This window comes from Trichomycterus rosablanca, chromosome 1 (genome assembly GCF_030014385.1).
Source record: "Trichomycterus rosablanca isolate fTriRos1 chromosome 1, fTriRos1.hap1, whole genome shotgun sequence".
Lineage (NCBI taxonomy): Eukaryota > Metazoa > Chordata > Actinopteri > Siluriformes > Trichomycteridae > Trichomycterus > Trichomycterus rosablanca.
In genome coordinates, this window is record NC_085988.1 from 48,069,539 (window position 1) to 48,141,627 (window position 72,089).

The 72,089-nt window shown below is 39.3% G+C and overlaps 1 protein-coding gene and 1 long non-coding RNA gene across 4 annotated transcripts in view; both read left to right on the forward strand.

The window, feature by feature from the left end:
- Nucleotides 1-24,623: 24,623 nt before the first annotated feature.
- Nucleotides 24,624-41,192, forward strand: hmg20a (high mobility group 20A). 3 transcript variants are annotated; one of them, XM_063003698.1, is made up of 9 exons: nucleotides 24,624-24,709; nucleotides 26,638-26,728; nucleotides 29,406-29,615; nucleotides 32,776-32,908; nucleotides 34,420-34,460; nucleotides 35,627-35,702; nucleotides 38,800-39,015; nucleotides 39,848-39,980; nucleotides 40,636-41,192. In XM_063003698.1, exons 2-9 carry the CDS (start codon nucleotides 26,663-26,665, stop codon nucleotides 40,637-40,639), a joined length of 879 nt encoding a protein of 292 aa, XP_062859768.1. In that variant the 5' UTR covers nucleotides 24,624-24,709; nucleotides 26,638-26,662; the 3' UTR covers nucleotides 40,640-41,192. The 3 variants fall into 3 exon arrangements, with proteins under 3 accessions (XP_062859768.1, XP_062859783.1, XP_062859775.1); XM_063003713.1 differs by having other exon boundaries at nucleotides 29,409-29,615; XM_063003705.1 differs by lacking the exon at nucleotides 40,636-41,192 and having other exon boundaries at nucleotides 39,848-39,984.
- Nucleotides 41,193-56,607: 15,415 nt separating this feature from the next.
- LOC134321876 (uncharacterized) overlaps nucleotides 56,608-72,089 on the forward strand; it is a 20,968-nt gene continuing 5,486 nt past the window's right edge. Inside the window, exon 1 of the long non-coding RNA XR_010013936.1 lies at nucleotides 56,608-56,767. This is a non-coding gene — a long non-coding RNA (uncharacterized LOC134321876). The remainder of the gene's footprint in view (nucleotides 56,768-72,089) is intronic.

Here is a 72,089-nt window from a genome sequence, read left to right on the forward strand (position 1 = left end):
TTGCTGGAAAGTCTTGCAGTCAGGTACAGTGCAATTCCCAAACCTGACAGTGATGCACCTGCTGAGGATGCTTTTAATAGTACCTTTGTAGAACGCGCTGAGACACTGCAAGGTTTTGTTGTTTATGATTCTTGTGTTGAGAAATTTTGTGCTCTTGATGATCTCCAAGGAAGATCCATTGTTCAGCAGAGAGTGGTCACTCTGTGTTCTTCTGAAGTCAACAAACATCTCTTTAGTTTTGCCAACATTCAACAACAGGTTATTGACTTTACATCAGTCAGTTATACATTGCACCTCCTCTAAGTTTGCTGACTCATCGTTCTTGCTGATGAGACCCAAAGCAGTCGTGTCATCCGCAAAGTTGATCATGAGATTGGAGCTGTGCATTGCTGCACAGTTGTGAGTCAGCAAAGTAAACAGCAATGGACTAAGAGACTAGACTAAGAGTTCTCCTAGTCAGAAAGTCCAGGATCCAGTTGCAGAGAGAGGTGTTCAGGCCCAGTGAGATCAGCTTTCCATTCAGGTGCTAGAAAATGATGGTGTTGAACGCTGAACAGTATGTGTCCTTCTTTTTAAATAAAGTATGATGGCTATGGCATCATCTGTAAAGCTATCGTGATGATATGCGAATTGCAGAGGGTTTATTAAGGGAGACAGCAGAGTTTTGATATGCCTCATGACAAGCCTCTCAAAGCACTTCATGACAGTGGACATTAGTGCATTGGGACAGCAGTCAATGAGGCAGGATACTGGTGACTTCTTTGCCACAGTCATAATGAGATGAAGCACCTGGCCATTGGGAGGAGGTCTTCCTTGTCACCATGCTATTATGTGCCCCAAACCGAGCACAGAAGTTGTTCAGCACATCTGGAAGAGATGCCTTATGCGCCATGTGTCAGTGCTGTTCTAGAAGTGTGTATATCGTCTGCTTTGAGTCTCAGACCCTCAGCAGTTCATGCAACACCACAGTTATCCCCAACTATATGTCGTGTGGTGATTGTCGTGGTGACAGTGATGTCAACAATGGACTTGCTGATGTAGCAGGTCACCAATAGACTCACACACACTCACACATACACGAACACACGAACGCACACACACACATAAACACAAACATACACACACAACTGACACACTGCTTTTGCTCACTGGACTGACAGCTCCAAAAATACATACAACTACTCAGTGACTATATTATCACTTGCACAATATTGATTTTTGCACTTTATTCTTTATTATAATATATAATATATATTATATATAATATATAATATATAAGTTGATGTGTTAGAAGCAGGAAAAAATGGAAAAGCATAAAGATTTGAGCGAGTTTGACAAGGGCCAAATTGTGATAGCTAGACGACTAATATAATGGCCGCTATACAAGCCCTACACTTATATATCAAAATATCTTGTTCCTCAGCCTATGTCCCGTTTTTCGGTTACGGGGTCGGCTATTCCGGCTTTTTCCCGTTAGGGGTCGCCGGCGGGATTTGGCACAGTTTTACGCCGGATGCCCTTCCTGACACAACCCTCCCTATTCATCCGGACTTGGGACCGGCACTACAATGCACTGGTCTGTGCATCCCAGTGGCTAGGTAACTATGGGACAATTCAGTGTCTCCAATTAGCCTAGCGGCATATCTTTGGACTGTGGGAGGAAACCAGAGCACCCGGAGGAAACCCACGCAGACACGGGGAGAACATGCAAACTCCGCACAGAAAGGACCCAGACCGCCCCACCTGGGGATCGAACCCAGGAACTTCTCGCTGTGAGGCGACAGTGCTTACCCACTTATATATCAAAATATGTATGATCTTTTTTCTTAATCAGTACCATGTACTGGCCAACACCACACTTGTCTTTTGGTACTATAGTGTCTTTTGTTCCAACAGAGATTGCTTAAGCTGGCCAGGACTTCACCTGTTTTAGAATCAGTTTGGAGCATCTGATAAGTTGTTTGTATGCTGGAATGAGCATAACAGAGATGTGGTCTGAATAAATGAGGTGGGGGCAGGGCATCAGCCTAGCTTGGCTCGCTTCCCATGTTTTTGCTTTGTTATGCACAGATTGCTGCAACTTTTTCCCTGGTCTTTGGCATCACATAAGCTAATTTCATTGATTAACTCTAGAAGCACAGTACACGGGTCATGTACACTGTGACTAAAAGCACCATGCCTGTTTTACCTAGTTATGGGGCCAGTGATAGCTCAGTGGTTAAGGTACTGGACTAGTAAACAGAAGGTTGCCGGTTCAAGCCCCGCCACCACCAAGTTGCCACTGTTGGGTCCCTGAGCAAGGCCCTTAACCCTCAATTGCTCATTGTGTAAGTCGCTTTGGATAAAAGCGTCTGCTAAATGCTGAAAATGTAAATGTAAAATGTAGTTATACCTAGAAATGCCAAACCCCTGTATTATTTTCTGTCACAGGGACACTTTCGTACTAGTCTGTATCAAACTATAACATATATATACAGTATATATACCATAACATAAAGTAAAACTTTGATTATACACTGGTTTTCTGTGGTAGTGCAGTCAAACTTGTAAGACAAAGTAGTTTTTTTAATAATAAATAGGCACAGTATAGGTACAGTATAGGCACCAGGCAGATTTATCAGCCAAAATAGCAGTTTAAACAAATATAATCAGTCAGCAAACCAAACGAAGCCAAAAAAAAGAAACAGCTCACGCACATACACCGACTAGGCATAACATTATGACCACTGACAGGTGAAGTGAATAACACTATCTCTTTATCACGGCACCTGTTAGTGGGTGGGATATATTAGGCAGCAATTGAACATTTTATCCTCAAAAATTGGCAAGCGTAAGGATTTGAGCGAGTTTGACAAGAGCCAAATTGTGATGGCTAGATGACTGGGTCAGAGCATCTCCAAAACTGTAGCTCTTGTGTGGTGTTCTCAGTCTGCAGTGCTCAGTATCTATCAAAAGTGGTCCAAGCAAGGAACAGTGGTAAACTGGCGACAGAGTTATGGGCGACCAAGGTTCATTAATGCACATGGAGAGAGAAGGCTGGCCCGTGTGGTCCGATCCAACAGATGAGCTACGGTAGCTCAGATTGCTGAAGAAGTTAATGCTGGTTCTGATAGAAAGGTGTCAGAATACACAGTGCATCGCAGTTTGTTGCGTATGGGGCTGCGTAGCCGCAGACCAGTCAGGGTGCCCATGCTGACCCCTGTCCACAACTGAAAGCGCCAACAATGGGCACGTGAGCATCGGAACTGGACCAATGGAAGCAAGTGGCCTGGTCTGAATAATCACGTTTTTTTCTACATCACGTGGATGGCCGGGTGCGTGTGCGTCACTTACCTGGGGAACACATGGCACCAGGATGCACTGTGGGAAAAAGGCAAGCCGACGGAGGCAATGTGATGCTTTGGGCAATGTTCTGCTGGGAAACCTTGGGTCCTGCCATCCATGTGGATGTTACTTTTACACGTACCACCTACCTAAGCATTGTTGCAGACCATGTACACCCTTTCATGGAAACGGTATTCCCTGATGGCTGTGGCCTCTTTCAGCAGGATAATGCTCCCTGCCACAAGGCAAAAATAGTTCAGGAATGGTTTGAGGAGCACAACAACGAGTTTGAGGTGGAGTCCATGCCACGACGGGGCAGGGCTGTTTTGGCAGCAAAAGGGGGACCAACACAATATTAGGAAGGAGATCATAATGTTATGCCTGATTGGTGTATGTTAGCGTTTTAGTTCATTCATTCATAAGAAGTGAAAGACAGAATAAAAGATGCAATTTCTATTTTTGCTGCATTTAAAAAATTATTATATATTGATTGAGCCATTAAGTTTGTAAAGGCTACGTTTCACATTTACTGAAAGCTCATTGTGTAATTAGACAGCTACATTTGGCTGTTTAATAGAATGTGATGTTCTCTGTATTAATGAGATCGGATCAGTGAGCGAACTATGTGAGGTTTCGGATAAAGATGGACAGAGAAGACAGAAGTAAAACTGAATCTAAATATGACCTACTTGAATCTGAAAGAATTAAAAATTGAGTATGTTGGGGACTCATTTCAAGAGGCGAGAGACGACACAGTTTGAGCTGAACAAACTTGAACTAGGATTGTAGCGTGCACTAGGCTTTACTGACACATTGAGCTTTGTCTGTCAGAGTTTTAAAAAATGTAAGTCTGGAAGGTTAATTTTTCTGTCCATCTCTTGACTGGATAACAACACAAAGCATTGACCCTAAATCCTTTTAATTTTCTAGCCTCCCAGCATTGTATCTTTTCAATGCTGAGTTCTGCTGCCCTCTGCTGTATAGGATTTTAAAATGATCAGCACTTATAAGGTTTTACACACACTTGAAATATTCATTTGTTTGGGTTTTGGTGACTGGTCAAACACTGGGCACAAGGCACTAATACACCCTGGACAGGGCATCAGCTCACTGAAACCTGTTTACCAGTAGGAAATCCAAATTCATATCTGTGCAAAACTTCTTAAAGACAGTGACCGGAGGTGTCCTTAGGACCTATGTTAAATGGAAAAGCCAAACCTGATATCAGTGGCGTAACTAGGAGCTCATAGGCCCCAGTGCCAAAAAAAATTGGGCCCCCTCAACAAATTTCATATGGATCATTCTACAATTTGGTGCCTTTTGTGTCCCCAGTACTGATCATTGTATTTATTAAGTAAATTTTAAACAATACAGTTTCTAAACATCTTACTGAAATAATTAACACTTTCAAATACTAAACACAATGTTTTCTACCCCCCAAAAAAAAAATTACTGTATACATTTTACACTGTTTTTATCTCTTAGATACCAGAGGTTTTCCCATGTCCCCAGTGCTGTACATTCTGATTTAGTGATGGATATATGAGGTTTAATCATGAAAATATCTCACTCTTTCAATACTGTTTTAAAGGTTTTTCTTAAGTCCCTCTAAACCTTGGATTTTATTTTCTTAATGAGTTTTATTTTATTGCTGATTATAAGGGTTTTTCACACGTCCCTCAAGTTGCTGTCCACCCTGTTATCTCTTACTACCATCTCTTAAAATGAACAGCTGTTTTACATACTGACATCATTTCCTGGAGCTCACATGATCTTTTTAGAGGGAAAACAACTGTGGAAGATAAGTGGCTTATTAAACTCCTCATTTTAATGTTGTTTTTTCCACATTTTATCCTAAAAGTCAACCATAACATGTCCACCCTGTTACGGGATATATCAGAAAAAGCATAATCATTTAAAAAATAATCATACTTAAAAGCATGTTTTTGCTCACTCGCTAGCTAATGGCTAATTTTATGTCAGAATGTCCACCCTGTTATGGTCCAGGGTGGACGTCACAGTGTATTTGAGGTGCATGTATAATTTAGCTTGACCAATATTAGTTTGGAAAAGTATAATACGTTCTTTTTATAATGAAACATGAAAAACAAATTAAAACAGTGTTTCATTTTCAAAAGGTTTTAAGGTCCAAAAGGCACCCAATCCCAGGAATGACCCATATATAAATGCTGTATGCTGATAGCTGATCAGATTGATTTAAAGGTACCCACTCAGAAGTTCATGCGGCGTGCCTTGCTGTGGATTCCTCTGTAATATTTCTGCTCTTGAAGTAAGCATCCAATTTAGGAAGTTTATTCAACTGCTCTGACTGCTCACGCCTTTCTTTTTGCTTCTGAGCACCACTTTTTTTGCTTTAATTTACTGAGCATCTTGCCCGTTTGCTCACCACAGACAGATCCGTTTGGTTTGCAGTAGTCACACGTCAAGTTCAGCCTGATGTTCCATTAGTCTAGTAACATTAAGCAGATTACACAGATTCCCAAAATCCCTTGCTGTGCACTCACTGTATACTGTATTTTGATTACATGTATTCTAATATTTAATTGTCTTTTAGTTATTTTAATATTTTACTTAACAAAAATATTGTAAAATAATAATAACGACCTGGCGAGTCCAGCCAATGGAGGGGGGGGGGGGGGGGGGGGGGGGGGGGGGGGGGGCAGTGCGATGGGGGGGTTGAGGTCATGTCGTGGAGGACCCTTCCCCCGCCATGGGCCCCAGTGCACCTGCCCCCCGGTAGTTACGCCCCTGCCTGATATACACCCAAACCTGATATAAGTCTGTCAGAAGACATAATGCTTACTTGTACATTAACACTTACAGTTTTAGCTGGAAGTTTCACCTTTCAAATCTAGGTGTAAATCGGTTACAGCTGTGTTGCTCAAATTAGTTGCCAGATCTCTTCTCATTAGAATTAAATTGATTTGGTATCCACATTAAAGATTTGTTTTTTAATGCATTTTCTCCTGATTTTTAGCGCGTCCAGTTTTTACCCAATTGCATTATGCTTCCTCTCTACAGGTGCTCACCCCCACCCTGACTGAGGAGAGCGAACTGACACACACCCCCTCCGACACATGCGCAGTAGCCGACTGCATCTTTTCACCTGCACAAGGCGAGTTCATATGCCACACCCTAATCGCATTATTCCTCTACTCTGTGCAAGACGCCATCAATCAGCCAGCAGTAATCACATTAGTTATAATGTCCCTATTCGGCTCCCTCCCTGGATGAACAACAGCCAATCGTTGTTCATATAGCTGCCCAGCCCAGCCGGATGGCAGAGCTGGGATTCGAGTGTTCGAAATCTCAGCTGTGGTGTGCGAGCGTATTTTACCGCTGTGCCACCTGAGCAGCCCACATGAATGAAAGTGTTACATGTGATACAAACTAAGAAGGTAAACAATATTGTTTCACCATTGCTTTTAATAGGCTGTCTATTTGTAGATTATGGTAGGCATTTCTGGCTACCTGGAAGACTGCACTACAAAAATTGCATTTCAGCTTTGTATTTTACACTTTTATATGACTATATTAATTATTAGTTTATTTATTTATTCTAACAACTTTGCATTTGTATTTTTTAACCTGAATTAATTTTTTGTCCAGTATGGATTTTCAGGCTGCCGGTTATAACCATTTGACAGCTTCTCTGCACTAACAGTGGCACCTAGCACAAGTTGTGGGACGAGCTTCGGTTTTAACAGGGCTCTAATGGCAGAAGCAGTGTAATTCGAATAAAGGTACCCTTTAAATTGCACTTCACCACTTTCATGTATCCAGCCAAGTGACAGAAAGAGTTTAGACTGTGCTAATAACGAGAGGTAGCAGAATTAAAAGCTGTCTTTTCATGCCGTTTCTCTAGCAATAATGAGCTCCTGGCTTTGATGTATTGGCCTGTTTCTCTGTGCGTCTCTTTATAGCTGTCTGCCTCACTTGCCTTCCTAAATGCCCTTTGCTTTAATTATTCCTCTCATTTTCACAGGATTTATTTGGCGGTCTTTATTCAATAATAAATCACTAAAGGTATTAATTCTGTGGCTCAGACTGTACGGATCAGTGCAGCTAATGCATAAATATATATGTGTGTGTGTGTGTACATGTTTTAGTCTTGCAAGGTCAGCCACCATTCTCTTGTAAGATATGGCATCTGAGAAATGTAATTCAAAAACTTTGGCTTTACATTATTCTGAGACCAGGCCCTGCTACATCCAGTTTTTTAACCTCTCAGACTTGAGCAAATAATGCAAGTCTAAAAAAATTAATGTAGTGCAAAGAGCAGCAAAGAAAAAAATATTTAAAATAGACAAAATGAGCCCAGGCAGCGTAGCGGGATATTCCGCTAGCACACCAGCGCCAAGATTCTGAACTCTTCGGTTCGAAACTCAGCGTTGCCACTGGTCGGCTGGGCAATATACCCTCCTCAACTGCAAGAAATAAGGGATCCCCAGCAGCGGAAGACCAACTGACTATGCAAAAATGGGAGAAAAACCATAATATATATATATTATGGCAAGCCAAACAGGAAATATATAGCAAACACTGATATATATGGAATTAAACTCGATATATTTGGAATGAAACTGATATATATGGAATGAAAACCGATATATATAAAATTAAACCAATATATATGGAATGAAAACAGATATATATGGATCGAAAACTGATATATATATATATACAGGGGTTGGACAAAATAACTGAAACACCTGGTTTTAGACCACAATAATTTATTAGTATGGTGTAGGGCCTCCTTTTGCGGCCAATACAGCGTCAATTCGTCTTGGAAATGACATATACAAGTCCTGCACAGTGGTCAGAGGGATTTTAAGCCATTCTTCTTGCAGGATAGTGGCCAGGTCAGTACGTGATGCTGGTGGAGGAAAACGTTTCCTGACTCGCTTCTCCAAAACACCCCAAAGTGGCTCAATAATATTTAGATCTGGTGACTGTGCAGGCCATGGGAGATGTTCAACTTCACTTTCATGTTCATCAAACCAATCTTTCACCAGTCTTGCTGTGTGTATTGGTGCATTGTCATCCTGATACACGGCACCGCCATTGGATGCACATGGTCCTCCAGAATGGTTCGATAGTCCTTGGCAGTGACGCGCCCATCTAGCACAAGTATTGGGCCGAGGGAATGCCATGATATGGCAGCCCAAACCATCACTGATCCACCCCCATGCTTCACTCTGGGCATGCAACAGTCTGGGTGGTACGCTTCTTTGGGGCTTCTCCACACCGTAACTCTCCCGGATGTGGGGAAAACAGTAAAGGTGGACTCATCAGAGAACAATACATGTTTCACATTGTCCACAGCCCAAGATTTGCGCTCCTTGCACCATTGAAACCGACGTTTGGCATTAACACGAGTGACCAAAGGTTTGGCTATAGCAGCCCGGCCGTGTATATTGACCCTGTGGAGCTCCCGACGGACAGTTCTGGTGGAAACAGGAGAGTTGAGGTGCACATTTAATTCTGCCGTGATTTGGGCAGCCGTGGTTTTATGTTTTTTGGATACAATCCGGGTTAGCACCCGAACATCCCTTTCAGACAGCTTCCTCTTGCGTCCACAGTTAATCCTGTTGGATGTGGTTTGTCCTTCTTGGTGGTATGCTGACATTACCCTGGATACCGTGGCTCTTGATACATCACAAAGACTTGCTGTCTTGGTCACAGATGCGCCAGCAAGACGTGCACCAACAATTTGTCCTCTTTTGAACTCTGGTATGTCACCCATAATGTTGTGTGCATTGCAATATTTTGAGCAAAACTGTGCTCTTACCCTGCTAATTGAACCTTCACACTCTGCTCTTACTGGTGCAATGTGCAATTAATGAAGATTGGCCACCAGACTGGTCCAATTTAGCCATGAAACCTCCCACACTAAAATGACAGGTGTTTCAGTTATTTTGTCCAACCCCTGTATATAATAATAATAATAATAATAAATTTTATTTATAAGCGCCTTTCATAACACTCAAGGACACTTTACAAGAGTTTTTAAAACATACATACAAAAGGACACCAAACATACAAAAGGACACAAAACATACAGGGACAATAAAGTGGAAATTACAGAGAATAGGCTATTTTGAACAGGTGAGTTTTGAGTGTAGATTTAAAAAGAGGAAGAGAATCTATGTTACGGATGTCGGGTGGGAGGGAGTTCCAGAGTTTGGGAGCAGAGCGGCTGAAAGCTCTGCTCCCCATGGTACTCAGACGAGCAGAAGGCAAAGAGAGATGAGTGGAGGAGGAGGATCTGAGCGAGCGGGAGGAAGATGCGATATTGAGAAGATTTGACAGATATGGGGGGGCAAGATTATGGATGGCCTTGAATGTATAGAGAAGAATTTTGAAATTGATTCTATATTTAACAGGAAGCCAGTGGAGTTGTTGAAGGACAGGTGTAATGTGATGAAATGAAGGAGTTTTAGAAATAATACGACCAGCTGCATTCTGGACCAGCTGAAGCTTATGGAGGGATTTATGAGGAAGGCCAAAAAGGAGAGAATTACAATAGTCAATACGGGAGGTAACAAGACTATGAACAAGAATAGAGGCAGTATGGGGGGTGAGGGAGGGGCGTAGACGATTAATGTTACGGAGATGAAAATATGCAGACCGGGTTATATTACTGATGTGGGAGTGAAAGGATAAAGAGCTATCTAGGATGACACCCAGACTCTTAACCTGAGGTGAGGGGGAGACTAAGGAGCTGTCGATCGGGATGGAGAAACTGTCAACTTTAGATAGTGTGGATTTTGAACCGCAAAGCAATATTTCAGTTTTATCACTATTGAGTTTTAGGAAGTTAGAGGTGAACCATGTTTTTATTTCAGATAAACAGTTTAAAAGGGATAAGGGTGGGAACAAAGTACTTGGTTTACTAGATAGGTAGAGCTGGGTATCATCCGCATAGCAGTGGAAATTTATGTTAAAAGTGTGAAATATATTGCCAAGGGGCAGAAGGTAAATGATGAATAGGAGGGGCCCCAGCACAGAACCCTGGGGCACACCAAATAAAACAGGAGAAAACTGAGATCTGAAGGATTTGAGTTGAATGAACTGAGTGCGGCCTGAGAGATATGAATGAAACCAGTCAAGTGCGATATGGTTAATGCCTATGGAAGATAGTCTATTTAGAAGAATGGTATGAGAAATAGTGTCAAAGGCTGCGCTCAGATCGAGAAGAATGAGAATGGAAAATAAACCTGAATCAGCTGCCATAAGAAGGTCATTTGTGATCTTAATAAGAGCAGTTTCTGTACTATGGAGGGGGCGAAAACCAGACTGGAATTGCTCGTAGAGGCAATTTTGGGATAAAAAGGTATGGAGTTGAGTGGCAATAACTTTTTCAAGTATTTTGGAAATAAACGGGAGGTTAGAAATGGGGCGGAGGTTATTAAAATTATTGGGATCTGAGCCAGGTTTTTTCAAAATAGGAGTAATGGCTGCTGTTTTGAAGAGTGTAGGAACAGTTCCACTAGTAAGTGAGGAATGAATAATGGCAGTTATGAGGGGGAGCAGAGAGGAAAGACAGGATTTGACTAAAACTGTAGGGAAAGGATCAAGCTGACATGTAGAAGGCTTTGATTTGATAATAAGATCGGAAATGATAGATGTATCTGGGAGTTCAAAACAGGAGAGAGACTGACTGATATATATATATATATATAATAAAACTCGATATACTGTATATGGAATGAATACTGATGTATATATATATATATATATATATATATATATATATATTATATTATATTATATCAGTTTTCATTTTATATATATCAGTTTTCATTTTATGTATATCAAGTTTCATTTTATATATATCGAGTTTCATTATATATATATATATATTGAGTTTCATTTTATATATATATATATATATATATATCAGTTCATTGTATATATTTCTAGTTTCATTTTATATATATCGAGTTTCATTTTGTATTTATAAAGTTTCATTTTATATATATCGAGTTTCATTGTATATATACTGTATATATACATATATACGTATATATATATCAGTTTTTATTTTATATTTATCAAGTTTCATTATACTGTATATATACTGTATATATATATATATATATATATATCGAGTTTCATTATATATATCAGTATATATATATATGAATTAGTTTAAGTGAAGATCCCAGTTTTAAAAATTGCCTCCAATTAAGCCCTCAGCCCTCTGCTCTGTTTCCTTTAATGCCACATAATCCACACAAGTGCATTTATGAGTTTAAACATGGCGGGTAAACAGATCACCTCTTTTGCTTATTAGTTAAATGACACCTCTGTGTTTTGTGTCCTATATACAGAACTTCGAACAGCCACACAAACCAGTCTTTTTCCTTGCCCCCTCTTTTGGGTTCCATAACTAATAAAAAAAAATACAATTTGCTATCCACATCATTAGAAACACCAGAATCAGAATTCAAGCATAATGTCAGCTATACACTTGTCTTCCAAAATATCCAAAGTAATGCAGCTCTTAAAAAAAAAAAAAAAAGACATGAATGTTTAGCATTATTTTAAAAGTAATCTCTGTCTGATATTTTATTACAATTATACTTTTGGATGGTATTTTTTGTCTTTGGTACGGAGCACATGGTGTCCTTTTCTCCAAAAAAATCCTGGAATGCTGATTCATCTGACCACAATACAAGTTCTACTGTGTGATGGTCCATCCTAGATGCCTCCGAGCCCTGAGAAGTCGACGCCGCTTCTGGACATGGTTAACATAAGACATAAGATTTTTTGCACAGTAAAGTTTTAAGTGGTAATTGTGCATGTAACTCTGTATTGTAGTGCTTGACAAAGGTTTGCCAAAGTAATCCCTCACCCATGTGGTTATATCAGCTATTGTTGAGTGGTGGTTCTTGATGCGGTGCCGTCTGAGGTATCGAAGATCACGGGTGTTCAGCTTAAGCTTGCGCTCTTGGCTTTTACGCACTGAAATTCCTCCCGATTCTTTGAATGGTTTAATGATATTATGCACTGCAGAGGGAGAAATATGCAAATATGTACCTCTTTCTTTGAGGTACATTGTTTTTAAACATTTCAATAGTTTTCTCACACATTTGTTGACAAACTGGAGATCCTCTTATCATCTTTGCTCATCAAAGACTCAGCCATTCCTGGATGCTGCTTTTGTACCAAACCATGATAACAATCACCTTTTGGGAATCACATCATTTAGTTTTTTCACCTCATTACTAACCCTAAATTGCCCCCATCCCAACTTTTTTGGAATGTGTTGCAGGCCTGAAATGCAGGAATGGAGGTATATTAACAAATGAAATGAAGTTGAGCAGACAAAAAATGAAATATCTCAGGTTCATCCAATGAAATAAAAGTCAAAATAAATGTAAGGAACACTGCATTTTTATTTTATTTTAATTTTCATACTGTCCTAACTTTTTCTGATTTGGGATTGTACATTTTTATTATTTAATAACATTTATAAAATATTATGTGTTTATGCCATTAATAAACTTTTAATTCTGTTCATTTCTAGCGTTTAGAAATGGACTATTTAGAACATTACTATTTATGACATTTAGAATTGTATGCCTGCAACACATTTCAAAAAGGTTGGGCAGAGGCGTGTTTACCCCCGGGTTCCATCATTAGTTGCGTTCAACTCAAACACTCAAGAGGACACTAATTGTTGCATTCTTGCTTGATACGAGACTTTAGCTGCTCAACAGTCTGTAATAATTGTAGTCAAATTCTCCTGTTCATGTTGCACCATACATTTTCATTAGGAGACAGATCTGGACTGTAGCCAAGCCAGTCAAGTTCACACACACACTCTCTGTGTTTAGCCTGGCATCATCTTGCTGAAATATTTATGGACTTCTTGGGAAAAGATGGCACCTTGATGGCACCATGTGTCTCTCTAAAACCCCAGTATACACCTTGGCATCAATAATACCTTCACACATATGTACGTCACCCATCCCATGGACACTGATGAACCCCAGAGCCCATGTGGCTATATTTATCACAGTAGCATGACAGTTTCTAAAGCAATGCCATCTGAGAGCTAAAACAAAACACACATTCAACAGTGGTTTCCAACTAAAATCTCTGCAGATTCCCTGAATGTTTTCACAATGTTATGATGAGTAGAGGGTAAAAGATTGAATTATTTGCAATCTTGCATTTGTAAGGCATTCAAACTGAGTTGCAGTGCTTTAGACCCAGAAGTGTCAGAGAAGTCTGTGTGCCATGTTAACTTACTCAGCTTAGGAGAATATACTTAGAATCAGCACACACATGATGTACCATCAGAAGCATTCAGTTTATTGACAATTAGGGCAGGGTTTTTATACAGAACAATGAGCAGTGGAATATTTCCAGAATGCGAGTGTGCATAAGAATATGCGTCACTGAACTAGTTATTGGTTAATACAAAAATATTCAAGCTGATGTGTTTGAGTAAGCGTAACAATATTGCTAATCCAATTTTGTGTGTGTGTATGTGTGTAAACTACGGTGGCCGAGAAGTGCAAAACAAATTTACATTTCAGAAAACAAAATTACAAAAAAACCAAAACAAATTTACAACAAAAGCAAAAACAAATTTACAAGTGCTCGGGTACCCAGTGTTTGTAAATTTGTTTTGGCATATGTAAAAGTGTTTCAGCACTTGTAAATTTATTTTCGGCATATGTAATTTTGTTTTCTAAAATGTATATTTGTTTTGCACTTCCCGGCCGCACATTTCTGACGGAAAAGGCAGGGACAATAAACCGGAAGTGCGTGTTGCTTACCTGCTGTCAATCAAACTGTTTCTCAGCGATAAAGTGAACGGAGTTTGTGATGGTGACGATAAACAAGGTTTTGTCTAGTTTGTGGAAATCATTTTATCCAGTTGATCCGCTATTGTTTTTCTTGTGGAAAGTTTTGTGCAGATGTTTAGACGTGGCGTGTGCATCTCTATTTACCGTCCGCTCTTCTAAACATCTAAGAAATTCCCACAAGAACAACAAAAGCGAAATAATGAAAATAATTAACACAAAATGGACAAAACATTGTTTATTAGGGACGGAACATCTGATACCGAGGCTTTAAAACTTGTTTCACTTTTGTAACACTGGACTCAGTGTATCGGAGCTTATATTAAAGCAGCATGTGCGGGACTGATGAAGCTTTGGTGCTGTGTTTTATCTCACTCACTATATAAGAGACAATCAAACCAGGGTTACCCACCGTCCTGTAACATACACAATCCTTCTTTATCTGGAAACTAAACGCCGCGTTCAGTACTGAACTGATACAGGACGCTTTGTTCCGTATTTTTATCAGTGGGAGACGGTGTGGTGTATAAAACAGAAGGAAACTGCTGCTTAATTCATTATATTAAGTAGTGTTCACTTTTATTCTTAGTAACGTGACATAACCTGTTTAATACACCGCTGTATGAGTAGCACAGTGGGCGGAGTGCGTTGTTTTGCCTAAAATATGGTTCTGACTTATTATAAAGAATGAAAATAATAAATTTTAAACACCATAAATAAAACCTTTGTTCTCATGACTGTGTAAGGTCCCCCCCTGCTGTTATAACCAGCGCACACACACCGTTACTAAGAATAAAAGTGAATACTACTTAATATAATTCCCACCGTCTCCCATTGATAAAAATACGGAACAAAGCGTCCTGTATCAGTTCAATACTGAACGCGGCGTTTAGTCTCCAGATAAAGAAGGATTGTGTATGTTACAGGACGGTGGGTAACCCTGGTTTGATTGTCTCTTATATAGTGAGTGAGATAAAACTCAGCACAAAGCTTCATCAGTCCCGCACATGCTGCTTTAATATAAGCTCCGATACACTGAGTCCAGTGTTACAAAAGTGAAACAAGTTTTAAAGCCTCGGTATCAAATGTTCCGTCCCTAATAAACAATGTTTTGTCCATTTTGTGTTAATTATTTTCATTATTTCGCTTGTTGTTCTTGTGGGAATTCCTTAGATGTTTAGAAGAGCGGACGGTAAATAGAGATGCACACGCCACGTCTAAACATCTGCACAAACTATCTAATAACTTTCCACAAGAAAAACAATAGCAGGTCAACTGGATAAAATGATTTCCACAAACTAGACAAAACCTTGTTTATCGTCACCATCACAAACTCCGTTCACTTTATCGCTGAGAAACAGTTTGATTGACAGCAGGTAAGCAACACGCACTTCCGGTTTATTGTCCCTGCCTTTTCCGTCAGAAATGTGCGGCCGGGAAGTGCAAAACAAATATACATTTTAGGAAACAAAATTACATATGCCGAAAATAAATTTACAAGTGCTGAAACACTTTTACATATGCCAAAACAAATTTACAAACACTGGGTACCCGAGCACTTGTAAATTTGTTTTTGCTTTTGTTGTAAATTTGTTTTGGTTTTTTTGTAATTTTGTTTTCTGAAATGTAAATTTGTTTTGCACTTCTCGGCCACCGTAGTAAACAGATAGGAAGTAGATGCAAGGCACAGCACAAAATCAAAGAATACAGAACAAAAAGCAATTTTATTTTGGTATATTTTGGTACAAACAAAAGATTAAATATGCAAAATGTTAATTAACTTTGAACAAAAATAAACCAAACAAATTAAATTAGTTAAAATTAATTAAACATTAATAAATTACATCAATTTAACAAACAAAAAATCAATTAAAGTGAAGGCTTGTTCTGTCTTCCCAGCTGTCACGAGCCACATTGGAAACACCATATACACTGTTGACCAAAGCTTGGAGCATTTGACCAGGGATTTCAGCATCCATAAAAACAAACGTAGGGTGCTCAGGTGGGGCAGCGGTAAAACACGCTAGCACACCAGAGCTGACATTTTGAACTTGTCGTTTTGAATCTCAGCTCTCCTATTTGGCAGGCTGGGCGCCTACATTAACAACGATTGGCTGTTGTTCATACACGGTGGGAGCCGGATGGGAATTCCTCTGCTGTCTGATTGATGGCGCCTGCACAGAGACGAGGAATAATGCGTTGATCGGGGTGTGGCTCTCCGTACACAAAGCTGATCCGCATATGAACTCGCATCGTGCAGGTGAAAAGATGCAGTCGGCTACTGCACACGTGTCGGAGGGAGTGTGTGTTAGTCTCGGCTCTCCTCAATCAGAGTGGAGGCCAACATCAGCAGAGAGGAAACATAATGCAATTGGGTAATTGATAAACAACAGAAATAAGCATACAGGAAAAGCAATGGCAATAAACCAATGTCCCTATGCCCTACCCCAAGTCCGCTAAACCAACTAAACCACACGTATTTTGGGGGTGTGGAAGGTTATTGAGAGCGCAGTTTGGCTTGGTAGGCACGAACAAGGTTGTCATAATTACCAGAAATATATATAGAAAAGAATGTATTTATTATAATACAGACCCCTCCTTTTTTAAGATTAAAATCCATTTGTCAGAGGGCTTTAATTTCCACATTCATCCCAAAAGCTTCACCCCTGTTATTGGCAAAAGGACTGTAGCATGTATGCCAAAGTGTTAATTATCTGTGGGGCAATAGCCACCTCTCCAAAAGGAAATAAATACCACCTAACCCCTTCAGCAGAATTAGTCCAAACACCACTTTCACAGTAAAATTTTCCCAGTGGCCCTGATGTCACACATGGATCATTAAGGAAGTGGATACCTGGTCAATATTCCAAAGAGCACAGGGACTGGACACCATTACTACTGCCACAATGATAGCAGCAAGACCAATGGTCACACCAGTGGTCTAAATCTGTGGGAATTTTGGTATATGCCTTGTTTCCACAAACCCAGTAAACCACATAAGGTAGAGACACCATATTATTGAGACTTACACTGATCAGCCATAACATTAAAACCACCTCCTTGTGTCTACACTCACTGCCCATTTTATCAGCTCCACTTACCATATAGAAGCACTTTGTAGTTTTACAATTACTGACTGTAGTCCATCTATTTCTCTTCATATCTTTTTAGCCTGCTTTCACCCTGTTCTTCAATGGTCAGGACCCCCACAGGACCACCACAGAGCAGGTATTATTTGGGTGTTGGTTCATTCTCAGCCCTGCAGTGACACTGACATGGTGGTGGTGTGTTAGTGTGTGTTGTGCTGGTATGAGCGAATCAGACTCAGCAGCGCTGCTGGAGTTTTTAAATACTGTGACCACTCACTGTCCACTCTATTAGACACTCCTACCTGGTTGGTCTACCTTGTAGATGTAAAGTCAGAGACGATCGCTCATCTATTGCTGCTGTTTGAGTTGGTCATCTTCTAGACCTTCATCATTGGTCACAGGACACTGCCCATGGGGCACTGTTGGCTGGATGTTTTTGGTCGGTGGACTATTCTCAGTCCAGCAGTGACAGTGTGGTGTCAGCGCTGCTGTGTCTTATCCACTTATACCAGCACAACTCACACTAACACACAATCACCATGTCATTGTCACTGCATCACTGCAGTGCTGAGAATAACCCACCACCCAAATAATACCTACTCTGTAGTGGTCCTGGGAGAGTCCTGACCTAACAAAGCATGCAGAGAAACAGATGGAGTACAGTAAGTAATATTAGAACCACAAAGTGTTTCTATATGGTAAGTGGAGCTGATAAAATGGACAGTGAGTGAGTGTAGAAACAAGGAGGTGGTTTTAATGTTATGGCTGATCGATGTAGTTACCCCAGAAACTAGTTGCCGATTTTTAGAAGTCAAATTTGCAGGGATAAAGCCATGTACCTCAGTCTCATTCATATAAGATTACAGACTGTAGAAGTAATTAAGTTGCACAAATGACTTACAGTATTAACAGGATTGTAATAATATGGGCCAACAGATCTAGCTTGGATATACCATAGGTCAGTGCAATTATAGTCTATAGCAGATGAATTTTATGTAGTAGACGAAAGAGTCAGGTTTTGTTCAGATACTGCATCTAGGAGGTGATATATACTTCCTACTGCTCCCCCAAGCTTCTAAACAGCACTTGTGAATTTATTAGGCACAGGAATTACAAAATGCCGTGTTAGGGTGAAGTGGCAGACAAAACAACCCGAGAGAGGTTCCAGGCACAGTATGCCATAAAGTTATACAAATGATATCTCCACAGAGGTCTTCAACAAGCCCTGCCTGTAAAGTTAACCACTAACTAAGACACCACCAAAACTGCATGATGATAGGTGGTTCTTCTCTAAGTCCTGTGGGCCAGATTCCTAAAAGTGTTTACAGCAGAATGACAAAAGAGGAGGAAAATAACATTCTAACTGACAGTGGGGTGCCCATTTTAGTCTAATAGTATGAATTCATTGTAATTGAGCATCGGATAACACAGCAGTCCTAGAAACCGCAATCATCATAGTAGGTGGTCCATAACATGCTTCTACGAATTTCCTGGGAAGCAAACACTTAGTACTTTGTCACCTGGTTTAAACTGATGTGTATATTGTCCTCTTGGATGAGGAAGAGAGGAAGCTACATAAAAATGAATACCGGGGATATTCCGCTAGCACACCAGCACAAGATTCTGAACACCCTGGTTCGAATCTGCCACCGGTCGGCTGGGCACCATCTAGCGGGCACAATTGGCAGTGCCTGCAGCAGACAATAATTGGCCACCGTGTCTGCTGGATGGGATGATCGGACTAAGTGGGTGGGGTCTATAAAAGCTGTGGAAAGACCCTGGTTAGCAGATAGAGGCGCCTGTGCAGAAAGCATGGGTGAAAGAAGGGGTCCACTAAAACGGGAGAAAAATAAATAAATAGGAAAAAAATGGAAGGTTTTTCAATTAACTTAGCTGCATAGTCATATATAGACAGCCACCGCTCATAAACAGAAGAACAAGCCCTAAACCATGGAATTGAGTGTTTTGGAAAGATATGCCACAAGACAGTATTACCCCCATGTGTTTGAGCCAGTACACCTGTAGCCATACCTTACTGGGAAGTGTACAAATGGGAGGGAAGAGCAAAGCTGGGCAGTCCCAAGACCGAAGCTAAAACAGAGAGCAGCTTTTAGGGCTGTGAAGGCCTCCCTCATTTCCCTGGATGTTGTCAGGACAGAGTCTTTGCAGTCCACAAAACTTTATCATGAAAGGAGGAGTCTGGGATCCAGACATGGCAGTAATTGATCAGTCCTAGAAAACCCAGCATCAGCTTTTTGGTACTCAGTGGCTTGAAGGCTTTTCTTTTGCAAAAAACTTTTCCAAAGAGACCATAAAGCATTGGATCCCAAGATGACAACAGCTGCACAGTGCCTTTGCTGACAAGTGGCTTGGTCTTAATCATTTGAAAGTAGGTCTTCGAAGAACAATAAAACAAATCTGTGAGGGGCAGAAATGCTGTTTACAACAGAAAGTACACCAGGCACAATAGATAAAATAGGGACAATGTCATTTATACATCGTAAATCTTGTGTGAAACGGGTTTATAGGGGTGAACACAAGTACTCCCTGAGCCTGCAGTGATGTTATGATATCCTTTATCTCCGCTTCGCTTTTAGGAGCCAGTGAATATGGCATTATACAGGTGTGGTTGTTTTTTGAGTTGAACAGTAGGGGGAGCAAGAGACCAGTCCAACCTGATCCTTTCGCTCTGCCCACACACAGATAGGAGCATGATTTGATCAGAGATCTGAATCACTGCACCACTCCAATGTTCCTAAACACTCAATTATAGCCTTTTCAGTGAGTACTGATAAGAACAAGAAAGTCAAAAAGTGCAATGATGGTGGGCACAGTCCCCAGTGTCTCTAGTAAAAGGTAGACCTAGCAACCAGTACAGTGTATTAAGTTTTCAGAACCCTTTACTTTTTGCAGGCTTTATTATGTTGTGGATTTGATTTTAATAGGTATTCCATTTACCCAGTAATCTATACATAATCACTCAAACAACATTTCAAAATGAATGAAAATAAATTAAAAATGAAAACCTGAAAACTCTTATGCACATAAGTATTCAGAACATTTGCTGTGGCACTCCAAAATGTGTTCAGGTGCATCCTGTATGCTTTAATTATATGTGAGATGTGTTTGGAACTTAATTTAAGTCAAGCTGTTATATTTTAAATCCATTGGATATATTTTGGCCAGGCACACACACCTGGGTCTACGATGGCTTACAATTTACACTGTATTGTCAGAACAAAAGTCAAGCCATAAAGTCCAAGGAACTGTCTCCAAGGAATCTCGTTGTGGCAAGGTATTGATCAGAGCCAGGATATAATGCATTATCAAAAGCTTTGAGTGCTCCCAGGACCATGGTGGTCTCAATAATCCTAAAGTGGAAGAAGCTTGACATAAAAAAGAAGCTTGAGTTGGCCGTCTGGCCTAATTGGGCATCTGAGCCAAAAAACCTTGTTATGTAAGTAAGAAATAAGTCATTAATCACTATGAAAGAGCTCCAATTGCAGACAACAATCTCTACAGAACTCTATAAGAGGCAGGGGGCAGGATGAAAGCCACTAAAGAACTCTGAAAACATGAGAATTTTATGGTCTGATTGCACAGAAATGTAATTCTTTGGACAGAACAGCAAGAACAATATCTGCCAAAAAAGCCACTGCAAAATACTTTACTGATGCAAAACTTAGAGTGAATCATGATAAAGGGGGTAAGAATTAAGGGCAGATTAATGCAGCCAAATACAAATACAAAATCTTTAGAAAACCTTCTCCAAAGTGCATGCAAACTTAGACTGGATCAACAGTTCACCTTTCAACATGACAATGGCCTCAAAAATCGGCTCAAATCGGGGCTCAAAAATCGGCTCTTGATCACTGTGTGTGAACTGTTCAGCGACTTGATCTGAGCAGCTTGCCAATCGCTTGCAGACACTTAAATAAGGTGTTGCGATCAGGTTGTAATTGTTATGAACACAAGATACAGAAGAGAATCCCTTGGGGAGGAGTTGTAAATGTGTGGATCAGGGGCATAAAGTATTTGTAACTGATCTTCCACACCAAATCATAATACCAACAATGCATTGCAAAAAAATATATTTATTTGACTTCCAACTCTGCAATACAGACAATTCCTGCTCTGTCCACTTCTTCAGCCAGATTCATTTATTTTTCCTACTTGCTTTTACGCTACACATCGGCACACAAACAACTTTGACCGCTTGCTTCTTGTTGGCGTGCATTTTTGGACATGGTATCATTAAACCCCTTGTCACTTCTCTTGTGTGTTTTCGTTACAAAATGTAGTTTGGATAGACTCGTCTGAGATTCCTCCTGGTGATAGATCGTGTAGTGTGTGACCCCCTGTCGTCGATCAGTCGTGTAGTGTGAAAACCACAATGACTTAAAAGACTCCCGATTACAAGAGATCCAGTTGTGTAGTGTGAACTAGTGGTGGGCGGATCAATCCAAATATCGATAGTATCGATACCAATGTTGGTATTGGAATCGGATCGATACTAGCGTGATGGTATCGATACTTTAGTTTCAGTTTTTTCTCCGCTACATTCAGTATGTTCCTCCTGTTTTATCAAAAAGTACACGTGTGTGTGTGTGCCAACATTGCTCTTTCACATCTAACATGCACACTTTGCTCTTCCCTGCTCCACTGTTTTATTGTCGTGCCGTCACGTGACTAAGTGACACTGAGAGAAAATACATATAGCAGTAAGTGAAAGGCAGAGAGAAAAAGTGGATATTTTATGTCAGTGACTTAAGAAATGTAGTTCAATTTAAAAAATTTAAACATTTGTTCTTCAGTTATAATGTTGTACTGTACTGTACTTTGTTTTAAGCCAGAGAAGAAGTGCAGTGAAGGGAATAAATGTAGTTTTATTATATTATTGTTTATGAACAAAAACCTTTCACTGAAAAAAGAATTGACGTTCTTTAATATTTTTTGTTTAATATACTTTATTTTACAAAAACCCAGAGAGTGCAATGAGAGTAGGAATTATGCTTTCTTATTATATAATTGTTTCTGAACAAAAAACCCAGACTTCACCTAAAAAACTGTAGTGGGTTTTCACATGCACATGATTAACTAATTAACACAAAATCATTTAGTCGTCAAAGCATATTGATGATACATTGACCTCATAAATCATGACACACTGCTCTTTCCTACATGAAAGTAAATAAGCTGCTGTATAATTAAAAAGTATCGGTATCGGTATTAGTATCAGCGATCCTGGCCCTGTATTTACTTGGTATCAGATCGATACCAAATCCAATCATTTAGGCCCATCCTAACTTAACTGCTTGCCCTAAGTAAGGGTCTAACCAATAATGCACAGGCAGTTCTTTGAAATACCTTTTTTGTATTTACCCTTTGTATTTACTCTTACAACTCAGCATGGCAGACATACATACATGCCAGCTGTGGTACACGAGCCAAAGCTTGCCAACCCCTGCTCTATTTTGTTTCAGGATCAGTTGTTTATTGACACACCCAAGTTAGCCTGTCTGACACCAACAACCAAACCAGTCCATGGATGAATAGTCTTTGGATTGCATACTTTATCAAACATGACAGTAGTCAGTAAATTCAAGGATGAGGCATTAGGAAACATTTGTGCTCTTCTATTGAGAGGAATCTATTGATATTATATATTTTTTTTTACTATTTCAGGCACAACAGGTCTAGGATAACAAAAAAGCATTAACACATGTAGATGGATGGATGGATAGATGGATAGATAGATAGATCAGGGCTCTCAAGTCTCACGCATTGAGAGTGAGACACACGCATTTCATCTCACACGCTCACACGCCACACATGGCATTTCTCACGCTGAGAAATGATGAACAGAAATAACTATATCCTATCCTACAAACGAGTCAAAGGCAGACTACGCTGCGCTCATGCAGCTGTCTTGAATTAGCGACCTACCGGCCAATCAGAAAATAGAATTTCTCAGCCAATCAGAAAATAGAATTTCTTGTTGCTGGGTGAGGTATGTGCACATAGTTGTAGACGAGCTGGAGGTGGAGGAGAACCGTCAGGATCATCAGGTAATATCTTTATCATTTATTTTAATCTTTAATCTTTCATTAGTTACTATAGTCACTATAGTTTTCCTACTCTTTGTATAAGACCTATACTCAGTACACACCCACTGACATGAGCAACTTAATAACTGCAAAATATAAAATAAAAATATGTAGGAGTGTAATTAGGCTTCCTTGGTTCATTTTTTTCAAAGGTGACTGGTATGAGCAGATTTCTGAGGCTGTCTACGATTGCCAAACTGGTATTAGTTCTGCCACATTCAAATGCAGATGCAGAGAGGGTTTTTTTCTATGGTGAGGCTTAATAAAACCAAAGCCAGGAACATGTTGGCTCTGGATGGAACTCTGTCATCCATCATGACCGTGAAAATGGCTGATATTGAACCACAGTGCTTTAAATGGGAGCCCCCAATATCGGTCAACAAGGCATCAAAATCTGCCACAAACACGTACAACACACATCATCACTTATAAACACAAACACACACAGAGGGACAGAATAACCACCACTGTTCAAGGGGCCCATTTGTTTTTCTTTATATTATTATTTTTTTTTTTTGTTAGTTTGTTTGTTTAGAAAGGCATAGCTAAAACTATTTATTTAATATTACAGAATTTAGTGTAACGTGAAGAGGTTGTTCTGTCGGTGTCATCAACAGGTGGATGGATGGATGGATGGATGGATGGATGGATGGGTGGGTGGATGGATGGGTGGGTGGGTGGATGGATGGATGGATGGGTGGGTGGATGGATGGATAGACAGACAGACAGACAGATAGATATAGGTACATTATTGCAAAGTAATGAACACAATTTTCATTTCACATAAAACGAACTATTTTTATTAAAAACCTCTAATTTAAATTGGTTAGCTTTAGCGAGCTCCACAATATTGATTTGTGTTCTCAAAAAGTGGCCGGGTGGATGGCTACCGTCCGCTTCTGGCTGTGTGACGGCGCTACGCTCTGTCTCTCCTGCGTGCCACATATTTAGCGTGTAAGAAGAAGTGGACTATTCATGACTTGCCTAAAATCCATCCGCCTAATAAAATAAACACTACAACAAAAGTTGTGTTATAGACGGTTCTGAAAATATACACAAATAGAATTATGTAATACTAATTACACATGATTTGATTTTTTATACATGAGTCTAACAGTGCATGTTTTTGTTCGTAAATAAATGGCCACGTCTCAAATCACATACTACCAAACTAAATAGTGTTTAAGCTGTAGGAAGTAATTTGAGATGCTACCAAAATACGTTCGGTTGCGTAAATCTCGCGGTGAGGTGACGTATAAGCGCTTGCTTGTTTGTATTGTTTTGATTAGTAAAGCTCCCTTTCATACAAGCTACACTGAAGCATTCGCTTTATATCAAATTACAGGTTAGTATGAATTTCGATAAATGAATGACGTTGATTCACTTTTGCTTTTACTATTAGAATGAATTAGAATATTAGAAATTAGAATAGGTCTGGCGAGACATTTAACCAAAAGCTTGGCTTAGCTAGCATGGGGGCTAACACGACGAACTGACTTTATGGCTCAATTCCCAATACTTTCATAATGGGAATAAAGTGCACTACATATGCTCCAGGTATGGCTGTTTTGTTTCAGTAAGAGTGTAGTGCACAAAGGTAGGAAAGGGGCTTTTTGGGATACGTCCTTTGTCATCGCACTAGAAAGGAATCGCAGCAGTTGCAGTGCTTTGTGTTTACTAATTTGAAACGGTAAGGAATTGTAGTTTGAACCCTTACTGGTGGTAAAATAGGTTTGTACCGATTTTGGGAATATATTTGTTGTAGGCATTTGCCAAAGTAAAGGAATTCTTATTTGACAGTAAGTTCACGGTGTTTTGTATACTGTATATTGTATATCCACATATGTCGTCGTGACAGCTGGTAGTGTGGGTGCTGCACAGAAACAGGACCTGAGGACTGGATTCAGTCTCTGATCATCCAGTGTCCGTGTTGGTTTTGTCCGAATAGTTCGGTTTTCTCACACCTAACAAAACCTACAGAAGATGAATAGGCTGCTGTAATATGTACTTGGATATGAGTGAATGAATGTGAGTGTGTGTTGTCCTGTATCCTCCACAGGATAGGTGTGAGTGACACATCCAAAATCCTTTAGCATGGTACATTTGCATTAAAGGAAGTCTTTATCAATACAACACATAAAGAAAGAAAATTAATGATGTATTTTATTGTAGCAAAATATTTTGTTAATACCGCCATGCCACAATTATTCAACCCCCATAAAATATTACTGATCTTAAAACCTACTGTTAGTCTTCAGCTGTCATGTGTTATATAAAAACCACCAAGGGTTCAAGGTGTGTTGGAACCATGGTGAAAACTAAAGAAATTACATACATATTATGCAGCCATAAGGGAAAGCCCAACATTCAGATCAATCTCATCAGGAATCTTGCATGTTTTACTGACATCATGGATTTGCAGAAATTCAAAAGCTTTTTGAGGAGGAATGTTATATGCCTTGTATCTTGGTGATAATGATCCCATCTGAATTGGACCACTATTGAGCTACTTTAGCTCAAATCGCTGAAGAAGTTAATGCTGGTTCTGATAGAAAGGTGTCAGAATACACAGTGCATCACATGGGGCTGCATAGCCGCAGACAATTCAGAGTGCTCATGCTGACCCCTGTCCACCACCGAAAGTGCCAACAATAGGCACGTGAGCATCTGAACTGGACCACGGAGCAGAGGAAGAAGGTGGCCTGGTCTGATGGTCAACAATGAGTTTGAGGTTTTGACTTGGCCTCCAAATTCCCCAGATCTCAATCCAATCGAGCATCTGTGGGATGTGCTGGCCAAACAAGTCTGATCCATGGAGGCCCCACCTCGCAGCTTACAGGAGTTAAAGGATCTGCTGCTAACATCTTGGTGGCAGATACCACAGCACACCTTCAGGGGTCTAGTGGAGTCCATTCCTCGACAGGTCAGGGCCACCCATCCTCAGACACAAGATTCGAGAGTTAGAGATCTCAGCAGTGGTGGGTTAGTGTGTAAGCATGTCTCAGGTTTAAAATAAGAACCAACCCCTCTCTGGGTGACACCAAAAATATAAGGTTGATATAAGGTTTTCATTATTTACAGTATAACAATTATACTTAAGAGGAGCAAACATTACTGACTGGATCAAAAAACACCTGATATTAGGTAGTCCTACAGAAGTCATAAGTGTTGTTTTTTAATACAATTGTTTGTCTATATTGATTATGTTGTGATCTATATTGATCACTATATTGAACATTATGAACATTATTGTGTGTTATGTGCTTTCTGCAGTTCATCCAGTAAAAGATTCAAGGTCATGGAAGAGCAGAGTGCTTCACCTGGGGGAAACACAGATAATGGCAGCCAAAGAAATGGAGAGGAGGTAACCCAGTATCTGGTATCGATTACACTTGCATGTATGGCTTTGTGTTAATGAGCAAACTAGGTGTCTTGTTGGCATGTGTTCATTAGCAATAACATAATACCACTCTGTCAGTCTAGACTGATCCAATAATAATATCCTTACAGTAATAACTTTAGCTTTTTGTAGGATAAGTATGCAGAACATCCCTGTAACCTTCCTCCATCACTGAGGTCAAGTTCTGATGCCTCTGTTCTCATTGTATGTGCTTTCGACAGTGAACAGGAGTTAGCATGGACACTTTAATTGTTCACTGCCTCATACACAGAGGGATTTTATACACTAATTTACCTCACCACAAGTATTAAACTGCAATTTGAGCCACATTAGCTTTTCTGTTGTTCTGTACCAGACACTTTATGTACTCTGGCATAAATGAGTCTTGGCCACCCAACAATCAGCATGGCCTGTGTCATGCCACATTTTACAGTGTTAAATATGACCATGAATCCACTGGAAAATAAGCCGATTTCAATACAATTTCGTTCATATTATTTATTTATTAAGATTTAAGATGTCATGTTTTACACACTTTGGTTACATTCTTGACAGGACAGGTAATCACTGGTTACACAAGATTAATCAGTTCTGTCTTTAATGTCAAACACAGTCATGGACAATTTAGTATCCCAGTTGACCTCACTTGCATGTCTTTGGACTGTGGGAGGAAACCGGAGCATCCGGAGGAAACCCACGCGAAAACATGCAAATTCCACACAGAAAGGATCTGGACTGCTTTATCTGGGAATCGAACCAAGGACCTTTTTGCTGTGAGGCGACAGTGCTACCCAGTGAGCCATCGTGCTGCCCCAATTCATATTAAAGCCCATAGTGGCAAGGAAAAATATCCATGATGGCTGCACGTTTCTAAAATTCCAATATATGTTTTTGCGTCAGCGGTACTTTTACTCGTGCTGATGCACCTCCATACCATGATCAATGTAGGCTTTGGCACCTGTTGCAGATAAGTCAGTTTTCCAGAAAACAAGCTTAAGCATGGACTCAGCTGACCACAGCACACGTTTCAATGTTTTTCTGTCCATGTGAGATGAGGTCTGGCTTAGTGGATCCTCCCTTTATATCCAATCATGAAACCCTTAGCTGTTACCAATTCACCTGATTATAAACTGTAACTTGCATATTCTGTAAACTTTTTACTCTTATTTGGCCATTGTCCTAATTAAAAAAAAATAATAATAATTTACACAATACCTTTAAGTTGGTTGTTAAAACATTGCTAAATCACAGATAGTTGTTTATATTGCAATTTACAAAATACATGCAAAATAGAAGAAAATGATCACAACTAAAAGTATAATGAAAGTAATTAGAGCTTATCATACTAGAGAGATGTCCGTGGTAGAATAAAGTTGTCCAGTGCATCCACTGTATGCTTCCATGACATCCAGTAGGTACAGCATTACTGGCAGCCTCCAATATGCCAAGTGATTACTCACCAAGTTGCACTAATATCAAGAGCACTATTTTCCATCACTAATTCAATGCAGTGGAGATTTAAACAGCCATCGCAAAATAACCTTTATAATGTTTAAAATATTGTAAAATGATCATTGTGTATTATGCTATGTGTAATTAGTGTGATAATTAATAGGCTGGGTAGCTTGCTAATGATGTATTTCATATAACACTTGTTTAATTTTTGGTATACAGCAGGGTAAGACTTATAGGTTCTCTGTCATTCAACTTATAGCTTTTAATCTTCTACAATTCTTTCAGCTGCTCCCATTTGGGATCGCCACAGTGGATCATTTGTCTCAATTTTGACCTGTCCTGAACATCCTCCTCTGTCACTTCAATCACTTGCATGCCACCTCCATAACCCTCCTTTTTGGCCTTCCTCTCCACCTGCCTGGTGGCTCCATCCTCATTACTCTTTTTCCCGATAGAGTTTTCTATGCTGAATCTTGAACATTACTATAATTTAATAACCATTCTAATAGTTTATATGTTGGCTGGAAGGCTATAATATCAAGACACATAGTTAAACAATGTTTTCCAGACCTGAGAGATACAGAAAAAAGTTAAAAAAAAATTCTTTGCTCATTTAAACTGAGGTTTTAACTGAACCGAATGCTAAATTGGTAACATACTTGAAAATGATAAAAAAAATTTCTTAATGCTTTATGCAGCAAAGAAACAATTCAATGGAACCATAATCATAATCAAAGTAATAGTAAATGCACCATGGCAATTCCATTTACACAATGAGGATTTGTCCAACCACATGCTACAATTCTAAATAGTATGGGACATTTGTACTCCACCAGTGGTTTTGATACTGCTTACTATATGGTAACATGCCTGGACATTTCTTAACAGTATATATTTTGTTAAGCTTACATAATAAGCCAGAATGTAGAGCACTCGTTTCTAGAATAGTTGTTTTCTTTTAATTTAATTATTCAGTGTTGCTTTAAGTTGCAGAGTAGCTATGGTGTTTCCATGAATAGATAGAAATATCAAATAATTCTGCACTGAAGAGTTATACAGAATACTGAACATAGTGTAATGGATCAGCACAAGAGTAGTAGTCAGTACAAGCATCCAACAGAAGTGACCTGCAGATGTGCCAAATGAATTTGGTTTCAAAAATGCCTCTCTCTGTCTTGCTCCAAAGAAGCAACTCAAGACCAACTGGACTAAAGGCAGGAAGAGGAAGAAGCCGATGAAGGACAGTAATGCCCCCAAAGCCCCTTTAACAGGATATGTTCGGTTTATGAATGACCGGCGAGAGCAGCTGAGGGCAGAGAGACCAGATGTGCCATTCCCGGAGATTACTAGGATGCTGGGCAACGAGTGGAGCAAGCTGCCCCCTGAAGAGAAACAGGTCAGCAACTGCAGTCTACATGCAGTCAGACTTTGTTATTTACCATAAATTATTTCATATTATTAAAAATATTGTTTAAATATTGTGGTAGAGAGTGCAAGTGTAATAATAATAGGGATTGATCCAAATGATGAGAAAAAAGGGATAAAATTCAGTCGTATGGTCTTATGAAGGCCAATATCATAAGCAGGCCCATCCTTCTTACTGCACATAGCTCTGTTATTTAAATACAGGTATGCACAGCATAACATCAGTTCGGACAACTGGAGACAATTGGAGAATGGGACGTAGCAAAGTCTACAGCTTCCAGCACACAACACACCTATCTCATGTCTCAGACTTTGCTGATTGAACAGTACAAGGCAAATGCCTGTAATTACCAAATATTTAGTTCACACCCATTGCGAACACATGTAAAACCTCAAATAAAAAAAAAACACAGTGTTTCTTACATTTACTTTGTATGAACCAAAGAGATTTCTTGCTTTGTTTGGTCAACTTCATTTCATTTGTTAATAAACATCCATTCCTGCATTTCAGACCTGTAACACATTCCAAAAGAAGTCGGGATAATAAAGCATTTACCACTTTGTAATGTTTCCATTCCTATTTAAACAATTAAAAGACGTTTTGGCACAGAGGAAACCAAACCGTGAAGTGTTATCATCAGGTGTTATTCTGTCCCATTCTACCGGCAAATACACCTTAAGGTGTGCAACAGTATGGAGTTTTTCATTTCTAAATTCTCAACACATTTTTTATTGGGGACAGGTCAGGACTGCAGGATAGGCCAGTCCAGTACCCCTACAAAACTACTTAGTCAGACCTGAAATAAAGCATTAGGAGAGTCCTTTTATACTTCATTTAAGCAATAGAACACGAGAGGGAGTGTGCTCTCTGATTCGGTCGCAGGCACGAGCCGAAGGCGAGTGCCATAGATCATCACAGCCGTGATGTTATTCGCGATAACACACGACCTCAAGTGTTCTATTGCTTTTATATAACAGTTTTTACAAAATAAAGAAAGAAAATAAATCTAAGAAGCCCTGAATTTCATATTAAATATGCTTTAATATTGACAATACCTTCCGCCAAAAAGTAGTTCCACAACGAATATAAACAGGGTGTCCGCGGATCCTTAAAAAGTCTTAAATTCGTTTATCTTAAAAAAAGGCCTTAATTTGTCTTAAAAAGACTTAAATTCATCTGCCACTGGTCTTAAAAATGCCACAGAGTGTAAATATAATTTAGGTTTTATTTTCGCGGATTGTATGTCATAATTTCCAGATTTCGTATGCAAATAGTTTAACTGTTTAAACGGCGGACTGAACTAAGCGGAACCAACGGCAGTCTTAATGGTTCCGAGGGGCGCTAATTTGAGGTAACCTTACGCTCATTACTTGCTAAACCCGTAAAAAAGTGTACATTGAATAACAGGGTTCGTACGGGTGCTTGAAATCCTTGAAAATGCTTGAATTTTAATCTCGTATTTTCCAGGTTTGAAAAGTGCTGGAATTTTGGGTAAAGTGCTTGAAAATGCTTGAAATCATAACAGTATTTCTTTCACTACAAATAGCTATCTGACCGAATAGTTCCCTTATTAGAGAAATAAAAAAAGTCACAGAGCCTAAAATGAAAACTGCTCCGCCTGTGTTTAAGAGTGATGCGAATTCCGGCTCTTTTTGGTGAGCCATTTGGCTCAGCTCACCGAGAAGAGTCGGCTCTTTCTGCTCCAAAATGGCTCTTCAATTTTACCACTTCTGCCTGTGGAGTGCCTGCCCGTGCCACGGAGAAAATTGTTGGCTCAAAGAGCTCGTTCGCGACCGACAGCTAGTGTGTGTGACTGCGATCTGCCAGTCTGTATTCATGTGTTCGCGAAGGATCCGATTCTATTGAACGGCTCTTTAAAATGAACGAAATGAACCGAGTCGCGCCTCTGGGAGCCGTTAGGTGTATTTTTTTTTTTATAGTTTTGCGCAGTTCTTATCGACTGTAATCCACCCATTCTGCTTCCATCAGTAAAGGGAATTAATCAGTCACAATGAGAGGCATAATAAAGAGCGAGCGAGAGACACGCGCTCGCACACACACACACAGAGCCGTAACGGAGCAACAGATAGAACATGCAGAAAATAAGCAATGCTCTTAGTATAATGACAAATAATTAAGAAATAAACTTGTTTAATTATGCTAACATGTAACAGGACAGATTATTCCCGAGCAGAAAACTGAGACCCCCTTTTCAGTGTACAGACGGTTCTGGTTTATACAAAATATAAGTATAAATGGTTTTGGTTTATACAAAACTGTTCATTTAAGTTTAAATCATTAAATATTGGTTAAACAGAAAATACAGCACTCGCATGCTTACAATAAAGTCTGTAAACATAATGTTGATGTGTGCTTTTTGCTGCTTTGTTACTGCGACAGTGGTCTTAATTTTTGTCTCAGAGTGGTATTAAAAAGTCTTAAATTTAATTTCCCAATACCTGCAGATACCCTGATAAAGTTTAACACTACAAAGCAGACATCCCAAGTTACAAAAACTCATTTTAGGGAGGTAAGAACAACAAGAAAAAAAAGGCAAGAACCTCTGAAGGGAAAAAAAAAAGAAATAAAAAACCTCTCGCACACACCAAATGATATGGGTGATAACAGAACTCTTAGGAGCTGCTAACTGGGCTATTAAGCTAACTGTTCGCGTTACAAACACATTAATGTTCCCTACATAGTGCACTAGATTGTGTATCAGATCGCAGATTTATGTTCCCTACATAGTGCACTAGATTGTGTATCAGATCGCGGATTTATGTTCCCTACATAGTGCACTAGATTGTGTATCAGATCGCGGATTTATGTTCCCTACATAGTGCACTAGATTTTATATCAGATAACGGATTTAAAACGTGATCGGGAATAAGGTCTGTGTCGCCTGCGTGCGCGTTTGTGTGCATGAAGCTTGTCGTTACTGGCAATGCGTCAGCGGAGTAATACAGTTGTGGTGTGAAAAGGCCGTGCTGTTATCACGAATATCAGCACGGTTAGAACACTTCTCAACCAATCAGATTGTAAGGTCGGAACTAACTGTTGTATAAAAACTGTTTGCAAATTCTCATTTAAGTGAACTATTTCATTTTTTCCCTCTTCTTTTTCTCAACAGCGCTATTTGGATGAGGCAGAGAAGGATAAGGAACGCTACATGAGGGAGCTGGAGAAGTATCAACAGACAGAGGCCTATAAGCACTTTAAGAGAAAGGTGCAGGAGAAACAGAAGGGGAAGCGAATGCGAGGAGGTACAGAGACCTGCATCTGTTGCACTGTAAACAGAGTTTGTCTTCAGATGCACACGCAGCAGAAATATTAAATACTGAATGTTTAAATGGCGCAGCGGTAAATTGCTCTTAACCCATTACTGCTGGGATTCAGGGTTCATATCCCCAGCACTGCTATCAGCTGGTCAGGCACCTAAATACAGAAATGCTTCGCTATGTCTGGGGGAAGGTTGTTTTTTGGCCTGATGGCTTGGCATCCTGTCTGGAGTGTGTTACTGCACTGTGCCCACTGTGATACTGACCAGGACAACATAAAATAACCAAACAGTACTTGGGTGGGGCAGCAGTCTAACACGCTAGCATACCACTGTGGAGAGTTTGAACACAAACACAGCTGGCTGTGTTGGAGGAAGGGAAGGTTAGATGAACCTCTTTCTGCAGCAATACGTCTCAATGTCTTAGTGTGGCTTCAAAAAGTAAATATTTTACCTGTACCTGTTAAGGAACATGTTTGGAGATTTTAATAATTTTTTCAATTGTTGTTTTTCTTTGAATAATTAAAACATAGCAAAACTTCTTTAATATTCAACAACTGAGAATAATAATTTGGTAATGCAAACATTTCTGTAATGTCAGTTAACTTTTTTGTTCAAATCCCAGCTGTGTTATTGACATAATTGGATGTGTGTCTGTAGAAGGCAGGGTTCCTCGTTGCTGCAGCAATTACAACCTCTGCCAAACGTTTGAGGCACCTGCATTAGGGTCAGGGGGCAGCTCATGGATGGCAGCACGTGGCTGTCCTGCCCCTGCCAGGCAATAAGAGGCAATCGTGTCAGAGGGCGCATGTGACAGCCACAGCCCTCCCCATTCGGATGTGGGGGTACCGGCAGTGACAAGAAAGAGATGGGCACCAATTGGACATTGGGGAAATAAGGGAAAATAAATAAATAGAGGATGCCATATTTAAGGGTCGCCACACTGCATACCAAGTAAGGAAAAAACAACATGGGTTGGTACAATGGTTTCATACCATGATCTGGTCAGAATGGTAAGAAGTAATCCAAGGACTACAAGTGTGAAACTGCTAAAACAGCTTCCAAACTGGCCAGTCAAGTGAGCTACAGTGTCATGGGCTCAGAGGCTGGCATGCATGGGACTTAGTCAAGGTCAAGCTTTAAGGTTCAAATGTTTGTGTGTGATTAGTAACATTAGTAACATTTTTTTTAATATAACAAATGTGTTTTAATGATCACAGAAAAAGAACAGATGCATAAATCAATAAAATCCCAACACTGTATGTGTAACTATAACTGACAGTAACTATACAAATGATTCGAGGAACTACATATGGGAGATAGAAAGTTTTTATGAAGCTTAAGTTATTTTAGATACAATATTTTTCTGTGTGGAATGTCCAGTCAACAAATTGCACTAGCTCTCACCAGCTTATCGGTTCAGAATGGAATGAGGTCTTTAGAGGCATGATACATTAATCATGGGCTCTTAAAGTCTCTCTTTCTCTCTTTGTGCAGGAGACGTGGGCCGGCAGGCTGCCAGGGAAGTGCTTCAGGAGGTAGGACAAGCACTAATCTCAAGCTACACACAAGAGCACTTTGAGTTAGCACTCTGTATCTTTTATTGCAGGAGTAATGTCTTTGCTTTAGGATGTTTAAGATGTCTTAACCAAGCTACTGGTTATCAGCTGTCTGAGATGTAATGGTCTGAGGGTTTTAATGAAAATTTAGTCCTATAAATTGACTGGTACTCGGTGTACTCAAATGACTCAAAGACCTCATTCATGGTTAAAGTCAAAAGTTTGCATGCAGTGGATGAGGGAGGTTTTTGGACCCCTTGCAGCCTTTTTTTTTACATTTATTGCTTTTATCCAAAGCCATTAAAAATGTGCGACCATATACAGTACAAACAATTGAGGGATAAGAGCTTGGCTCAAAAGCCCAACAGTGACAACCTGGCGGTGGTTGGCCTTGAACCAGGCCAGGTAATCTTCTGATTACTAGTCCAATTTGTCCAGTTATTTTGCACACCTTACTGCATTGTGGATTTGATTGTAAATTAATATAATTGCTAATCACCCATAATGCCAAAATAAAAACATGATTTAGATTTTAGTCATTAATAAAAAAAAAACCCACTGAAATCTTGTATTCACAACAGAATTTAGACTCTTTGTGTGGCACTCCAAATTGTGGTCAGATTCATCCTGGTTGCTTTAATTATCCTTGAGATGTGTCTAGAACCAACTGGTTGCAAATGCATCCTTAGACTGAATCATAAATTCACCTTTCAACATTTTATTGACTTTATTAAAGCATAATGCTAAAGCACCTAAAGTGGCCTTAAGTGGCCCAGCCAAAGCCCAGACTTTAAAACCACTGAGTATCTGTAGAGAGACCTGTTACAGTTAAATTTTGCAATTTACTTTTCCCATTCCTGATAGTACTTCAACTCCTTTCATTTACACGTGTCTCCTGTCAGCCCTCTTAAAGTCTGATGACGTTATGCAAATGAGCACGTTATACTCGACCTTTTGTGTAGTTCAGAAACAATCCTGATACACAAACCGATGGAATAAAAACAAAACAGTAAATTGGGTCATTGAGACACTTAAAACATTGTATTATTTGCACTAGCGAAGTCATCAAGAATTCTAGCTTTGCTAATTTTTTTATAAAATTATGTCTCTCTTTGACTTGTGCTTTTTTCTGTCCCATTGGTCAGAATGATGGAGGATTAAAGGATCGCTCTGTCTTTGATATTCCTATCTTCACTGAGGAGTTTCTCAACCATAGCAAAGGTAAGAAATTGAGTTCAGGCATGGGTATCGATAGAAATTTTGGGTCCACTACAAATCATGCACGGGGAGAAGACCTGTCCCAATACTGAAGCGTATTATGATTTTAATAATCCTAAATTTTGTTACAGCTTCATTGTTTTACCTGCCAATTTCACCTCATTGTTTTAGAATGTAGCAAGCTATAAGTAATGTATAAGCAGCACAATTGTGAGCCTGCACTCCAAAGCTGTAGTGCAACTGATCAAAACAGTACATGGAATGAACTATTACAGTGTGAAAATGAATGTATTATTTATGTTTATGTAGCACTTTTTATTAGGAAAACACTCCATATATTCTCTATACATACTCTTTTTATTTGACTGGATTCCTAATATTGTTAATAGTGCCATCGGTTTGCTGGAACTTCTTTTCCTGAGACTTTATTGTTACTCACTGCAACAGTTCAGTGTGTTACTTTCATTTTACATCAGTTTATTATAGGCTATTAAAACAGAATACTGTATGCATTACAGTCGCAACTTTGATTAATGCGCTATTGTCCACACTAAGCCTAATGCTGCTCTATCTGCTTACACTACATAAACAGCACATGAAAATACGTAAGTGATCAAAACAATAAATATAAAAATAATCTTATAAAATGGATAGTTCCGGTCCTAAAATCTGATTGGCTAAGCCGCGTTCGAAGCCGTTGTAAAATCCCCGATAAACGCACACCTATGACCACCTCACATCATTCCATATTAATACGCCACTGAAAAGAAAAAGTTCAAACTTGGTTGAACACTATTTTAGGTCATGTACTATACATGGAAATGTTCAGATTAATATAAACAGTAATCCTAATCATTAAGCGGGTGTTTGTGGAGAAAAGTTTATTGCGAATGTTATGTTCGCCCTCATGTTGCCTAGCAACACTGTTAACGGACTACCTGATTTCGCGGAAGAATGCTTTTTGTAAGTGTTTTTGTAAATAAAAACATTTATAAATTGAACATTGTTGTATTTTATTATATTTTATGTTGACCGCCGTTTTATATTATTTTATCATGGGGAAAGACGTTTTAGGCACTTCGCTTCCTTCCCCGTGATAAAATCGCAGTAACGCACGGTCTCTCGTGGCTTATTGCTTTACTCTAATAATCCTCCAGAATTACTACTTACTCTTAATCTACTTAATCTCAGTTTATATTCACATTACGCTGAAAATAAATAACATTTAAATCTGAGTGTCTATCAATTTTTTCAGCATCATAGGTTTTCTATAGCCTGACAGTATTAGGCAGCTAACTAGCATTCCCCCCCCAATTTTCCTCCTATCTAGTCGTATTCAATTACCCGATTGCATTATGCTTCGCCTCTACTGATGTTGACCTCCACTCTGACCGAGAAGAGCTGTGACTTACACGTACCCCTTCTGACACGTGTGCAGTAGCCGACAGCTTATTTTCACCTGCTGGAGACGAGTTCATATGTGGATCAGCTTTGTGTATGGAGAGACACGCCTTAATCACACATTATCCCCAGTCTCTGTGCAGACACCATCAATCAGCCAGCAGAGTTCGTAATTGCATCAGTTATGAGGAATCCCCTCCGGCAACAACAACAAGCCAATCATGGTTTGTGTAGACACTCACCCTGACTGGAGCAGAGCTTAGATTTGAACTGACGAGTTCGAGATGTCAGCTCTGGTGTGCTAGCATGTTTTACCGCTGCGCCACCTGAGCACCCCATCTATGAATAATAATTGTCTTAATAATTGCACAATCTATGGCAGAACCAAACCTGTTCATTTTTTAACACTAAAGAAGAAATACTAGAACTCAGTTTTGAAAAATTTGCTAATTCATTTCTTTTCATTATTACTTTAGTAGCTGTGGTGCTTGGGAGTACTAATTTAGCCTAGCTTACTAACACTGGGATCCAGGGTTTGAACCCCCGAGCTATGGCTGGTCAGGTGTCTACATAGAGAAATGATTGGCTGTGTCTGAGGAGGGGGGTGGGGTAAGGTGTTGGCCGAGATTGCACAATGGATTGGTGTCCTGTCCTTTGCGTTACTGCATTGCGTCTAGTGATTACTAGTGAAACCAGACCCACCGCAACCCTGATCAGGATAAGGTGGCAGTAAAACATAAAAAATAAAATGAAATTAAAATCATTAGCAGCTGTTGAACCAGAACAGTTGTGTTGCAAGTAGATTTCAACTCCTGGCAACCATATAAATAGTAGTTTGTACTGTCTTAATTCCTTTGACTGTATCCATCTATCTTGTTGTTGGTCAATTTCTTCCTCTTTTACCCTCCAAGCATATTCTTCCAAGCATAATTGTCTTTTCCAATGAACATGTTCCTCTACTAATGTTTCAAAATAATAGAGCTGGCCTTTGAATGAGCGGTCAGGTTGTAATATGTTATAAAAAATCAATACAGCTCTGGGTTACGGTCTAACCCAGGTGCTCATACTGTGTGTAAAGTGTATTTGTTTACTATCAGCAGTTTGTCAGCATTTCATAAAGCCAGCCATCATTCCTAATGAGATTTGACATCTGGGAAAAGTCATCGCTCAGGTTGGCTGTAAACAATGCAGGAATTTAGTGCCACTGTAAACCCACTCCAGAGGTTTTTTTGTGCACAGCACACACAACATTGCCTGCTTAATGAACAAGCGAAGTCCTCAAGGCTCATTTTCAGAAATTGTTTTACCTTCCTATTTAGTTTATCAAAATATTACATGTACCAGTGTACATTTTTTACTTTTAATGATAAAGAAAATGTAGGGAAGCTGACATTTTCTGGTTGCATCACAAACAGCATCTAGATATCACTCATGGTGCACTACTTAGACATGCATTTTTTTCACTTTAAGCTACATTTTTAGGAGGCAAAAATTTGGCTTAAAAATTCCAAACTTAATCCTGCCCTAGCAATACTAAATTTTCTCCCACCTTTAAGCCAAATATTTCTCCAGCCATCAAATTAAGTTAGAAAAGACAGCTGGCCTTGCAAGACATTCCCAGGTACCTGCAGTTTGCCATGATTGTATCCTACAATGCTTATATGCTTATGCCTAATCTAACCTGTGCGTTTTTGGCCAGCACGTGAGGCAGAGATGCGACAGCTGCGTAAGACTAACATGGAGTATGAGGAGCGTAATGCAGCCCTGCAGAAACACGTGGAGAGCATGCGCAGCGCAGTCGAGCGCCTGGAAGGAGACGTGTTGCAGGAGCGCACACGCAACAGCCTGCTGCAGCAGCACCTGGACTCACTGCGCTCTGTGCTCACACACAGTTTCGGCAACGTACCTCTACCTGGTGAGAGACACATACAAAACAGACTGATGCACCACAAACACACTGTAATATGTGTGAAGTACTGCAAAGACATGCAAGTGAGGTGAATTGGAAATACTAAATTGTCCATGACTGTGTTCGATATAACCTTGTGAACTGATGAATCTTGTGTAACCACTGTTTCTGTCATGAATGTAACCAAAAGTGTAAAACATGACTTTACAAATCCTAATAAAACAAAACAATTAAACTGCGTACACGTAGTATGGTCAAAAGTATGTAAACACTGCCCCTACTTACCTTAAGAGGTCAGGTGTTTCAGCCACATCAATTGCTAATGGGTATATAAAAGCAGTTCTTCAATAAAGGTGCTTGGGTTACACAGCTGTAAATAATACTAGCCCACTACTGCTGGGAACAGAGGTGCTATGTCTGATGGGAGGGGATGGTCGAGGCCCTGCTATGGATTGGTGTCTGGGGTGGGTTACTGCATTGCGCCTAGAGATTTTGGGGACACTGAACTCACAGCCACTCTGAACAGGACAAAGTACAGTATGTGAATGTATGTGTATGCGTGTGTATATGAAACACATAAGGCAGTTGTGGCCTAGCAGGTAAGGTACTGGACTAGCAATCAAAAGGTCACTGGTTCAAGCCCCACCACTGCCAGGTTGCCACTGTTGTGCCCTTGAGCAAGGCCCTTAACCTTCAATTGCTTAGACAGTAAACTGTCACAGTACTGTAAGTCGCTTTGGATAAAAGCGTCCGCTAAATGCCTGTAGTACTATAGTGTTGTACCAGTGTTTTGTCAGTACTCTTTTAGCCCTCATGTGCCACATTGCTGTTTCTATAGGCAGTGGAGAAACAGCCAGCCTGGACTCCATTGATTCCTACATGAAGAAGCTCCACAGCATTGTGATGTCCAACCCTCAAGAGCACGAGCACCTTGTTAGTCTGGTGCGTGATGTGGTGAACCGCCTCGAGAGGTAATTCCTAGGCTTACACACTCCTTCAGATACATGAACAATAATACAGTCTTAACTATGCCTAAGAGGGTTAGATGTAAAAGGTGCACTGTAAATTTGTACCATTGCATCTAAAGCTGTAGCTCATCACTGACTGCCCACAAAAAATTTTACATCACAAAAACCTGGCATTGTAATAGAGGTGTGTATACCTTTTTTTCTACTGTATGTAAGCCCCACCACCGCCAAGTTGCCACAGCTGGGCCTCTGGGCAAGGCCCGTCATCCTTTAACGCCTGCGCTGTATTGTCACAACTGCAAATTGTAAAAATGTGGATAAAAGCAGCTGCTAAATTTCTTAAATGTAACAATAGTTTTACATGCAGAGTAAGACAAAAATCCAGCCGAAATACGCATCATAAGCTTGGTACATCTAGCCCAAAGTGTTTTCAGTAACACTACTTATGTACCAACCCTGCATTAATTCATGCATGTTATAGAATCATAACAGTCCCTTCATTATTTGTTCTATTAATCATTCTGTTGGCACCATGATCTCAAGATGTGTAGCTTATGTAAAAGTGAATAGTTCTCAGTCATCCTTAAAAAAGAGGGATTGGTGTTTAGTATAAAAACAGGCCTGTATCTAACGAGTGCTGTGATTGTTCCCTTTGCAGGTAATCGAGGAATCCTGTGATCGATGCCGCATAATCCCTTTTATTCACAACATGCACCCCAATGAATTTTTTTAACTTGTTTTCCTACAAACAATTATTCAAAACTGAAATATTTATTTTATAGTGCTATTTTTATCAGACTTTGTTTACTTCATATGTTGGTGTTTATTAATGTCGGTCCGCTATGAGTTTAGAATTTTTAATGAGTGTAAAAAAAAAAAAAGAAGATTCCCCAAATCTGCATGATTGTCTTTTTTTAAAATAGGTTTACATTTTAAATATCATTTCAAATGAACTTGAGAAGTGACTTTTTATTTGATATAAATAGTACTTTTAGATTGCCATTCTTCTCTGTGCCAGCATTACATAACTACATAAAAAAAAACACTGAAAATAAATTACATTTGCAGTAAACATCGGTCTGGATGGATCATGTGTCTGATGCACTCTGATACACAAATCATGTAGACTTAGTTTAAATTTGTGCAGTGTGCTATCTTGGATGTGGAACAATGCAGAAAAAGTAATTGACAATAACAAGGACAATTTTAATCTACTTTGGGAGTCAGTGATGAGGTAAAAGTTTATATATATATATATATATATATATATATATATATATATATATATATATATATATGGGTCAAAGACGAGACGTAACTTTTTAGTGTCCCCACTTGATAAATAATATACAATTATATTAATATAAGTGGATATACCTTCAATCTACTCCATTTGTACATCTTTACTGAAACCTAAAGTAATTTTTACGGAAAATGTATGATTTTTGAAAAAATAACCCTTGAAACCCCCAAAATGTCATTCAGTGCAACGGTCCCCCTACCTCTTTAAGCAATAAAACATTAAGAAAAAACTAATTAATCTTAAGTAAAACTTAAAATTTACTGCTTTGGCATAATTGTACAAATGTCATGTGTGACATATTAAATAATATTCAATCAGATGTGTTTTTTAATATTAATAATATTCAGGATACTTTCAGTCCCCATTTTCCCAATCTTCAGTTGTCATTCAGTACAACGTTAATAAAAAGCCTTATTTTAATATGCAATCAAGCTACTGCAGTCATGTGACCAATTATAACAACAAAAGAAGACACCTGGGGACCCTTCAGCACACACACGAGGTCAATGCATTTTAACATTATTTGATAAAAATGTCTTTTTACTGACACAGTACATTAAAGAACAAAACTGAGTGTCATTCAGTACAACACAGAAAACGTTATATTATGGTTAATCTTGTAAACAAACAAGGTTATTAACATTTAAATGTGAATATGTGTAGAAATGTCTTTGAGCTAAGGTCAATGTTAGCTTTTGCTAACCACTGGGATAACTGTAAAATGTGCTAAAGTAAAAATGTCTGTCATTCAGTACAACAACAGTCATTCAGTGCAACAGAATTTCACTGTTGCACTAAATTGACAATGACATTGTTATACTGACTTTATAATGTTTTAAAATTATTTTTAAATATTAAAACCACTTTTTTCCATTCTAGTCTTCCTTAATAATTATGTTTTTGATGAAGTGGTCCCTGAGATTTTGTTATTGTTAAGTACGATGACCTGCCATTCGTTGGGCAGGTACTGCTGTCTGTAGGAGATGAGGTGCAAGTTAGCTGCATGCTACAAAATTGAAACAAATTCCTTTGTGTGGCCAAATCCACATGATGAAATTTACTACCTTAAGTCTGATGTCAAAATCATAATCGCAGAACCAAAGCCATGTACAGCAAGAACCTCAAGGTTTACAACAAAAGACTGGAAAACATTTGTTCAGTTCATGAAATAAAATGCGACTTCAAATGGTTTTTACTGCTGAATGAATTTAGATTTACTGCAGCAACTTTTTCACGTGTTATGACACATTCCACACTTCCACACTGTTCTGGTGCCTTACAAGTTGTTATGATGGCTTCATTAGCTATGTTTTTCATTGCCTTACTTTTTTCATGATGTAGTAATATTAAAACACATACTTGCTACTGGTGTGGCATATTTTCATTCTACTACTGCTACTTTAATCAATAAAGAACTTAAAAACAAATTAAGTCATGAATATTCTGATGTAACAGGATAATTTGGAGTACGTCATTCAGTGCAACATAAAATCATCATACAGTGCAACAAAAACATTTGCTTAAAATAACTGTAATAAGTAATTATTATATATTTTTTTCATGTGAATGCAAGAGAATCCAGGCCTGCTTCATAGAAAACAGAGTTTGATTAGGTTTCAAATAGAATAGAATGTGTAGCAAAAACGTCTTGTATACAAATAAACAAAATCCCAAGGCGCATTAGAGTACAAGCAATGCACAGAAAATTCAAAACAGAGTAAGTACAGTTTCTTCTGAGGTTTTAAATCTTTTGTAAGAGATATACTAAACTTATAAATTTGAAATGGCTAAGATTGTTCCTTGTGTGTGTATTTTGTCATAAATTAGTCGTTGCACTGAATGACATTTTTGTGCACTTGTTGTGTGTCAACAACACTAAAATTATCAAATAAGCAAAATGCTCAGAAAAAAAATACATATTTACATAGGTGACACATTTGTGCACAATATTAAATAAAAAAATTATACAATTTAACCATTTTATTTTTTTGGTACTTGGAACACCCTATTCATCTTTCACCCATATATATATATGGGTGAAAGATGATATATATATATACTGTATATATATATATATATATATTAGGGCTGTCAAACGATTAAAATTTTTAATCGCGATTAATCTCAGAATTTCATATAGTTAATCGCGATTAATCGCATTAAAAAAAATCTGTGTAAATGTTATAGAAAACAAGGATTTTTAAGTGAAATGTTAGAATTAAAATGGTGAACACATTTTATGCTAAATGTACTGATGTTAAAAACTGCTGGGACAAGAGAAAACTGTAAGGGAGTTTTATTCACTCACATACTAGGCAGTAATACTATCCAATGGTTTGATGGACGTTTCTACACGAAGTGAGTGTGTTTTGACCCTTTGGGGCTTCCATAGTTCATGGACAACGTGCTTGACTCAGCTGTCCGGTATTCTTTACCGTAACAGAATAAGTTAATAAAGTGTTCTGCTCCCGACAACTTGTGAATATAGCGTGTATTTATTTCTTTATTATGCAAGTGCAGATGCTACGACGCTCTTTTACATTTTGTTAACAAACCGCAAATGAAAAACGGTGACATGTCCGACATTAAAACGTTTGTTTTACCAGTCAAGTCTCAACATGAACTAGAATTTGCGTTAATGGCACTATTTATCTTAATCGCGTTAAATTGAGATTGCGTTAATGCGTTATTATCGCGTTAACTTCGACAGCCCTAATATATATATATATATATACACTGATCAGCCATAACATTAAAACCACCTCCTTGTTTCTACACACATTGTCCATTTTATCAGCTCCACTTACCATATAGAAGCACTTTGTAGTTCTACAATTACTGACTGTAGTCCATCTGTTTCTCTGCATGCTTTGTTAGCCCCCTTTATGCTGTTCTTCAATGGTCAGGACTTTCCCAGGACCACTACAGAGTAGGTATTATTTGCGTGGTGGGTCATTCTCAGCACTGTAGTGACACTGACATGGTGGTGGTGTGTTAGTGTGTGTTGTGCCGGTATGAGCGGATCAGACACAGCAGCGCTGCTGGAGTTTTTAAACCTCACTGTCACTGCTGGACTGAGAATAGTCCACCAACCAAAAATATCCAGCCTAGGTCTAGAAGATGACCAACTCAAACAGCAGCAATGGATGAGTGATCGTCTCTGACTTTACATCTACAAGGTGGACCAACTAGGTAGGAGTGTCTAATGGAGTGGACGCGGTATTTAAAAACTCCAGTAGCACTGCTGTGTCTGATCCACTCATACCAGCACCATGTCATTGTCACTGCAGTGCTGAGAATGATCCAACACCCAAATAATACCTGCTCTGTCATGTTTCTGTGGGGGTCCTGACCATTGAAGAACAGAGTGAAAGCAGGCTAAAAAAGTATGTAGAGAAATAGATGAACTACAGTCAGTAATTGTAGAACTAAAGTGCTCCTATATGGTAGGTGGAGCTGATAAAATGGACAGTGAGTGTAGAAATAAGGAGGTGGTTTTAATGTTATGGCAGGTCTGTGAACAAATGGGCAAATACGGTTGGTTCACCACCCAAAACAAGGTTACTCTGCACTAGGAAAACATATTACTACCCTTTAGAAAGGCAGTCCCACTCACAGGTGGTTTAGATGACATCATTCTGTTTGCTGTGCACTCTTTAACTATCAGGAAAGGAAAACTACATTGAGTTCTCACTCCTGTCTAAATAGAAAGGACTCTTAAATGGCCTGTTGACATTTAGTTTATTGTACTTTGTGCAGGGCTACATTGAATTAAATGTTTTTAAGTGTATATTGTTGTAAAGGTAACACTAAATGTTGAATAAGTAAGCGCTACCCAATGTGAATTACATTTTTGGGGGCCTTTCTGCTGCTGTAAAAGAAAGAGTACCATAAATCTTTATAAAGGCTGAGCTAGGCTAGCCTCTTATATTTGTCTTTACATTTCTTTTTTGTTTAGATTCTAAAAGTTTGTGTATCTGCATCAGTTTGGAAAAGGCTCACCTCAATGCTTTTGTGTGACTAAAATATATCTTGCTCACCCCGGTCGTGCCCTCAGGATGACCTTTATGCTTCCTTTTACCGGAATCCAGAGGAGAGAGTTGGACAGAATGGACGGAGGGTGTAAGTGTTTCCTGGACCATGCGGTTGGAAAGTCTGGAAGAGTGGAGAGGGGGTAGTGGCATAGTGGATAGGGAGGCTGTGTGAGCCAGCTTCCATGTGCCCTACTGCCCTCGTATCCTGAGCATACCTGTACCACACCAGACGTAAAACATATTACTCACAAAAACAACACAGTTCAGTACTGCAATTAGAAATGTGTAAGCAAAAACGTACTTTCAAATGTGTTAAAGTGGGTTCATAAGTAAAGCAGAGCTGCTCCCTCTTGTGGTATCTCATGATATGAGGCACAGCATTATAGCTGACGGTGTTTAATTGAACAGAACACGGTTCCATTAGCCTGAAAGCTTTAAGCATTTGAGCAGCTCCAAGTTTTTGAAGGATGCCACTGCAGTAGTTTTGTTACTTTGTATGGTGCACTGTGGCTCATAGCAAGAAGGTCCTGGGTTCAGACCTGTCTATCTAAACTCTACTGATTATCATTCATCACAAACTTCAGATTTTTTTTCTCATTTTTGTGTAATTGACACCAGAGCAGCTGTCAGCTTCTTTAAAACATGGCTTTAATGTACTTAAAGCAGATTTGCTCAGTTAGAGTTGTCAGTAAAATTCTTTCAGAGGCAGAGAATAATTCCTCTGTACCGAGTCTGAAATGTCCCCCTCTGTGTATTTTATTGTGAGGTCAAGTGTACTGCTGCTAATGTTCTTAATTTCTGCTCAAATGCATTTCCCAGTGTGGCTCTTGGACAGTAGGGAAATGCCAAAATTCCTGAGGGCCACAGAACATCTCACAAATATTGACAATTAGCGGTCATGGTAGCAAAAGAGCTAAATAGTTCACATGCTGGGAATGTCACTTATGCTAGTTTTAGAGAGATTGCCAGTGTGTTATTTTTGTGTAAAAATGACAAATGACTTTTATATCAGTTAACTCACTGGTCACTTTATTAGGTAAACCATACTAATACTGGGAAGGACCCCACTTTGCTCTTAAAATAAATATTTAATACAGTGGTACCTTGAAACCCGACGCCAGTTGATTCTGGAAGTGGTGTTGAGTTTATAAGGCATTGAGTTTCAAGGTATTTTTTCCAATTAGGATGAATGGAAAACCTGTTAATGCGTTCTATGGTCCAGTGGAACTGCATATATTTAGGGGGGGGGGTTGTTTTTGACACTTATACATTGAAAATAACACAAATATAATATAAAACAAAAGCACTGAAATACAATTGAAAAAAAAAACAGTGAAATATAATAAAACCTGCTCTTTACTTCTTTATTGTTTCCTTATGCTTCTTAATCATGAAGATGCTTGATCTTGAAATACTGTATTCCGTTCACTAAAGGCACATTTACATGAGAAGTGACACAATAGCTTTTGCACTGGCTCTGCTGTTATTTCCTATCGAGTGTGGCAGTACACAAAGCTTAACGTGACTTATTGTACTAAAACAATGAGTGAGGAATTTCATTAGTGGAGACTTATGAGCAGTAATAATTAAGAGAAGTTTAGTGTTTCCATGTCGTTCTTTTATTACATTGTCACATTAAGCTTTTTTTTTTAATGATTTTAGACTCATTTTAGACTCTCTAGGAAAAGCTGATTCTCACCATTTTTCAGAGTCCTGAGCTATAGTGAGGAAAATCCAGCTAAACACATATACATATGGATGCTTTTAGAGTGGATTTGACTGTTATTCCATACAAATGCAGATTTGTCATTTATTCGCACTTTAAGGAATATCCCGCTGTGCCACCTGGGCACTCCTGTTGCATGTTTTAACATATACATGTTTTAAAAAATACAAACAATGGAAAAACATGCAAAACTCCTAACAGAAAGTGAACACGATCAAATGTTTAAGCCAGTTTGTTAGGACCCCGGAGCTCTGGAGCATTCATAATACTCATTGTTTAATGTTTCTTACAGATATATGTTCTGAGAGAGGTAAACAAGAAGTGTTATATAACACAAAACGTTAACCTGAACACATCATTTTTGCAAAATCTGTTAATAAACAGTAACCAGGTGTTCTACAGCAGTAATCTAGAGTGTATATTTAGGTGTATTCAAATGTGTCAAAACCTAAAGGCCAAATATTCTGAATAGTAATTGAGCTACCTAGTGTAGGCATTTGCATTTTTCCTGATATCTATACTAATTTAGCACCAAATGCTGCCACTGGTGAGCAAATACAGTAGACCCTTGACTTACGAATTTAATCGTTAGTTAAACCTGTTTTTCCCATAAGAAATCATGTAAATAGAATTAATCCATGCCAGACCTCCCAAACCACCCCCTTACATAACCTTTCTAATGTCTTAAATTGTCTTTTTTGTTATAAATTCAAGTAAATTTTCCCTTAAATCTTAAATTATAGAATAGACATTCCTATAATAAACAATAATAAACAACAATACACAGTAGTACTGTACAGTACATAAGAAACACACACATCACATTTCAGTACAGTATGTGTGCTGTTCCATACACCATAATAAATTTCTTTCTTTTTATATAAAATGTATCTAGCAGAAACAACAATAACTCTCATATTTCTCTATTATTTCCTTCTTTATTTCAATAGTGTTGTATTTTCTGGTGTAACTGCACGAAAGAAAGAATACCTTACTCAGTGATTTCCTTCTTCTCTCTCACTCACTGTCCCCTCTGTCTGATACACAGTGACAGCTACTGGCAGGAGTAATTATACAACAACAAATGTAATAGATTTGTTCATTTTCTCACCACTAAGTTTTCTCTGCACCTTATTTGGGGCCATTTTAATATTGAATTTTACAAAATATAAAGAAAACACCGGAAAAACACTGTCCGCTGTCCGAATGTTCGCATTTCTGTTCGTAATCTGAAATTTGTTTGTATGTTAAGTTGAAACAGATCGTTCGTAACCCGAAATGTTTGTATGGTAAACCGTTCTTAACTCAAGGGTCTACTGTAGTATTAAAACCTCAACGAGGTTGAGTGGTGGGTAAATGAAGGGTAAAAGTTTGACGTCACTAACAAATAAAGACAACTCATAGACACTACAGAGGCCATAACATGACAGTAGTTGAACACAAGGAGGTAAAAGATCTCCACATAAAATATAGCAATTTAACAAGACAGGCAGTCAAAACCTTCCAATAAAGTGGGCCAAATCTAGATACAGAGTGCAAGTTAACATCAGTCCATAGCATTGTATCTGGGAAAGAATAGTTTGTCCTGTTCAGCTGCAGTTGCTGCAATAACCCTCTCAATATTTCTATGTGTCAAAGACCAAGAAACACATCTGGATGGATCGTTTATCACGCACCACCTGACAAACAGATAACACTAAATAGAACATTAAGAAAGGGGACACAGAAGCACCAGAATCCACTTGGTAAAAGTAAAATTGCAGAAGATGGCACCATGCCATTTATTCACTTACTCAAACCTAGGGGCAATGTATAGAAGTTAGTTCACATTCTGGTATGTTTTGGAGGTGGAAGAATATCTGATCACATGGAGGGAACCCACATTTATATAGAAAAAAAAGTGCCAAACTTTGCACACTTAACAACCAAAGGCAAGGACTAATCTACCCCAGGATCCTCAAGCTGTCCAGCAGCGGTACATCCTGTTGCACTACAACCATAATGATAAAGTTTAAGAAATGAAAATCAAATAGAGAAATATTAAATTAATCCGGGAATTGTTTTGTTGTGTGTTTGTTCTTTCATGGTTTTAACTGTTTTATACCTTTTCCTGTACAAATAAGACTCCTTGGGCCAACTAAAAATACCCAGGTGACCTTCTGCATGTTTCTTTAGCAGATGGAATTTAAATGGAATATTCAAAAAACCAGTGTGAACAGAGGGTAAGTAAGCTAAAATCCTTACAGACAGTAACCAAAGGCAAAGATGGAACCATGGCCTTGATGATACTATGCTTTAACCACTATACCAGCTGCATAATCATGCTGCTCCACCTTTATCGTCTTTTCCTAAAAATAGGATATTGCAAAGCACAGACAATAGCATTTTTAGGTTGGAGTCACTGACAAGGAATTTCCATGTCATCCTCATCTTTACCAAGGTACTTTCCTTGTCATTACTGTGAATAGGCCGTGGGCACATGATTCTACCACATTTCTGGTGTTATTACACACTGCATTGTAATGTTTTACACTGTTTTAAGGATAGCAAGATCTGACAAAATTGTACTTTATCAATTATATCAACTCTATGGTTGTTTGGATTATGTAAATACAACACTGTGTGCCAGGATAGAATGCACTGTGGAAAGGGCGCCAATCCATAACAGGGCAACACACACATTTTCATTTACTTATTCACTCACTTTATTGCACCTAAGGGCAGTTTAGAGCAGCCAGTTCACCTACTGCATGTTCTGAGGAGTAGCCAAAGGAGGCCCAATGATATTCATGCAAAAGAAAACATGCAAAACTCCCTCATATAGTTAATTGAGTAAGAATTAAACCCAGTTCCCCAAGATCCTTTTACTCTCTAGAACAGTGGTCACCAACCACCGGGCCGTGGACCGGTACCGGTCCGTGGGCCGCACAGAAAGAACGAATAATTAGAGATCGACAGAAAATTAGTTTTCACTGCTTTCATTTCGGGTGTTGTTCGGGTGTTATTGTCTCCCATCACCCCTAGGTGGGAGCAGAGTCTCGTTGCAGCGAAAAAAGCTTATTTTTAATTTTTTTTGAGCAGTATGGTTAAATACGTCCGCCTCCGCCGGGCCGTGAAATTATGTCTTATATGAAACTGGTCCGTGGTGCAAAAAAGGTTGGGGACCGCTGCTCTACAAGATGCATCACTGTGCTGCTCATGTTTGAACTGTTAAAAAATCTATTCCAGTTTTAGTATCCATAGTTACACTAAACCTGCTTCAGACAAGCCAACAGTAAACACAATACATTAATGAGCAAAAACATTAGGACCATCTGCTTAATATGCTGTCAATCAGCTCTGACTTGCAGAGACATGAACTCTACAAGACATCTGACTGAGTGGTATCTGTAGTATCTGGTACCAGGACATTACCAGTCCTTTACTTTCTGTAGCAGGTCTCAATACTGTCTTGTAAACTTTCTTTTTTACTCTAGTAGATACACCTCTGTCACAAATCAGTCATGCCACTCTATGCCATCAACTCCACCCTGTCTGAATCTCATCTTTACCTCTCTACCACACTTTCTATTACTTTGTACACTCAACCCGAAGTATTTAAACTCGTTCAATTTGATCACCTTCCACCGCCCTCCCTTTCATTCATGCACGTATACTCAGGTTATCTGCAATTTGAGCTACAGTAGCCCTTTTGTTGGTGAATACCAAATGGCATAGCCTTCATGTCCTCAGGCATCAGTAAGTCATGACCAACCTTTTGGAAGTTTTTGGCTTTTCCCTCCTCGGACCACAGCTGCATGTGAGCACCTCTTGCTGTTTCTGAGATATTTCAGTCAAGCTGTCTGGCTATAAACGTCAAGCTGATTAAATCAAATGTTGAAAACTCATGTGAACTTATTGCTGTCTTATTTAATTTACATGTGTTTCTACTGTTAGAAACTGTGTTTGTACAAACCACATTTCAAGAAAAGTTGGGACACTTTAAATATTCAATAAAAACTTAAACTGTAGTTTTTTTTAATTGCTTAAACCTTCACTGACAAACATTTTTGTATTTTGTAAACTGTGACGCCTGCAACACACTCTAAAAAGGTTGGGACAGAGACAAAATAAGACTAAGGTACAAATCACACTTTTGTGGAAGGCTCCACAATTAGCAGTTTAACTGGTAACAGGCAAAGTCATCAAGATTGAGTATAAAAGAATCCACTAAAGGCTTAGTCTTTGCAAGCAATGATAGGTTTGGCAAAGACACTTTGTGCCAAACTTTGTGAGTAAATTATTAGTTGGTTCAAAAACGTGTTTCAAAATGTTTGCAAAGTATTTAGGTCTTTACCTACCTACAGCTCATAATATCATGAAAAGATTTAGGGAAGCAGGGGAAATCTCTGAATGTGCGTGACCATCAAGCCCTCAGGCGGTATTGTTTGAGAAACTGTAATGCTTTTGTGACTGACATAGCCACATGGGCTTGGAAGTACTTTGGATCATTGTCTCTTAACACAGTCCGCTGCATCAAGAAAAACAAACTAAAACTGTATTATGAAGAGGAAGCCATATTTTAGTTTGTTGGACCCAGTGTCTTCTGAGATGGACTGAGAATGGTGGAAAAAGACCATCCAGCCTGTTCCTAACAAAAGTGTAAAACTGTGATGGCATGGGTAATTATATATGTGTATATATATATATATATATATATATATATATATATATATATATATATATATATATATATATATATATATGTATATATATATATATATATATTAAATGGTCAAATATGTACAGTTGTGTTAACATTTCATTGACTACAAATGCGTTAGAACACGTTCATCTCGAAGACGAGTTCGTTCAGAATCAGCTACCTATCATACTTTCCCTTAGCGTCAATGCATTTGCCCGCAGAAGCTGAGCGTCTCTTCACTTCTATGGGGCTGCATGGGTTTTTTTTTTTCATTGCTTCGAAACATTGCTTCCACTTTTTAATAATGCGTTGGACAGTTCTTAATCCGATTTTAGTTGTTTCAGCAATCTCCTTAGATGTTTTCTCTGCTTGATGCATGCCAATAATTTGACCCTCCTGAAACAGATTAACATCTTTTCCACGACCACAGTATGTGTCTTTCGACCTGGTTGTTTAACAAATGAGAAGCTACTCACTGCATCAGTTACAGTGTATCACAAAAGTGAGTACACCCCTCACATTTCTGCAAATATTTCATTATATCTTTTCATGGGACAACACTATAGACATGAAACTTGGATATAACTTAGAGTAGTCAGTGTACAGCTTGTATAGCAGTGTAGATTTACTGTCTTCTGAAAATAACTCAACACACAGCCATTAATGTCTAAATAGCTGGCAACATAAGTGAGTACACCCCACAGTGAACATGTCCAAATTGTGCCCAAATGTGTCGTTGTCCCTCCCTGGTGTCATGTGTCAAGGTCCCAGGTGTGAATGGGGAGCAGGTGTGTTAAATTTGGTGTTTTGGGTACAATTCTCTCATACTGGCCACTGGATATTCAACATGGCACTTCATGGCAAAGAACTCTCTGAGGATGTGAGAAATAGAATTGTTGCTCTCCACAAAGATGGCCTGGGCTATAAGAAGATTGCTAACACCCTGAAACTGAGCTACAGCATGGTGGCCAAGGTCATACAGCGGTTTTCCAGGACAGGTTCCACTCGGAACAGGCTTCGCCAGGGTCGACCAAAGAAGTTGAGTCCACGTGTTCGGCGTCATATCCAGAGGTTGGCTTTAAAAAATAGACACATGAGTGCTGCCAGCATTGCTGCAGAGGTTGAAGACGTGGGAGGTCAGCCTGTCAGTGCTCAGACCATACGCCGCACACTGCATCAACTCGGTCTGCATGGTCGTCATCCCAGAAGGAAGCTGACGCACAAGAAAGCCCGCAAACAGTTTGCTGAAGACAAGCAGTCCAAGAACATGGATTACTGGAATGCCCTGTGGTCTGACGAGACCAAGATAAACTTGTTTGGCTCAGATGGTGTCCAGCATGTGTGGCGGCGCCCTGGTAAGAAGTACCAAGACAACTGTATCTTGCCTACAGTCAAGCATGGTGGTGGTAGCATCATGGTCTTGGGCTGCATGAGTGTTGCTGGCACTGGGGAGCTGCAGTTCATTGAGGGAAACATGAATTCCAACATGTACTGTGACATTCTGAAACAGAGCATGATCCCCTCCCTTCGAAAACTGGGCCTCATGGCAGTTTTCCAACAGGATAACGACCCCAAACACAACCTCCAAGATGACAACTGCCTTGCTGAGGAAGCTGAAGGTAAAGGTGATGGACTAAACCCAATTGAGCACCTGTGGCGCATCCTCAAGTGGAAGGTGGAGGAGTTCAAGGTGTCTAACATCCACCAGCTCCGTGATGTCATCATGGAGGAGTGGAAGAGGATTCCAGTAGCAACCTGTGCTGCGCTGGTGAATTCCATGCCCAGGAGGGTTAAGGCAGTGCTGGATAATAATGGTGGTCACACAAAATATTGACACTTTGGGCACAATTTGGACATGTTCACTGTGGGGTGTACTCACTTATGTTGCCAGCCATTAAGACATTAATGGCTGTGTGTTGAGTTATTTTCAGAAGACAGTAAATCTACACTGCTATACAAGTTGTACACTGACTACTCTAAGTTATATCCAAGTTTTATTTCTATAGTGTTGTCCCATGAAAAGATATAATAAAATATTTGCAGAAATGTGAGGGGTGTACTCACTTTTGTGATACACTGTATATGTATGTACATATATATATATATATATATATTAAATGGTCAAATATGTACAGTTGTGTTAACATTTCATTGACTACAAATGCGTTAGAACACGTTCATCTCGAAGACGAGTTCGTTCAGAATCAGCTACCTATCATACTTTCCCTTAGCGTCAATGCATTTGCCCGCAGAAGCTGAGCGTCTCTTCACTTCTATGGGGCTGCATGGGTTTTTTTTTTTCATTGCTTCGAAACATTGCTTCCACTTTTTAATAATGCGTTGGACAGTTCTTAATCCGATTTTAGTTGTTTCAGCAATCTCCTTAGATGTTTTCTCTGCTTGATGCATGCCAATAATTTGACCCTCCTGAAACAGATTAACATCTTTTCCACGACCACAGTATGTGTCTTTCGACCTGGTTGTTTAACAAATGAGAAGCTACTCACTGCATCAGTTACAGTGTATCACAAAAGTGAGTACACCCCTCACATTTCTGCAAATATTTCATTATATCTTTTCATGGGACAACACTATAGACATGAAACTTGGATATAACTTAGAGTAGTCAGTGTACAGCTTGTATAGCAGTGTAGATTTACTGTCTTCTGAAAATAACTCAACACACAGCCATTAATGTCTAAATAGCTGGCAACATAAGTGAGTACACCCCACAGTGAACATGTCCAAATTGTGCCCAAATGTGTCGTTGTCCCTCCCTGGTGTCATGTGTCAAGGTCCCAGGTGTGAATGGGGAGCAGGTGTGTTAAATTTGGTGTTTTGGGTACAATTCTCTCATACTGGCCACTGGATATTCAACATGGCACTTCATGGCAAAGAACTCTCTGAGGATGTGAGAAATAGAATTGTTGCTCTCCACAAAGATGGCCTGGGCTATAAGAAGATTGCTAACACCCTGAAACTGAGCTACAGCATGGTGGCCAAGGTCATACAGCGGTTTTCCAGGACAGGTTCCACTCGGAACAGGCTTCGCCAGGGTCGACCAAAGAAGTTGAGTCCACGTGTTCGGCGTCATATCCAGAGGTTGGCTTTAAAAAATAGACACATGAGTGCTGCCAGCATTGCTGCAGAGGTTGAAGACGTGGGAGGTCAGCCTGTCAGTGCTCAGACCATACGCCGCACACTGCATCAACTCGGTCTGCATGGTCGTCATCCCAGAAGGAAGCTGACGCACAAGAAAGCCCGCAAACAGTTTGCTGAAGACAAGCAGTCCAAGAACATGGATTACTGGAATGCCCTGTGGTCTGACGAGACCAAGATAAACTTGTTTGGCTCAGATGGTGTCCAGCATGTGTGGCGGCGCCCTGGTAAGAAGTACCAAGACAACTGTATCTTGCCTACAGTCAAGCATGGTGGTGGTAGCATCATGGTCTTGGGCTGCATGAGTGTTGCTGGCACTGGGGAGCTGCAGTTCATTGAGGGAAACATGAATTCCAACATGTACTGTGACATTCTGAAACAGAGCATGATCCCCTCCCTTCGAAAACTGGGCCTCATGGCAGTTTTCCAACAGGATAACGACCCCAAACACAACCTCCAAGATGACAACTGCCTTGCTGAGGAAGCTGAAGGTAAAGGTGATGGACTAAACCCAATTGAGCACCTGTGGCGCATCCTCAAGTGGAAGGTGGAGGAGTTCAAGGTGTCTAACATCCACCAGCTCCGTGATGTCATCATGGAGGAGTGGAAGAGGATTCCAGTAGCAACCTGTGCTGCGCTGGTGAATTCCATGCCCAGGAGGGTTAAGGCAGTGCTGGATAATAATGGTGGTCACACAAAATATTGACACTTTGGGCACAATTTGGACATGTTCACTGTGGGGTGTACTCACTTATGTTGCCAGCCATTAAGACATTAATGGCTGTGTGTTGAGTTATTTTCAGAAGACAGTAAATCTACACTGCTATACAAGTTGTACACTGACTACTCTAAGTTATATCCAAGTTTTATTTCTATAGTGTTGTCCCATGAAAAGATATAATAAAATATTTGCAGAAATGTGAGGGGTGTACTCACTTTTGTGATACACTGTATATGTATGTACATATATATATATATATATATATGGCCGTCACGCTTCCTCTCCACTAATGCTGATCCCCGCTCTGATTTGGACAACGAAGCTAACCCACGCCTCCTCTGACACGTGGGCAGTGAAATAACAAATGACAGATTTTGGTTTTTGTTGCACTTTTAGAGGGTGGTAAGGTGGCTAAGTGGTAGCACTGTCGCCTCACAGCAAGAAGGTCCTGGGTTCGATCCCCAGGTGGGGCGGTCCGGGTCATTTCTGTGTGGAGTCTGCATGTTTCCTCTGGGGGCTCCGGTTTTCTCCCACAGTCCAAAGACATGCAAGTGAGGTGAATTGGAGACACTAAATTCCAAGACTGTGTTTAATATAACCTTGTGAACTGATGAACCTTGTGTGATGAGTAACTACCGTTCCTGTCATGAATGTAACCAAAGTGTAAAACATGACATTAAAATCCTAATAAACAAACAAACAAACATTGCATTTTTAGAAAGTGTCCCAGCTTTTCTGGAAATGGGGTCTAAAATCGAGCAAAATTGCTTTGGGTTCATGGAGACCATAATTAATCCTGTGAGAACATGCAGTTATACATGTTACATTTCAAACGTTGTTTGGAGAAACTCACTAACAGTCACCGCACAAACTTGAAGCTTGAGGAGAAGAATGCGCGTTCATGACATTCCAGCGTGCGTCGCCCTGCCCTCAGCTACGTACGCGCGTGCCCGCGCTGTAGCGTCTTAGGTACAGCTGAAGCGCTTCGGTGTTGAGTGTGTCTGTGTGTTCGTGTGAGCGTGTAAGGAAAGATAACTGACGCTTAACCGCAATTATAAAAAACTAGTCTGAAATTAAATGAGTTCCTAACCGCTCCGAATGACTGACAATGTGAACGGTAGAAATCCACAGCGGCGCCGACAGAGGAGCAGCAGCGCCTGACGGTAAGCAACGGAAAGTTCAGCTCCTCTCAGCCTAGTTAAAGTCTGTAAATCTTTCCTCCTTCTGCTCCTCCCGGCTTAACTTTCAACATGGACACGACTGTCAGCGCTCAGTACGGCTTTACATTAGCTTTGTGGACAATATGGCTACAGCAGGTTTGTGAACGAGCGTGGCTTTTCTGGATGTTTGCGTAGCGGTTGGTCGCTGCCTTGGATAGTTTGTTACTTCAGGGCAGCTGTGCTAAAACTTTGGCTCTGGAGTTTAGCTAACATGTAGCACAGAACTGGGTTTTTAAATTCCCTAAAAAAAGCATTCCTGCTGTGTTTGTATTTGGTGCTAACTGTTTTTTGTTTTTACATGTTACACAATTTACATGTTTCTAATGGTTTAAAGGGTGACGTGACACGTTTTATGTTTCAGGCGAGTTTAAAGGCGAACTGTCATGTTTGGCTATTTGTTTATTATCAAAATGCCAGAGCTCTAAAAAATGCGTTATTTTTCTCTCAAACCCACCAGTAAGAGAAAAGTCAGAGACCTGGACTACTTACAGTTCTTTGTCTGTATCAAGCAGACCATAGGTCACCTAGTTTATGCCACTACATTATTCTTGGGGTTCTTGGGATTTGTGGGTGAAACCCTTTACACTGGTATACCCTTTTATACTGGTCTAGACCAGTTACATACCCAGATAGGAGCTCAAAAATATGCTCCCAGACTGCTTTTATTTACTCGTGTACCTCCTAGTTTATGCCACTACACTATGTTTGGGGTTCTTGGGTTTTGTGGGTGAAACCCTTTACACTGGTCTGACCTTTTATACTGGTCTATAGACCCGTTACATAACTGGATAGGAATTCACAAATATGCTCAGACTGCTTTTATTTACTGGTGTACCTCCTAGTTTATGCCACTACACTATGTTTGGGGTTCTTGGGATTTGTGGGTGAAACCCTTTACACTGGTATAACCTTTTATACTGGTCTAGACCAGTTACATACCCAGATAGGAATTCAAAAATATGCTCAGACTGCTTTTCTACTTGTGTACCTTCTAGTTTATGTCACTACATTACTCTTGGGGAGCTTTGGATTTGTGTGTGAAATCCTTTACACTGGTATACCCTCTTATACTGGTCTAGACCAGTTACATAACCGGATAGGAACTCAAAAATATGCTCCCAGACTGCTTTTTACTGGTGTACCTTCTAGTGTATGCCACTACACCATTCTTGGGGTTCTTGGGATTAGTGGGTGAAACCCTTTACACTGGTATACCCTTTTATACTGGTCTAGACCAGTTACATACCCAGATAGAACTCAAAAATATGCTCCCAGACTGCTTTTATTTTCTCGTGTACCTTCTGGTTGATGCCACTACAGGGATTCTTGGGGTGTTTTGGATTTGTGGGTGAAACCCTTTATGCTGGTATAACCCTTTATACTGGTCTAAACCAGTTATATAACCTGATAAGAACTCAAAAATATGCTCAGATTGCTCTGTACTGGTGTACCTCCTTGTTTATGCCACTACAGGGATTCTTGGGGTTCTTGGGATTTGTGGGTGAAACCCTTTACACTGGTATAACCTTTTATACTGGTGTAGACCAGTTACATAACCGAATAGGAACTCAAAAATATGCTCCCAGACTGCTTTTAACTTGTTGTTAAAGCAGTCTCCTAGTTTATGCCACTACACTATGTTTGGGGTTCTTGGGATTTGTGGGTGAAACCCTTTACACTGGTATAACCTTTTATACTGGGCTATAGACCAGTTACATAACAGGATAGATACTCAAAATAATGCTCCCAGACTGCTTTTTACTGGTGTACCTTTTAGTTTATGTCACTACATCAATCTTGGGGTTCTTGGGTTTTGTGAGTGAAAACCTTTACACTGGTATAACCTAGAGCAGTTACATAACTGGATAGGAACTCAAAAATATGCTCTCAGACTGCTTTTTACTGGTGTACCTCCTAGTTTATGCCACTACAGGGATTCTTGAGGTTCTTAAGATTTGTGAGTGAAACCCTTTACACTGGTATAACATTTTATACAGATCTATAGACCAGTGACATAACTGGATAGGCACTCAAAAATATGCTCTCAGACTGCTTGGAGCAGTGACATAACTGTCTTTATGAAGCAGATTATCAAACAGATGAACTAAATTCTATTCTTTAATCACTTTTATCAAGGCTAGTGGTAGCTTAGTTGTTAAGGGACTGGACTAGTGATTAAAAGGTCACCTGTTCACCTTTCCACTGATGGCTCCCTGAGCGAGTCCCTAAGTCCTCATTTCTAAGCCAACCAGCAATTCAACTACAGTTGTACCTTGAAACTTGACATCAGTTGGTTCTGGGAGTGGCGTTGAGTTTAAAAGGCTTAAGTTTTAAGGTATTTTTTCTTATAAGGATGTATGGGAAACCTGTTAATGTGTTCTATGGTCCCGTGGAACTGGATATATTTTGGGCTTATGTAAAATAATGGGGTTGTTTTTTGACACTTATACACTGAAAATAACAAAAGTATAATATAAAAATCTCTGAAATACAATTAATAAAATCAATAAAATTGAAAAAAAAAAAATGAAAAAAAAAAAAATAAAATACAATAAAACCTGCACTTTACCTTTACTTCTTTATTGTTTCCTTATGCTTCTTAATCGTGGAGATGCTTGATCTTGGAATACCATATTCCGTTCAGTAAAGGCGCAAAGCTGTTGTTGTTAGTTACGGCTTTGAGAGGTCTACAGTCTACAGCGAAGTCAATTTTGACCCATTTGTCTTGGCAAATCATCAATGTACAAACACTTTCACCTCCTTCCGTAGACACCAGTGGTCTGATCATTGATTGTGGTGTATGTCAAACAGTCTTGTTGTCTAGATTAATATTAATTCACATAAGCTAATATGGATTGTATTTAAAATTTTGAACCTAATCAAGAAAGTGTGATGTTTGTGTGTTTTGTGAAACAGTATTTTTGTTTATCTAGAGAGAGTTTCTGCTGATCTTTTTATGCACAGATGTGCAACAGGAATGAGAACAGCATAATGTGTGGCCACCAGAACAGATTCAGTGCACCCTGGTGTAAATTTTAAGTCTTTAGTACTTGATAGATTATATACATAGCTGACACAAAAAAGACATAATTTTCAAATCATTAATCCGGTAGCCTTTATTCACTTATATTAATTAATGATGTGTTTAAGCTACATTCCACACAACAACAGATGTATTGCATGGTAATAATGATAATAATCATTAGTCACGGTTTGGGTTTCATATTAGGTTTCTTCATGTTCAATTAATAAGATAATAATAATAATAATAAGCTGTGATAGTCAAATTGAAATAGAAAATGATTGGAAATGCAGTAAAAAATAATCTGTAATCTGTTAATTCTCTTGAATATTTATTTAACTGATAAAAGTGGAAAGAAAAGATTTCCGCTGTTTTCACAGATCGACTTTATTGTATTTTGTAAAGATAAACACATTTATAATTTAATGCCTGATACACACCAAGTGTGTTTACCCCTGTGTTTCCTCACCCTTCCTATTAATGACACTTTTTAATGGTTTGGGAACTATGGACACTAATTGTTGCAGTTTTGCAAGTGGAGTGTTTGTCCACGCTTGCTTGTCGTCCGATTCTCTTTTTCATGTTGCACCATACATTTTTAATAGAAGACAGATCTGGACAACAGACAGGCCAGTCAAGCGCATTCTGTGCTACAAAGCCACACTGTTGGAGTGTTTGTAGAATCAGGCCTGGTATTGTCTTGCAGAAATAATCATGGACTTTCAAAGAAAAGACGTTGCCCTGATGGCAGCATGTGTCTTTCTGAATTTCTGTCCAGTCTATTACGCTAGCCCACAGGGTTGGTGTACTGTTAAAAACAGTAGTTTAAAACTCTTTATTACCCTTTCATTATAATTCACTCTGCCTGTTTGTGCAGATATGCGAGCTGATCCAAAGGTGGTGCTTTGCTTTATGTAGGCTTTACTTGTCCCTTTTTAGTTATTTCATTTTGTAAATGGTATCTAAGCTGTTAGTTACTATTGATGAACAGCTGATGCTGATCTGATTACTGACAGATTCACAGTGACCAAGCTGACTTTGCAAGCAAGTTATGGTGCCATGCTTTAAGAGCATTTGTGCTCTTAGTTAACATGGATTGTCTTTCTTTGTCAGTTGTTGCATATTTACAGTAAAACCTTGTCTGAAAGGAAGCTGACCATACATTTAATGCTAGTATTGGCCAAGATACCGATACTCGGTGCAGTATATTTTATATGTGTTTTTTCTGCAAGTCAGCTTTAATAATAAATCAATGGTTCCCCTGCCGTAGTAAATGTAGAATTTTAACCAGGCATTCTATAACAGAACACGCAAGAGCTTCACTAGACTAAAAAAATTTAGTATTTCATTGTTATATGATATTCTTCATTTTGTCAACACTAGTTGGTTTGTCAGGTGGTTGCCTTGAGATAAATGAAGCATATTCTCAGTCTGTCAACATTATTATGGGTTGTAATGCTGCTGTTTAATTTTAGATGTCTTTATTGTTGATCCTAATTGAATAGCTGTCATTAGCCAGAGTTGTACTGTTGACATTTGATTGATATTTAGTGGTTATTCTTACACCATGAAGCCATTATATTTGAGATGGGGAAAACATGAGCCTTCAAACCAATAACATGCTGAAAAATCTTTATTGGAAACTTTTTGTGAGAAATCAATTGCCCTAAGCTTTTAGGTTTTTGCATCATGCAGTGAGCAGATGTATTATGACAGGCCTAATTACGATATCACCAATATTTCTCCATGAAGTACTAAAGAAAATGTAAAGGTAAAACAGACAGCTGGACACTATGCAGCCCTGTGACCTAATTTTATTTGCACATACATTATGGTCAAGTTTTCTGTACTGACATTTAGCTGCTATCTCTGTTATTCATGTTGTGCCATGTGATGCTTACCAGGAACTTGCTGGCATGTTTAGAATACTGATTAATGTTCACTAAAAAAACTGCTAATAAATACATACAAAGATTTTTGTTCTGTTTTCTGTCCAAAACAGTTTCTCTCCAAGCCAAACTCTACAGTTTTTGTACCGAGAATCTACAGAGAACAGTCTAAAATAATCATTGCCCACACCATTCCATCTTTAGAGCGGTCAGAATCCATGCATTGACAGAGAATAACAAAGGCTAGTGGGGTAAAATGTGTATTTGTATATAGGGCACACCTCTTAATCATTGAATTCAAGTTGTTCATTAGTATATATTAGGGGTGTGCTATATCGTATCGTTCACGATAATACCGGTATCATTTTTAAAACGATACAAAAAAGCCCATATCGTAATAATAGCGATATTCTGCGTTGTTTACGTAATGACGTCACACAGCTACGCAAATGGCGTACGTTCGTTACGTGGGTCATTTGGGCACAGCAACAAGTATGGCGGAAAGTGGCTCTGCAGTGGAGGAGCTCGTTCCAAAAACTCCAAGTCCACCATAAATTAATCTTTGGCAACCCAAACCCCAACCACCGCTTTGCCGGCAACTTTTTTGCGGAAGTATTTCTGCACGCAGGTTTACACAGGGATGCAATTCAACAGCGCACCTCCACCAAACAGTTCAGGAATACTCTTAACATTGAAACAATTTAATAGCAGTTAAATAACACTTCTATTTTAAAGAAAATATTCCATTTTAAAAAGCTCCAGCATTGTAGAAGGCTATTAAAAGTAAAGTCTATTTTCAATGCTGATTTGGCTTAATAGTGTTGGTCAGTCTGTATCATATTGTTAAAAGAAAATTAAAATTAGTTTTCCATGCATTCACGCTAGCATGTTCTGGGGTTCAATTGAGTGTCATCATTACACACAAGTTGGCAGCCAAATTATAAAGTATTGCAAAGGAATATCTTTGAAATTCTTCCTCATAATGTTAATGTTGCTATATTTTGATTTTTTTTACTTGTCAGGGAAAATGAAGAGAAAAAAAGCTTAGTAGTATGCGGGTCTTCGTGATGTAATTCTACATGGCACTTACTGCCTGTATAGGTAAATGTTTGAGTGACCACATAAAAAAAGGTATTAGTTTCTGTGCGACCCCTGTGTGAGCAATGGTCTCAGTCTGGCCACCCCTATGGAAATTGTCTGACTCTGCCATTACATTATGTTATATTATTTTTACTGGAAAGACAAAATACAGAAAAGTGTGCATAGTTCTTACATACGTCTTACATTTTTTTACGAAGTCTTAACTTATATTAATTCTAAATAAAAACTGAACATAGTGTTTTCTCGAACGTTCGGGGGGAACGTTGTGGGAACGTTGGGGGAACGTTCGTGGGGGAATGTTGGGGGAACGTTCGTGAAGGAACGTTGAGGGAACCACCCAAACGTTTTCTCAACAGTCCACCCAACCATTCCCTCAACAAGAAAACGAGTCGCTATTCGTTTCAAAAACCAATATAAATATACAAGTGCATGCACGCGCTGACATGTATTTACTTCATATACAGTGTAAATCATGCAAGTGTTGAGAAAGTAATAATAACGTAACGGTGCGTCTCCTGTTGTTCTGACTTGTGTGTTTGTATATGTGATGTGCATATATCTGTAAAAAACAAACATTATGGGGAGTGATTTCTGTACTGGATGTTGTACGTGGTCATGTTAGTTTATACTGGACGATCGCCCGACGTCGTCATTTATTTATTTATCTTCTTTTTATAGTATTTCTTGTTGTCGGCCAATAAACAACCAAAAATTAATACAATTGCATGAACTAACTCTGCAGTAAACAAGGAGCAAACAGCAATTAAACAACAAATAAATCTGTTAAATAATAATAAAGTGCATGAAGCCGAACGCTGATTAAAATGCATGAAATGTTGTAATAGTTACACAGTAACATGAACGATTAGTTCTGCCTGTATTACAGAACTGAGTTCTATACAGTAAAAGAAAATATTAATGTAAATGTTGTGGCGACGGTGATGTAAAATAATTCAAAGTCCAAATATGTGAAGGTGGTTTAACAAGAACGCTACTTTTAATACCACACAAGCTCAGCGCAAAACAACAGAAGAACATGAGCACAGCCGGAAACGATAAATTCTGATACCTTCCCTACACACTCGCTCCCTGCGCCCTATAGTGCACTTAACATTCTTAAAGGGCCAGACAATATATTTGTAATTCACATTACATGACAGGAGATACCTTAGAAACAACTTTCTTTTTCTTAGAATAGCTCTTTTTTTTTTTTTTTTTATAAAAATAGTTCTTGTGTGAAGCTTCCCCAGCATGAATTTTATTAAAAGTGCCTGTAAAAAATTTAGAACATGTAGCTTTGTCTCAGAAGTGTCTTTTTGTTATTACCTTATGGGATAAAAAAATATCGAGATATACAGTGTATCACAAAAGTGAGTACACCCCTCACATTTCTGCAGATATTTAAGTATATCTTTTCATGGGACAACATTGAAAAAATGACACTTTGACACAATGAAAAGTAGTCTGTGTGCAGCTTATATAACAGTGTAAATTTATTCTTTCCTCAAAATAACTCAATATACAGCCATTAATGTCTAAACCACCGGCAACAAAAGTGAGTACACCCCTAAGAGACTACACCCCTAAATGTCCAAATTGAGCACTGCTTGTCATTTTCCCTCCAAAATGTCATGTGATTTGTTAGTGTTACTAGGTCTCAGGTGTGCATAGGGAGCAGGTGTGTTCAATTTAGTAGTACAGCTCTCACACTCTCTCATACTGGTCACTGAAAGTTCCAACATGGCACCTCATGGCAAAGAACTCTCTGAGGATCTTAAAAGACGAATTGTTGCGCTACATGAAGATGGCCAAGGCTACAAGAAGATTGCCAACACCCTGAAACTGAGCTGCAGCACAGTGGCCAAGATCATCCAGCGTTTTAAAAGAGCAGGGTCCACTCAGAACAGACCTCGCGTTGGTCGTCCAAAGAAGCTGAGTGCACGTGCTCAGCGTCACATCCAACTGCTGTCTTTGAAAGATAGGCGCAGGAGTGCTGTCAGCATTGCTGCAGAGATTGAAAAGGTGGGGGGTCAGCCTGTCAGTGCTCAGACCATACGCCGCACACTACATCAAATTGGTCTGCATGGCTGTCACCCCAGAAGGAAGCCTCTTTTGAAGTCTCTACACAAGAAAGCCCGCAAACAGTTTGCTGAAGACATGTCAACAAAGGACATGGATTACTGGAACCATGTCCTATGGTCTGATGAGACCAAGATTAATTTGTTTGGTTCAGATGGTCTCAAGCATGTGTGGCGGCAATCAGGTGAGGAGTACAAAGATAAGTGTGTCATGCCTACAGTCAAGCATGGTGGTGGGAATGCCATGGTCTGGGGCTGCATGAGTGCAGCAGGTGTTGGGGAGTTACATTTCATTGAGGGACACATGAACTCCAATATGTACTGTGAAATACTGAGCAGAGCATGATCCCCTCCCTCCGGAAACTGGGTCGCAGGGCAGTGTTCCAGCATGATAATGACCCCAAACACACCTCTAAGACGACCACTGCTTTATTAAAGAGGCTGAGGGTAAAGGTGATGGACTGGCCAAGCATGTCTCCAGACCTAAACCCAATCGAACATCTTTGGGGCATCCTCAAGCGGAAGGTGGAGGAGTGCAAAGTCTCGAATATCCGCCAGCTCCGTGATGTCGTCATGGAGGAGTGGAAAAGCATTCCAGTGGCAACCTGTGAAGCTCTGGTAAACTCCATGCCCAGGAGAGTTAAGGCAGTTCTGGGAAATAATGGTGGCCACACAAAATATTGACACTTCAGGAACTTTCACTAAGGGGTGTACTCACTTTTGTTGCCGGTGGTTTAGACATTAATGGCTGTATATTGAGTTATTTTGAGGGAAGAATAAATTTACACTGTTATATAAGCTGCACACAGACTACTTTTCATTGTGTCAAAGTGTCATTTTGTCAGTGTTGTCCCATGAAAAGATATACTTAAATATCTGCAGAAATGTGAGGGGTGTACTCACTTTTGTGATACACTGTATATCGTATATCGCCATTCCGCGAAAAAATATCGAGATATTATTTTTGATCCATATCGCCCAGCCCTAGTATATATATTACTGATCAGTGAAATATCCTGTCTGGAAGCATGTGTCCAGTATTGAGCCGACTTTACTCACCTACAGTGTTGTGCATTGTCTTGTAGTGAACATTCCCATGGCCAGTTGTGTCCATGGCAGAGGACTGTTATGTGACACCGGTACTCTCCAGCTTTCCCTGGTCTTCCTCTCAAAGCTTAAACACAGTGTCTCTCTCAAAACTCTGAGCCACAGAACAGGTGTGAACCAAGAGGCCTGGGGGTGTGCAGACTAAATGAGTGAGCTGGGCCTCACGCTCACATGTGTTTACACACACACACCAAACAGTCTAGGCTTAGGTCATTTTTATAACTCTAGTTCAAGACCCGTTTGAAACGATAAATTCTGATACCTTCCCTACACACTCGCTCCCTGCGCCCTATAGTGCACTTAACATTCTTAAAGGGCCAGACAATATATTTGTAATTCACATTACATGACAGGAGATACCTTAGAAACAACTTTCTTTTTCTTAGAATAGCTCTTTTTTTTTTTTTTTTTATAAAAATAGTTCTTGTGTGAAGCTTCCCCAGCATGAATTTTATTAAAAGTGCCTGTAAAAAATTTAGAACATGTAGCTTTGTCTCAGAAGTGTCTTTTTGTTATTACCTTATGGGATAAAAAAATATCGAGATATACAGTGTATCACAAAAGTGAGTACACCCCTCACATTTCTGCAGATATTTAAGTATATCTTTTCATGGGACAACATTGAAAAAATGACACTTTGACACAATGAAAAGTAGTCTGTGTGCAGCTTATATAACAGTGTAAATTTATTCTTTCCTCAAAATAACTCAATATACAGCCATTAATGTCTAAACCACCGGCAACAAAAGTGAGTACACCCCTAAGAGACTACACCCCTAAATGTCCAAATTGAGCACTGCTTGTCATTTTCCCTCCAAAATGTCATGTGATTTGTTAGTGTTACTAGGTCTCAGGTGTGCATAGGGAGCAGGTGTGTTCAATTTAGTAGTACAGCTCTCACACTCTCTCATACTGGTCACTGAAAGTTCCAACATGGCACCTCATGGCAAAGAACTCTCTGAGGATCTTAAAAGACGAATTGTTGCGCTACATGAAGATGGCCAAGGCTACAAGAAGATTGCCAACACCCTGAAACTGAGCTGCAGCACAGTGGCCAAGATCATCCAGCGTTTTAAAAGAGCAGGGTCCACTCAGAACAGACCTCGCGTTGGTCGTCCAAAGAAGCTGAGTGCACGTGCTCAGCGTCACATCCAACTGCTGTCTTTGAAAGATAGGCGCAGGAGTGCTGTCAGCATTGCTGCAGAGATTGAAAAGGTGGGGGGTCAGCCTGTCAGTGCTCAGACCATACGCCGCACACTACATCAAATTGGTCTGCATGGCTGTCACCCCAGAAGGAAGCCTCTTTTGAAGTCTCTACACAAGAAAGCCCGCAAACAGTTTGCTGAAGACATGTCAACAAAGGACATGGATTACTGGAACCATGTCCTATGGTCTGATGAGACCAAGATTAATTTGTTTGGTTCAGATGGTCTCAAGCATGTGTGGCGGCAATCAGGTGAGGAGTACAAAGATAAGTGTGTCATGCCTACAGTCAAGCATGGTGGTGGGAATGCCATGGTCTGGGGCTGCATGAGTGCAGCAGGTGTTGGGGAGTTACATTTCATTGAGGGACACATGAACTCCAATATGTACTGTGAAATACTGAGCAGAGCATGATCCCCTCCCTCCGGAAACTGGGTCGCAGGGCAGTGTTCCAGCATGATAATGACCCCAAACACACCTCTAAGACGACCACTGCTTTATTAAAGAGGCTGAGGGTAAAGGTGATGGACTGGCCAAGCATGTCTCCAGACCTAAACCCAATCGAACATCTTTGGGGCATCCTCAAGCGGAAGGTGGAGGAGTGCAAAGTCTCGAATATCCGCCAGCTCCGTGATGTCGTCATGGAGGAGTGGAAAAGCATTCCAGTGGCAACCTGTGAAGCTCTGGTAAACTCCATGCCCAGGAGAGTTAAGGCAGTTCTGGGAAATAATGGTGGCCACACAAAATATTGACACTTCAGGAACTTTCACTAAGGGGTGTACTCACTTTTGTTGCCGGTGGTTTAGACATTAATGGCTGTATATTGAGTTATTTTGAGGGAAGAATAAATTTACACTGTTATATAAGCTGCACACAGACTACTTTTCATTGTGTCAAAGTGTCATTTTGTCAGTGTTGTCCCATGAAAAGATATACTTAAATATCTGCAGAAATGTGAGGGGTGTACTCACTTTTGTGATACACTGTATATCGTATATCGCCATTCCGCGAAAAAATATCGAGATATTATTTTTGATCCATATCGCCCAGCCCTAGTATATATATTACTGATCAGTGAAATATCCTGTCTGGAAGCATGTGTCCAGTATTGAGCCGACTTTACTCACCTACAGTGTTGTGCATTGTCTTGTAGTGAACATTCCCATGGCCAGTTGTGTCCATGGCAGAGGACTGTTATGTGACACCGGTACTCTCCAGCTTTCCCTGGTCTTCCTCTCAAAGCTTAAACACAGTGTCTCTCTCAAAACTCTGAGCCACAGAACAGGTGTGAACCAAGAGGCCTGGGGGTGTGCAGACTAAATGAGTGAGCTGGGCCTCACGCTCACATGTGTTTACACACACACACCAAACAGTCTAGGCTTAGGTCATTTTTATAACTCTAGTTCAAGACCCGTTTGAAACCAAAACATTGAGGTCTGGAGTCTAGTAAGCAGACCAGGGGGATTAAGTCTGGTATTCATTTACTGTAATCATTCTTTTTAAAGGCCAAGCCTTGCTAAGACTTGGTATTCACTAATGTTTTAGCGGGTTAAAGATTTTCAAAAGTGGGAGATGGTTGGTGTTGGGTTTATTGGGACCAATCACACTATGTCTTATGTCATATCTGATGCCTATTATAATTCAAAAAATTTGATTAAATAAAAAAAAAATTAAAATACAAAAGAATTTAGAATTTTTTTACTGACCAACTTTGATAGTATTTTTAAACATAAACTTATTTAGAATTTGATGCCTGAAACAGACTTAAAAATTGGGACAGAGGCTTGTTTACCACTTTGCTGCATCACCTTTCCTATCAGTTGGGAAATAAGGACACTAATTGTTACTGTTTTGCCCATTTTGCTTGACAAAAGACTTCAACTGCTCAACAGTAGTCGCCATTGTTAAATTCTCCTATTCATGATTTGCCATATGTTTTTAATATGAGACAGCTCTGGACTGCAGGCAGTCATGATGACAGCATATGTCTCCCTTATATCCATATACAGTCATGTGAAAAAGTTAGGACACCCCATGAAATCCTTTGTCTTTTTGAACATATTTAAACATATGAACATTTGAACTTCATTTGAACAGTACTGAGAGATGAAGCTTTTATTACTAAACAAAAACACATGTTAAAATTTACTTTTAAACTCAAGTTGTAAAATGTAATAAACAAAAGTGGAAATTTATTGTGAGGAAAAAGTTAGGACACCCCCACATTTATTACTACTTAAAATGTCTAAAATTAGAATCCAGTGCACCACATCAGCTGCAAATATTAGACCATAGTTACAGGACATTGGAGTTTTATTTAAACCTCAGACATTAGTTTGGTTTGCTCTTGATTGTTGAAGTAAGTGGTATCACCATGGTGAGATCTAAAGAGCTTTCTGAGGCCTTCAGAAAGAAGGTTGTAGATGCATATTAGTCTGGGACAGGATTTAAAAAGATCTCAAAACAATTAGAAATCAGCCATTCCACTATACGGAAAATAATTTACAAGTGTGATGCGTAAAGAAGTTTCCAATAATCCTTCAATGTCATCACGGGACCTACAGGTAGCTTTTGCCATAGTTGATAGCAAGGTACATGCATCTACCATCAGAAAGAGACTGCACACGTTTGATTTTCATGGGAGGTGAGCAAGGAGGAAACCCTTGCTGTGAAAAAAACATCAGGGCAAGACTAAAGTTTACAAGAGAACACCTAGACAAAGACCAGGACTTCTGGAACAATGTGCTTTAGACAGATGAATCCAAAGCTGAATTATTTGGGCACAATAACAGAAGACATGTTTGGCGCAAACCCAACACAGCATTTGGGAACAAGAACCTCATACCAACTGTGAAGCATGGAGGTGGAAATGTCATGGTTTGGGGCTGCTTGATCACAGTGTGCATGGTCCTTTTCATCTTTGGCATGGAAAACTCACCATCCATTTTTCCCCAAAGACATTTTTTCTTTTGATCCATCTGAGATGAGTTTGTGCCAACCGAACTCAGTAGTGTTTCTGCATAGAACTAATGTATGGCTATTTCCTTGCATAACAGAGTTTCAGGTTGCATTTTTTAAAAGTGGCAGTGGACTGTGTCAAGTGACAACAGTTTTCCGAAGTATGGAAAATGCATATGAAAAATGTTAAAAAACTGTTGGGTAGACAAGTATCTTGGCAGCAGCGTTTTGGTTAAGCTTGGCCTTTAGCTTGTGCAGAAATCCAAATACAATAGGAACAATAATTCTTATCATTGAATATTGCTTGCAGGCATGGTGCTTCGGAACTCATAAATGACCCATACAGATGCAAATCTTAGATCTGCACAGTTACTGCAGGTCTACACATCATTTATTGGCCATTGCAGATTGTGTAAATGTAGATTGTAATATCCACACATTAGCAAATCAGTGATAAGGACAAGGTGATAAGTTGAATAACATGATTGGAGGCAGAGAATGCAGTAGGTTGGATTTTTACCATGATTGGTCTACAGGTCTTGTTTACAAGCTGTAGGTCTTTGTGTTGACTTGACCGCATTAAGCAGTGATAAAAAAAAGAAGATAAAAAAAACCCAGACAGGATGTTTTGTAAAAGCAAGGACAAAAAAAAGACAAAAACCAAAAGAGCAGATGATAGGACAGATCCCTGGGACAAAAACAAAATTTACAGTACGTTTATACATCAGGTGGTTCTGTTGTTGTTAAAGGAGATGTAAGATGGGCTTGTTTGTGTTACATGGTTATTCTAAGAAATAACTTAGTATTGACTTTATATGGGGCTTAGAAATGTCTAGAAGATGTTATTATTGTTTAGTGCATAATCTATGGTAGAAATTAATTGTATTTTAAAGATTCAGGAAACACATTAACACAGAATAAGCTTTATGAAATATGCCCTGATTTAAAAATCCGCCAGAAATCATACCCAGGAAAATGTAAAGATCAAGTTATCTACTCCACACCAGACTTACACATTCCTACTTGATAAAGGGAGAGGATGCCCCGCAATGCGAATCCTGCCAATTACCCATCATGATTAAACACATACTAACTGAGTGCCCTAAATACCAAAGGGAAAGACAAAAATTCTCAATAGCTGGAACAATGAAAGACATTTTTAACTTTGGAAAAGCAGAAAAACTTTTAAACTTAATTACAATCACTAAATTAGGAATACACATATAATATCAGAGACTACCTAATGGATACAAAGCACCCACATAAACCTGTCCTGCCGTGCATGTAACTTACAAGAGTAAACACGGCACAGACAGACAGACAGACAGACAGACAGACAGACAGACAGACAGACAGACAGACAGACAGACAGACAGACAGACAGACAGACAGACAGACAGCGATAGTAGATAGATTTAGGAAATGGAAATGACTAATGAAAAACTTTGATGCTTTGAAAAAGATTGTCAGTCTATGTTAAAACCATAATGACACTGTTCAACCTCCATGCTGAAAACAACAGGAATTCAGTCAACTTTACAACACACACACACACACACACACACACACACAGAGAGAACTAACTGTTATGCATTGGTTGGATATAACAGTCAAAAAAAAAACGAGGCAGATCCAAAGCACCTGCCATTCGAACTGTAGGATTGCTTGGCCTCTGGTGTTCTGTATGTAATAAACACACCTCACCCATACAAGACTTTTACCCCCTAACAGAGTCAGGTTTATTTATAGATACTACGTTTCCTAGACCCCCACTTCCCGACAGAGCCACCACCTGTGTGTTTCCAACCTCTTTAATCTGTTAATGTTGTTGCCTGAAATTGCATAAAGTAAAGAGTCTAGGGAAAAAAAACATATCTATTTAAATCTGTCTGTGCTTGTTTATTTAT

Coding starts and splice junctions, on each gene's coding strand:
- hmg20a (XM_063003698.1), top strand. CDS start 26,663: ATGGAAGAGCAGAGTGCTTCACCTGGGGGAAACACAGATAATGGCAGC. Junction 34,461..35,626: donor CCAGGGAAGTGCTTCAGGAG/GTAGGACAAGCA, acceptor CCCATTGGTCAG/AATGATGGAGGATTAAAGGA. Junction 35,703..38,799: donor GTTTCTCAACCATAGCAAAG/GTAAGAAATTGA, acceptor GTTTTTGGCCAG/CACGTGAGGCAGAGATGCGA.